The following is a 72089-nucleotide window of genomic DNA, read 5'->3' on the forward strand; positions in this document are numbered from 1 at the left end:
AAGCTGTAAGGATGCTGAACTCTCTCCCTCCTCTCCCCCCTCCACCCTCAGCTACATAACATCCTGGACATTGGACCCAAAATGGCCGCGTGCACTACTCCACTTGCACACTTGTACACTTTACAACTTGTTGTTGTTGTCCTGAAAACACAACACTTCTGCTGCTCTTACATAACTTGCACCACTATGTCACTTTCTTTCTTACTTAGGTCAAACAGAACTACCCAAGCCTTTTATTGGCCTGACTTTTGCACTAGTATTTTATTGACTGTCTATGCACAATTTAAACCAAATTTTGCTGCTCTTATTTACTTACTTTTTTTGTTTACTTGAATGTTATGTTTGTCTGTGGACTTAAATTGGTAAAATATGTCTTGTCTTCACCGTGGGATAGAGAGAAACGTAATTTCGATCTCTTTGTATGTCTGGAACATGTGAAGAAATTGACAATAAAGCTGACTTTGACTTTGACTTTGATATCAGAGATCCTGGCTCTCAGAGGAAGACTTTCTCTACTAGAAAAAGGTGAGGTGGCAAACTCTTGTTTAAGTAAGGGATAATGTATAGAACGCCGGTCATTATTGGGAAAATAAGTCCCGACAGGGCGAACCGGACCCCGACGAGCCAGTGGAGGCCCAGACAGCATTTACATCTGTGCCAGATCCGTTTTTGAATCAGCAGATTCGCGCAGCAGTCGCACTCACTATGCAGATCTGCACCAACTTTGCGCCAGACTTGTCTGTAGCTTCTGACTGTGACAGTCCATCCAGCGGGTGCGGCGCCTATCCGGGGCAGCTTCTGACTTTGCACTCATTCACTCCTCAGCACTCATGACCCCCCCCCCCCCCCCACACACACACACCTACAAGACTTTTAGCACTTTTACATCCCTCACCCTATGCTATAGACCTTTTATTTATTTTCTTATTTCATCACACGTCAAAACACACACACACACACACATATCTGACTTTCTCCAACTTTTGCACATCTCCATAGAACTTTTTATTTATTATTTTTGATTTCTCCTCCATCTACCCATGTCCTTGATTGCCTAGCCTTTCTGCCCCCCCCCCCCCACCCCCAACACACACACAAAAAACACACACACTTACATCATCACTGTCTTACAGCACACTGCCCCCCCCCCCCACCCCCAATACACAGCACATTGTCTCATGAGGAAGCTTCTCCAACACACATATTGCACACTGCCCCCTGGCAGTTGGGTTAGCCCCTTGAGCCGTGGATCTGCCCAAGGTTTCTTCCTTGGTAAGGGAGTTTTTCCTTGCCCCTGTTGCTCTTGGGTGCTCCTTGTTGGTGCCCCCCCCCCCCCCAATTCCAATCCTCCCCCACCTTTCTTATGCAGCCCTTGCCACTTAATCTACTAAACCCCTCCCCCCCCCCCCCACTTTGCACAAATAGGCTGACACCAGACATAATTTCACTGCATTACTTACTTACTTACTTAGTAACTATATGCATGTGACAATAAACTTCCTTGTATCCTTGTATCCTTCGCAGACCAGACGCGCCACAACTGAATTGAGTCCGCCCGGCGGATGTGGGCCAGATCCGCAGGAGCTGTGCAGACCTGACGCGCCACAACTAACGGAACACTTTTCCCCCACATAAACCTGCAACTCTGCGTTATGTGATTATGCAGAGGGGAAGACTACAGGCTGCACCGTCTTTGTGATTATTGGTAAGTACATTATACAAGTATAATTTTAAATGTAAACTGGTGTTGATGTCATTTTAGTCTGCTAAATATTTAGGCCTGTATGAAACATGAAAGTTTACCAACTTAGTTTACTCTGAAATTCTGACAACCTGAAACGTGCCAGACAAGCTGGGTAGTAGCTACGGTTAGGTTGTAGTCTAGCTGCTAGGTTCTTTTAAACATGCATCCACAACTATGTGATCTGCCGCTGCCGCGACCAAGGAACTGCTGCTGACCTGCGAGCTGCCATGATAGCAGCCTGCCCTGCAGTCTGGATTGAGTAGCCTAGCTAACGTCGAAGAACTCTCACGAAACAACAAACTGTCGCTGTCAAAGTCCACCGACCTGCTGATCTGCAGGATTGCCCAACTGTTCTGTGCTTTCAGTGCTCCCCAGACTGCCAGTAATCTTCCTCCGACACAGCTGAGCGCCGTCGTCATCATCATCGAGACATCAGCCGGTTAGATGCAACGGACTATGTTAACATGACATTTTCTTTCAGTGCGTTTAGCGGAGTTTGTTTATCAACATAAGCCTTATATATCACATATTGGTTTGTGTTATGTTGTAGGCCTAGGCCTAAGCTTAGGCTAGCGGACACAGTGTTCTCTTTTGCCTTTTTAAAATAAAAAACTATTTTGAAAATTACAAATTGTGTGGGCCAGATGAGCCCCAGATGTAGAATATGAGTCTGGGCCAGATCCGCACCAAATGCCATGGCAATATTAACTGTACTGGGCCAGTTCTGGCCCAGATCTGTCTCTGATTTGTAATTCCAACCTGTTCCGGTATTGGCCCGTTGGAAGAAATGACCCCGGGACAGGTCCGTTTAGAGGATCTGCGCCAAATGCTAATGAAGATCTGGCCCAAATATATTTTGCTGTCTGGGGGGGTCTTGTTTTGCCCTGAAGGGACTTATTTTCCCAATAATGACCGGCGTTCTATACATTATCTCGCTTATTATACGGCTACTTGCCAAAACGAAAAAATAAACTCCACAATATGTCTCTTTACATATATTTGCTATCGTTTCATTGTGGCTTTTGCTGAGAAACAAATAGTTCGCAACACACGCTGAACTTGAATCAAACGTTCTTTATGTGACAGGGCCCTCAGGTTTATCCAACTAAATGGATGAGGACAGAGGCAGTAGTATAAACAATGTTATATTTATTATTTCTTTTCTTCGTTTAAAATGGATGGCAGGGGTGTACAGTAGGTAAATCCGATAAAAACAAAATCAGAATACACAATACGAAATAATCAAAGAAAACAAAATGTAATACACATAATCATAAATGAAATGCCCAGTGGATTGGTGGCTGCTACACGGCCTGAATTAACACAGGTACAGTAACCCTCGGACGGCTGCCCAGCCCCAAAAGTGATCTATGGCCATACACACACACAAACACAAGTGTAACACTCAAGCTTTCTAAATACAACCCACACGAGTATAAATAGGTGTTCAGTACACGCTCAACCACTAGAATGTGCCCTCACCGCAAACTAGGGGAAGGCGGCAGTCCTAGAGTACCTTAACTGTGTGACCTAATAGACCTAGCAGGCCATACTAGCAAACAGGGGGAAGGAGGGGCATTCAATAAAGGAAACAATACAAGACAAAACAAAAACAAGACAACCACGCTATTCAGCGCCAGTGGAGTGCTACCGATACAGCTACAATGAATAGCAGAAGCTATAATGAACTAATACTACCTGGGACATAGACCCCTATGGCCCAAGAGTAACAGTCTACTGTGTGGAGAAACTAGGTTGGGAGTCACAAAGAACTCAATATGAACTAATACCACCTGGGGCATAGATAGACCCCTATGCCCCAGGAGTAACAGTCTCCCGTGTGGATAAGCTAAGTCAGGGGTTACAAGAACCCATTAAAAACTAATACTGCCGGGGGGAAGAATAAGTCTCAATAGCCTCGGAGTAACAGTCTGAAATCGCTAACTAGCTGCTAATATGAGCTCAGGGATGGCAACAGCACTACACCTGGTCGTGTAACAGACCCTGGCAAACAGTGTAAATGCACCAGTGTATCACACTCAGACAAGCATACAACACAAAGAAAATAAACCAACACAAACAAGCATACTGTACAACCAACTTTGACGTGCTGTTAGGTTAACACTGACTAATACCAAAAGAAACTCTAAATGGGGGAAAACAGTGGTCAAACTGTAATAGACAGCCAGCTGTGATCTACAACAGAGAGAAACGTTTAACACCCTGGTCCATGGTTATGTCGCATTTCATAACAATACACAACAGTTTTTATGAAGTTTAATTGTTCATAAGTCAAACGACATGTAAAAAAGAAAACATTGTACCAGATACATATTTAAAATAGGACCGTTGCACTGTTAGAACAATAAACAATGCCTACCTCGGCCTTTTCCACAATGCGAGCTAGCCCAGGGCAACAGGAGCAGAGGAGGGAGTAGTCACAGGGAAACAGGAGTAGGGAGGAGATGACAGTCTATAGCAAGATGAGCCAAACGTTACGACACTACAACCACCTGCCCCGTGTTCAAACTACGTGGCTAAACACAAACTCTCACTTTATGCTATTACCTACATGTCAGACAAACGTTCGTGGTCTACAGCAGTGGCAACAACTCACATTAAAAGTGTAAGGAGTACATGAAACATTCCACCTACCCAGACCACAGCGAGGGAGTTGTTCGCAACCAAAACCCAGCATGAAGTGCGCGGTTTGTACCGACCAGCGACAAGCAACTTGCGTACCAAACAATTTGGGAGAGCTTCTTTTGTGTTTGTCGGGAAGGAAGTTACGTACCCATGACCCCCAGCCCGCACGCCCAGGTGATTGCAATTAGTCGTGATCCTGACCTGATCACATACACCCCAGCTTTTAATGTTCACCGACCCGGTGAACCAACTCTGACATAATACTACACAAAGAGGAGAGAGAGAGAGAGAGAGAGCGAAACATTATCAGCAGCATTCACCTACACTGTACCTGACCCTGAGTTGTTGGAGGCAGACTGTGGTAGGTGAAAGGGGTTAGAGTGTTGCCCAGCTGTACAGCGTCTCGAACGTCTAAGGGTAGACATGAGTATAGGGTTCCTAGCTGGGCTACCAGATGCCTGCACAGGGGGGGAATCTACAGGTTCGGGTGACATGGGATCCATACCTAATTCTCCCTCTGTAGGTGGTATAACCAACTGTTCCACTGGGGGCAGGGGTGGACTCGCATTGCTTGCTCGAGTGGAACCACTCGGTAAACTCTCGCCTCTGAGGCCCGGCAGAGGGTCATGGCTTCCTATGGTACTTGGTCTGGCCGATGTGATGAATACTCTCCAAATGCTGTCGTCCTCGGAGTCATCTGGGGTGGTAACCTCCCTGTATGTTGGAGATGGAGGATGAGTGGCATCAGCCACTAGGGATGGGGTACCAACGGCTCCATGCACCGGCGGAGGGTGGTGGATTGCCTCTGTTTGCCTGCCCTCTGTCCCACCTGGGACTGGTTTTATCTCGGTGCGATGTAAGACTTTGCAGGGGCCGCCGTCACCCAGGGGCTTGATCTTGTAAAGGGTGCCCACCTCATCCAAGCATTCCAACACCTCATAGACTGTAGAACTCCAGATGTCCTGTATCTTGTGCCTACCATGGAAGTGGTTCTTACAGTACACCAAGGTGCCTCTTGACAGGATGGGGGCGGGGTCAGCATGGTCTCGTCTCCGGTAGGCTGCAGCAGCTTCCAGCTTTTCCCGGGCATTACTATACACCGCCAACAGATGTTCTTTGTGTTGCCCCATCCAGTCAGCTGTATTGGCGTATGGGGGATCTTCTTCTATGACACCAAGTAACTGGTCCACGGGGAGCCGAGGCTTCTGCCCGAACATCAATTCATACGGGCAGTGTTGGGTGGAGTGATGCACTGTGGTGTTATAGGCAAAAAGAAGCTGTGGGAGCAGTTGGGGCCATTTTCTCTTCTTGTCTGGGGGCAGTGTCCGCAAGAGGTCGTGGAGAGTGCGGTTAAACCGCTCACACTGTCCATTCCCCTCCGGATGGTAGGGGGTGGTCCGACTCTTCTGAACGCCATACAGTGCACATAGCTGATGCAGTAGCTCTCCTTCAAAACACCGGCCTTGGTCAGAATGGATCCGCTGTGGTACCCCGTAGATATAGAACCATTTCTCCACCAGCACCTTCACAACAGTCTTGGCTTTTTGATCTGGGGTGGGATACGCCTGTGTGAACTTGGAAAATACGTCTGTCACCACCAGAACGTTCTCCTGCCCGCTGCTGGCCCGGTCAAGGATGGTGAAGTCAATTGCTATAATCTCCAGGGGTCTGGTAGCCAGAAGACTGCCCATAAATGTTCTAACCCTGGGTTGGGTAGCTTTTGCTACTGTACAACGTTGACATTCGTCACACCACTGCTTGATATCCTGACACATCTTGGGCCAATAACACCGTTGACGGATTAAGGCTGTAGTCCGGTCCACTCCTTGATGGCCGTGGTTATTGTGCAGGCCAGTTAGAACCTCTCCCCGCAGAGCTGCAGGTAACAGCAGTTGGAAAACTTGGGCTCTGGATGGGGGAATCTGCACTTCCCTGTACAGCACACCTTCTCTCTCTCTGATTCGGGACCACTGTCTGGCAAGCTCTCGAACTCCAGCAGGTGCGGTCTTCAATTCGATAGCAGTCGGTGGATGGTTCCTCCTCCAAAAGCGCATAAATGCCACAATGCAAGGATCGGCCGCTTGGAGTACTCTTAAGTCCTTCTTACTCCGTGATGGTGCAGCTTCAACTTCACAGATGTTGGCCACCTGGGGGCCCAGCCCAGGGGCCACGCTACCCAGTGCACATTGCGGGGGAACTGGAACACCTGGCATGACAAGCCCACTTGAAAGGGATTCGACCCCCCGGGGGCCCAGCCCAGGGGTCTCAGCGCGCATCACCCATGTAGGGGGGGGAGGATCCCCTGAAACGATAGCACCCACCTTGAGTGGATCAGCCACCCGGGGGCCCAGCCCGGGGGTCTGAGTTCGCATCACACCCGTAGGGAGGGCAGGAGCCCTGGGTACAATAGCCCCCACTCCCAGTGAATCAACCACCCGGGGGCCCAGCCCGGGGGTCTCACCTGGCATGGAACATTGAGGAAGAACAGACACCTCTGGGGTAGATGATGGAGAGGCCGGGGTAGAGGGCAGCCGGGACAGTGCATCCGCATTGCGGTTGGCGGTGCCGGGTCGGTACTTGATCTCGTAGTCAAAGAGAGCCAACTGGGACACCCAGCGTTGTTCCACGGCCGCCAACTTGGCTGATTGCAGGTAACTTAGCGGGTTGTTGTCCGTGTAAACTGTAAACTTGTGACCAAGAAGGTACTCACGGAATTTTTCGGTAACCGCCCACTTCAGGCCTACAAGCTCCAGCTTCATTGAACTGTAGTTGGTCATATTCCTTTCACTGGGGCGGAGACCTCGGCTAGCATATGCAATTGGCCGTCGCTGCCCAGCCTGCTCTTGCGATAATACCGCGCCCAACCCAGAATTACTTGCATCAGTCTCTACGATAAATGGGAGTGTGAAATCCGCATATCCTAGGACGGGGGCATGAATCAGTCGTTCTTTCAAGGCTGAGAAGGCTGTTTCACAGGCTCCAGTCCAGTGCTGTGCGAAGGAACCCTGGATCCGAGGCCCAGGTCTCTTGCGGGTACCCTGTAGGGCACCTACCAGCTTATGCAAAGGGGCTGCAAGGCTTGCAAACCCCTCCACAAATCGCCTATAATATGAGGCGAACCCAAGGAAGGAGCGAAGCTCTTTGACTGTGGAGGGCCTCTTCCATTCTGCAACCACTCGGATCTTCTCAGGATCGGTGGCCACTCCTGATGCAGATATCACATGCCCCAAGTAGCTGACCTCAGTCTGAAAAAAGCGGCATTTCTTTAGCTTCAGTTTCAGGTCTTGTTGCTGAAGTCGGGTCAATACCATCTCTAGGCGCTCAAGGTGTTGTTGGAACGTGGTGGAGAAGATCACGATGTCGTCCAGGTACAATAAGAGGGCATGGAAGCTCTGATCTCCAAAAATGCGCTCCATTAAGCGTTGGAAAGTACCTGGAGCGTTACACAGCCCAAAGGGCATCCTGTTGAATTCAAAAAGCCCAAAGGGCGTGCAAAACGCGGTCTTCTCACGATCTTGCTCGCTGACTGGGACTTGGTTATAGCCACTGGCTAAGTCCAAGGTACTGAACCACTTGGCTCCACTCAATGCATCCAGGGACTCTTCTATCCTGGGGAGTGGGAATGCGTCCTTACGTGTCTTGGCGTTGAGCTGGCGGTAGTCGACACACAGGCGAATTGAACCATCTTTCTTCTGGACCACCACAATAGGTGACGCATAAGGACTGCAACTGGGCCTGACGATGTTATGGTCTAGCAACTCTTGGACGTGCTTTTTCACCAAGTCATATTGAGAAGGTGGAAGGCGGTGATACCGTTGCCGCACAGGGGCATCATCCAGCAAGGGAATGGTGTGTTGGACTAAGTTGGTACATCCTAAGTCCCCATCACTCTGACTGAATGTATTGCTGTACTTCTCCAACAGCCCGCGAGCTTCCTGCTGTTCTTGATCTGACAATGTGGGCCAGGTAAGCTGGGAAAAGCTTGTATCGGTGTGTTCTCCTGTGTGAATGGACTGGATAAAGGCTATCTGCTCGTGACTGTCTCCCTGGATTTCAAAGTTGATGGCAGAAGCAGAAACCGGTGAGGTGGCAACATAAAGTTCCCCGAGCACGGTCTTTGGCCAAAGCCACTGATCTTGACATCCTATATTAACAACTGGCACTTGAACCCGGCCACAAGTGACGGAAAGGTAAGCTGTTGGAATGAGCAGGTTACCTGGCAGATGGCCATCAGTGAACGATACAGGCTCTAGAAGAGCAGACGGAAGTGTGGACCCCAATCCTGGGTGGCAAGTGGCTGGAACCAGCTTCATGGACCCTGCTGGCACTTGGATCGCTGGCCCTGGCTGCACCCGTACAGAACCCACTTTGCCACTCTCCAAGGCACGTTCAAGATGTTGACATTCAGACAGGGCTTGCTGCCACACCCTGCCAGCCTGCCGGACATCAGGGGATCGAAATAAGGCGCTGCCATGGTCGACGAACAATTCTTGATAACACTTGCTGATAATGTTCATTCCAAGGAGGCCGGGAACAGAATCTTTGCGGGCCTGGGCGTCTGGGTCAGCTGGGTCTTTAATGACGAGGATACCCATTTTAGGCAGGGTTCGGCCAAAAAGATGTACATCTAGTTCTAGATATCCTAAGTATGGTATCTCCAAGCCGTTTGCTGCTTTTAACTTAAGCCAGTTACAAGATTGTAAACCAGTGTGAAAAAGGGGTTGTAACTGCTGCTCGAAAAATTTCTGGGTGACTGTAGTCACCATAGAGCCAGTGTCCAGCAAGCAAGCCACCGCCACACCCCCAATCTTAACCTCTACTACTGGACATTTGCCAATGAGTTGTCGTGTGCCTATTAATGTCAAGCCCAATGACTCCCCACCCAATGTTTGGGCCATAACGTCAGGGGGTACTAGTTTTCCGGCTGCTGCCGAGGGAGAGAGTGGGACTCTATCTCTGCTCTAGGAGCAGCATTTGGAGGTTGACAAAAACGTGCAATATGGCCAGGTTGGTTACATCGCAAACATATGGGCTTGCCATCAGCTTGGAAACGATAACGAGAGCTACGCCCAGGTGGCCTACGGATGGACTGGTCAGGTAGCAAAGGGGAATCGAGACGGCGCAAAATGGTGTCTAATTGGGACTGTTGCTTACGGAGACTCTCTTTTAGCTCAGTCAACTCATTGGTAGGCTTAACAGACACTGCGTTGGAGTCAACATCATGCTCTTGGACTACATTAGTACTACAGGAATGTGCACGGGGCCTAGGGTCACTAGAGTGCTCACCCTCCTCTACCCAACGAATAGCTTCACTACGGACATCATAGAAAGTGATAGTTGGGTGGAGCCGTACTTGACGTCGCAGCTCCCGTTTCAACATACTGTCCCCTACATGCTCTATGAACTGATCACGCAATACCACATCAGGATTCGCAAAACAGACCGGATCCCTCCTCTTTACAGCTTCCATCATGTGCATAAGAGCATGGGAGTATTCCCTCAAAGACTCCCCTGCAAGTTGCCGTCGCTGGAAAAACTGCTTCTGTAGACTAATATAGGAGTGGGAGCAACCATAAATACTGGTAAGTATACCAAAGATCTTATCGGGGTCATCTCTATCGGAAGCAGGGCGAAACTTAACCTCGGTCCTGGCCTCACCATCTAACAAATCAAAAATAGTCAAAACCTGTTCAGAAAGTGGCATATGCCGTGAAGATAAGTGGCGGCGGGCCTCCTCCACCCAATCCTCCACCGTTAAAGAATCATGAGACAGTCTCCCAGAGAACCGTGGGCACTTACGCTCACGAGGGATATACACATAGCGTTCTACTACTCCGGTTGGGGCTGGTCTAACGGCCTCATTTACAGGACCAGGCCTAGGGGACTGACCTGGCAAACTATCGGGTGTTGGCGGAACTGACCTTTGGGCGACCTCTTCCCTAAGTTTTGTGTTGTCTGCCTGCAATTGCTGCACAAGTTCAGTCAGGGTTCTAAGTTGAGCTGCCATCTCCTCATTGTCCATCCTTACACTTAGTCTGCAATAAGGACGAGAGGGAACAAACAAACAAACGAGGAAAAAAAAAAAAAAGTATAAAAAAAAAATATATATATATATATACACAGAAAGGACAGCAGTCACAATTACGAAGCACTATGCAGGCGCCAACGCTCCAGCAATGGTGTTGACGACGGGAATTAGAAGTTCCTTCGGCCCGGCCTTCTTGCTTCCAGGAATGGGACGAACACACTCTTCAACCACTGTTTTCCCCAAACTGCTAACTAGCAACTATGGTAAAAGATGTTCACTCACACAACGCCAGAGATCAAAACAAACAGAAAAAAAATAATTTAACAGCCTCTTCATGGACCCTGCTCGCAGCGCCAAATGTGACAGGGCCCTCAGGTTTATCCAACTAAATGGATGAGGACAGAGGCAGTAGTATAAACAATGTTATATTTATTATTTCTTTTCTTCGTTTAAAATGGATGGCAGGGGTGTACAGTAGGTAAATCCGATAAAAACAAAATCAGAATACACAATACGAAATAATCAAAGAAAACAAAATGTAATACACATAATCATAAATGAAATGCCCAGTGGATTGGTGGCTGCTACACGGCCTGAATTAACACAGGTACAGTAACCCTCGGACGGCTGCCCAGCCCCAAAAGTGATCTATGGCCATACACACACACAAACACAAGTGTAACACTCAAGCTTTCTAAATACAACCCACACGAGTATAAATAGGTGTTCAGTACACGCTCAACCACTAGAATGTGCCCTCACCGCAAACTAGGGGAAGGCGGCAGTCCTAGAGTACCTTAACTGTGTGACCTAATAGACCTAGCAGGCCATACTAGCAAACAGGGGGAAGGAGGGGCATTCAATAAAGGAAACAATACAAGACAAAACAAAAACAAGACAACCACGCTATTCAGCGCCAGTGGAGTGCTACCGATACAGCTACAATGAATAGCAGAAGCTATAATGAACTAATACTACCTGGGACATAGACCCCTATGGCCCAAGAGTAACAGTCTACTGTGTGGAGAAACTAGGTTGGGAGTCACAAAGAACTCAATATGAACTAATACCACCTGGGGCATAGATAGACCCCTATGCCCCAGGAGTAACAGTCTCCCGTGTGGATAAGCTAAGTCAGGGGTTACAAGAACCCATTAAAAACTAATACTGCCGGGGGGAAGAATAAGTCTCAATAGCCTCGGAGTAACAGTCTGAAATCGCTAACTAGCTGCTAATATGAGCTCAGGGATGGCAACAGCACTACACCTGGTCGTGTAACAGACCCTGGCAAACAGTGTAAATGCACCAGTGTATCACACTCAGACAAGCATACAACACAAAGAAAATAAACCAACACAAACAAGCATACTGTACAACCAACTTTGACGTGCTGTTAGGTTAACACTGACTAATACCAAAAGAAACTCTAAATGGGGGAAAACAGTGGTCAAACTGTAATAGACAGCCAGCTGTGATCTACAACAGAGAGAAACGTTTAACACCCTGGTCCATGGTTATGTCGCATTTCATAACAATACACAACAGTTTTTATGAAGTTTAATTGTTCATAAGTCAAACGACATGTAAAAAAGAAAACATTGTACCAGATACATATTTAAAATAGGACCGTTGCACTGTTAGAACAATAAACAATGCCTACCTCGGCCTTTTCCACAATGCGAGCTAGCCCAGGGCAACAGGAGCAGAGGAGGGAGTAGTCACAGGGAAACAGGAGTAGGGAGGAGATGACAGTCTATAGCAAGATGAGCCAAACGTTACGACACTACAACCACCTGCCCCGTGTTCAAACTACGTGGCTAAACACAAACTCTCACTTTATGCTATTACCTACATGTCAGACAAACGTTCGTGGTCTACAGCAGTGGCAACAACTCACATTAAAAGTGTAAGGAGTACATGAAACATTCCACCTACCCAGACCACAGCGAGGGAGTTGTTCGCAACCAAAACCCAGCATGAAGTGCGCGGTTTGTACCGACCAGCGACAAGCAACTTGCGTACCAAACAATTTGGGAGAGCTTCTTTTGTGTTTGTCGGGAAGGAAGTTACGTACCCATGACCCCCAGCCCGCACGCCCAGGTGATTGCAATTAGTCGTGATCCTGACCTGATCACATTTAGAACACAGCTGATCAACCGTCTGCCTTCACTTTTTAATGAAAATATGTTGCCATTGACAGCGGTAATTATTTAGAGGTCCTTAGATGAAAATAATGACCGGTAGAACTTTGGGAAATCCCATTCAAGTCAATGGATCGTTCTACTTGCATTGTTTAGAGTCGTATAATAAAACATTGTATACAATGTCATGTAGTGCAATGTTTGCTGATGGCACATTTACCTCATCTGATAAAGCCTCAGGTTACCACACCTTCCGAAAGGTTGGGCTGAAGTACTATGTGACTGATGGGCTTCTGGCCACTTTTGATGAGGGCCTGAAGTTCTGCTCAGATGCTGGAGCCACACTTGTGCTGCCAAGAACAGAAGAGGAAAACCAAGCGCTAGCCAATGTGCATGCAGTTTATCCTTCCACTCACCCATACATTGGAGCAACAGACAGGAAGCAGGAGGGACGATTTTCAGACTTAAATGACAAACTGTTAACTTTCACTAAGTGGGGCAGTGGTGAGCCAGGTAACGCTAATGGCAATGAAGATTGTTGTTACCTCTGTATCTGGCACATGGCATGATGTCAACTGTGACTCTGATCGTCTAATCATATGTGAAATGACCAACTGAAGAAAAATACTGCAATATAAAATGTTTCCTCCTCATCAAAATGGAAGTATTTCCAATCATGGTAAAAGCAAAATAATGTAAGCACTACTGCTTGTTCATAAACTAAATGGAGCAGGACCTAAATACCTCTCAGACATGCTTCAGCAGTACACACCCTCCAGACCTCTCAGGTCAAGAGATACACCTGTTAGTAAAACCTGCTGTTAGAACTAAACATGGTGAAGCAGCTAAGCTATATGCGGCTCAGCTCTGGAACTACCTTTCAGATGACATTAAAAAGGCCCCAACTGTAGCCAGTTTTATATCTAGACTTAAGACCAAACTGTTCTCAGATGCTTTCTGCTAACTTACAAATTCTGAATCTGCCTTGAAAATGATTCTACCTTGTGCCTTTTATTTTGTCTTTTTAATCATTATCTATTTTTAAATGATTTTATATTGTGCGTTTTATGTTTTTTTTTCATTATTATTATTATTACTATGATCTTTACCTTTTAAACTATTCTTTCACTATTGCCCTTTTATGCTTTTATTTGTTATTACTGTTTGCTTTTGTTTATGTAAAGCACATTGAATGACCTGTGTATGAAATGCGCTGTATAAATAAACTTGACTTGACTTGTAAGTCGCCTGATTTTCAAGTTTAACATGGGAACATCATCCTTTATATCAGAAAACAAGTGGGCAACCTCAGCTCCAATCATGAACATTCTATACGCAATGTGATTGGACTGATAGAAGTTTAATTTTTTCAGCTTGCAAGCCAACGGAGAGTTGCTAGACTAGCCTGGCTGCTAATTACATTTGCTGCCGCTAGGGTGTGTCTAGATTTCTAGGCTATGGCTGAATCTTTTCATAACTAAAAGCACCACACTTTGACACTGTTAGTACAATGTGCACCATTACCATTGAATGGACACAATGTTATGGTTGTGAAGTGTTAGCTGTTTTTGTCAATTTAATCAGTATTACAAATCCACAGTAAATTATATTTTTATATTTTTGGAGCACTGGAATTGTATGTGTTTTTATTCATATATGTAGCTATTCAAACTATGAACATTATTGCATTGCATTGATAAGCAACCATTGTGTCACCAATTGGGTAACAAATAGACCACCTGCAGGAGTAGGGAGTGGTGTTGGGGCTCTTGAAAGGTGCTTCATTTGCTTTGCACAGAACTGGCAAAACTGCAGCGCTGATATTACACACTGCTGTGTGGTAGGCTATGCTAGTTCATTTGCTATTTAGGCAATGTGTTCACCTGGCGGAGTAATAACTCTGTGGGCCACAAACACACTCACTGCATGTTACAGATGGAGTGCTAAAGTGGAAAAGCAAAGCTTAAGATGTTCTCTTGTGAAGTCCACTTGCTCCATAACAAACTGATGACGATGAAACATCAGGAAAATGTCACAGCGATTATCAATAACTCGTTCATGATTGTTTATTCAATAAGTGGTGTGTTTGAGCCAGCTTACCACTGCCCTAGAAAACAAATATTTAAGCAGGGCTTATTTGGAACAAACTCTCTCCAATTTACCCCCCCCCCTCCTCTTCAAGGCTGCAGGCTGTGCTTCTCATAATCATCAACGTAATGCACATAGACAGGTTGTTTCATAGATTGTATAACTATATATTTATGTGGATCCATAAAATATTCAATGAACACAGCAAATGTTAATTGAAAACACTGGAATGGGTTGACAGAACCAATTTCTGACGTTTTTATATAATCATGAGTGGATGGCATATAACAATAATCTATATAAATTGTTGCAGATTTCAAAGTCAAAGTCAAAGTCTGCTTTATTGTCAATTTCTTCACATGTCAAGACATACAAAGAGATCGAAATTGCGTTTCCTACTATCCCACGGTGGAGACAAGACATATTTTACCAATTAGGTCCACAGACAAACATAACATTCAAGTAAACAATATAAAAAGTAAAAATAAGAAGGCACATACAATGAAGAAATAAGAGCAGCAAAAATTTGGTAGAAATTGTGCAATTGTGCATACAGTAGACAGTCAATATAATAGTGCAAAAGTCAGGCCAATAAATGGCTGAGGTAGTTTTGTTTGACCTAAGTATGCAAGTGGCATAGTGGTGCAAGTTATGTAAGAGCAGCAGAAGTGTGTTCAGAAGTGTTCAGGACAACAGGACAACAACAACAAGTTGCAAGTGTGCAAGTGTACAAGTGGAGTAGTGCAAGTGGAGTAGTGCAAGGCAGCCATTTTGGGTCTAAAAGTCCAGGATGTTATGTAGCTGAGGGTGGAGGGGCGAGAGAGTTCAGGATCCTAACAGCCTGGTGTATGAAGCTGTTGGTGAGTCTGGTGGTGCGGGAGCGCAGGCTTCTGTACCTCTTCCCAGAGGGCAGTAGATCAAACAAATGATCTGATATGAAATATCAAATTTGATATGAACATTTCAAAGCAACACCATGGAGGATTTGATATATGCCTTCTGGCGTCAATATTCAATGCCTTTTGCTCACACAAGGACTTGAGTTCACAAGCTTATATCGCAACACTTGAGTTTGCTATTTTTTTTCTGTTTTACAGTTTTTTTCTAGACTTTAAATTTGTCTATGTTTTCTGACCTGTGAAATATTTCAGTGCTATGGTAACTTGACAAGATACGTCAAACAAGGACATTTCCAATTTTGCACATTTTAAATAAGAAATGATTGATAATGTCATAACTAGATGTACCGCAGAGCGGTACAAAATATGACCGCCGCCCAGTCCAGCACATTTTTTCCACAAAAATAAATCACGCTGAAAAGCCTATATGATTCTAACTGTCTCACTAAATTGCATTATCCACACTCAATTCTCTGCCTGTTCATAATTCTGAGAAATTCTTGAATTGTGTGCATGTGTGCGTATACACGTTTATGTTTATGTGTGTGGGTGTGTGTGTGTGCGTGCTTGTGTGTTTGCCTGCGTATATGTGTTTGTGCATGTGCATGCATGCGTACATATGTCTGCTGTGTGAGTATGTGTCATACGTATGATTACTGTGAATGTATGTGTGTGCGTGTGTATCTATTTATGCACATGTGTGCACATGGAATGGGTTAACATGACCCCTGGAGGCAAACATACAGAAAAAATTGGTCATCCTAGGCCCTACGGTTCTGAAGATATTCACAGAAAACTATGTCTGCCCTACCCTCCTTTCGGGGGGTCCAGTACAGCGGGGGGGCTACAGATCAAAACGAAAACCGATGGTTCCATGCTATCCATGTGGGGTTACATGCCCACCAAGTTTCGTCTACCCCGGTCTTTCAGTGTCCTGGGAATCCTTGACGGAAATTTGGACATGCGACAAAAAAGACAAAAAAATCTGACTAAACCTATATGACCGCCGTTTCGCTGCGCGGCGGTCATAATAATTGGCTTAATGTAAGTATATATACTCGTATAACTATTCCACCTGTCTTTTCTACTATTGTCTTTCATAAATTCATGTTGCACATGGATTACTTTGTGCTGTAGATAAGCTGTTACCAGTCCACATGCAGCTGCCCTCCGACCTCTATTACATCTGGCAGTGGCAAGGAGGTCATTGTCATTGGAATGAATGGTCAGAGCTTTAATTACTAGCATAGACACCTTCTCTTTTATTTTCGGACTTTCCAGATACATTTGCTGGTGCTTGTAATCATGCAGATCACCCATCTCTTTTTGATTCTAGGACGGTACCAGTTGCATTTGCCAGTGCAGACCTGTAACCACTGTGGCAAATGCTGGACTGTTGGCCTGCATGATTTGGTTAGGTCTGGCTACTGGCCAGCAACAGTGGCCCACCAAACCTTTAACCCTTAAAGGAGTACCGTCACACCGGTGTGACAGGAATGTTGAGAAATGAACGTTCTAAAGAATATCTGGGTTCATTGAATTCAACATAGAATTTTAGAACCTTCAATTGTTGCGGAACTTAGAACGTTCAAAAACGTACACCTTTAAGGGTCCAATTGTCGCTACCTTAACCCTTAAAGGTGTAGGTTTTTGAACGTTCTAAGTTCCGCAACAATTGAAGGTTCTAAAATTCTATGTTGAATTCAATGAACCCAGATATTTTTTAGAACGTTCATTTCTCAACATTTCCGACGGTACTCCTTTAAGGGTTAAGGTTGACCTTCTACAGTCCTTCCGGGCCTTCAAACACCTTGCCCCTGGTCTTTCAAGACAAGCATTCGTTGGAATGCTTGATGAAAGAACAAAGTCCTTTGGGAGAGTAAGTGTCAAATATGTTCTGATTATTGTGCACATAGCACCTTATTTTGGACATGTAAATAAAAGTCATACACCACCAATACTTTTTATAAAGTTACATGTCTTTCACTTTGCTAGGCTGGCAAAATTTGTGGAGACACTTTTCAACGCGCTTTTTTCGAGTGGTGCTTTGCACGGTCAGAGAGGGAGAAAATAACAGGGGCCGCCCCATTCCAGTGCACGGCATGTGCACCTGAAATGCATGCCATGTCTGTGGATGGGAATCGGAAACTTTACAGATTCCGAAATAATTCTGGGTACTAAACTATGCTTTCAGACATCTTCCAATTAAACAAAGATGATAATACTGTACAATAACTTACTGTAATTATACCTTTCATGCAGTGCCGCAACGGGCCAACTTTAGGCCAAAGATGAGGAGGTGGCAGAGTTTGTTGCCAAGATCCATCAAGCTACAACACATGTAAATATGCATTAACCCATCTGCTACTTGTTATCCTATAAAAAAATGTACTTGTCATACATACAATTTCCTTTTCTAGACACCTGGCAAAGGAATGTGTGGGTCCTCAAAGTGGGAGGCTGCAAGGGAGAGGGCCCAAAAATCTGCCTCTAAAGTGGATGAGGAGGGAGTAGAGGTGGCTGTGTGCAGGCATGGGGTTCTGCTGAAGGCATTAAACATGTTCCGGGGGGGTATTTGCAGCTGTATTACCCGCTGTTCCTACAGTTGCAGGGACTGTTGAGCATGAAGCCTCTGCTCTCAGTAATGCATGCTAAGGCCCATTTATGGACATGCGAGGTAATGATAAAACCTAGGATAAGATAGCACTTTTTACTGCACTTAATTTCTCCATTGTGTCTCTAATACTACAGCCAAAGGGGAGGCTTTGCAAAAAAAGTTTAAATGTCATTTCTTGGATTTTTTTTTGCATTTTTTGCAGCACCATTGGAGAGAGAGGAAGTGGAACAAGTAACCATTATTCAATACACATGTTATTTACATGCACATTCTGAATTTACAATAGTTTGTTCAACCGTACAATTAACTTATACTACTATTATCATGATTATTATTATTATGTTAAGGTCAACAGCTTCCTCTCCAGGGCTGGCATCACCACTAAATATATGCTGAAAGGTGGTAAATATAGACAGTACATTATGTGCTTACCCTATGCTTTACACATGCATTATGGTTGTTATCATTACTTGAGTTGTGCTTCCTTGTAACAGCAAGAGAAGACATGCTTACTGTGCTGGCAATGGCATGGAACGATCGGAAGATCCCAAATATGGCAAACATGCTGTCACATAGATATGCAAAGGTAGATATAGTCACATGTTGCCTTCAGTAATGTTGTGTCGAATGTACTGTAGTTTGACCTGTAGTTTGAAAAAATAATGTGTTTCTGCTTAAGACTGTTAAAAGGGAGGCAGAGGAACACAGGATACTGGAGGAACAAAAAACAACCTCCAGCTTGATGACACCCTGCTGCAACACTGGGTTGCAGAAGTGCAGCACTTGCCTGAAGGTAATGCTTTGTGTACATACATGCATTTCTTACCTATCACCTTACATCAGTTCTTTTCTAATGAAAGTGTTCCTTTTCCAGTCTTACAAAGTGTGGAAGGTGATAACCTCCAAAGAAAAAATAGAGGGACTCTACCTCAGTATCAAACAAAGGAAACTTGATCTCTACCGCCTCCAAGGTCTGATGAAAATGTTTCACTTAATTGAATTATTTCAGTATTTGTAGAGATATAGTTGTTAATACTGCTGGCAGATGTTAAAAAAATGTAGACAAATGTTTTTTTTATCAGACAGCAACAAGAGACGCCACCATGTATGGAGCAACATTAGAGAGGATACATCTGCTTTCTCCATGGCAGTGGATGAACTCAGGGCACAGGGGAGTGTAGGCCTCCCAACCCCTGATGAGCTCCTGGCAACCGGCCACTTTGTGTGGCCATGGGAGACCCATGGGACAAGTAAGAATATTAACTGTGTGCTTTTTTTGTTCATCAATTGTGATTGCAATGTGATGATCCTGTTATGATAGTTTATGTACCAATGTCTCCCTATCCATGTCAGGACCATCTGATCTTCAAACCAAAATAATGGTCTTTGATCAGTACATGCTGGTGTCAAGATTGGAGGAGGAAAAGAAAATATTGATACAGGAGATGTGCAGACACACGCAATCTCTCCAGAACATGCTAACAAGTGCTGAAGGCATGTTGCAAGACCAGAGTAAGTTCTAACATTTACAGTTTCTTACTTCATGTGTTACAGGACACTGTTTAGAGGGCACGATACAGGTCACTGTTTGCCAAAACCAGCTGACACAAAGACAGCTTCTTCCCCCAAGCAGTCACTCAGAAACAGCCCCCACCCTTACATTGAACATAGTCAATCAACACTGTTCTGCTCATCTACTGTACTTCAACCTTACAGTTACAGTATTGTTATTAACACATTATCATTGCTCTGAACTGCCTTGCACTATATTTATATTTTATCTTAAACCTCAATCTAAACTGATATTGCACTATTCACACCCTCTTTTCAACTGTATATTGCATCTTGCCTATGTCTGTTGAGGTGTCCACGACTTGGCAACATTGACAGGGACATTGCATTACCCTCTACCACCCATAGTGTCTATTTATTTATTCTTGCAAATGTACATACTGTATTTATTCTTATACATAGCCATATTCTACTGGCCTTCATTCTATTCTTACTGTTCTGTTTTTATTCTTTTACTCTTTATATGTTTTATTATTTTTATTTTCTTATATAGAAAATAAAAATAATAAGAAAATAAAAATAAATATAGCTGCAAGCAGCAATGCGGAGGCCAAGCAGTGCGCTATAGCAGGAATGGCGTTGCCATGGCATGAGCAACCACTCACAGCAAGTTTGATGGCAATTGGATAAAGAACGGCTGAGAAATAAGCTCATTTACTTTGTTACAGCGCCCCTAGAGGCCAAATTACACCAATGTCCTTGTGCGTTCTTACAATCAGCTCCCATGTCCGTCTACCAAGTTTGGACACCAAAGTACACCAAAGTGTTGCTGAGATGTGAGCTCATTTTCTTTATTGCAACACCCCTAGAGGCCAAATGAGACCACTTTCCTTGCATGTCCTCACAATCAGCTAATATGCCCATGTATCAAGTTTGGACTTCATACAACGAAGCGTTGCTGAGATTTGAGCCCACTTCCTGTATTACAGCGCCCCCTATAGAGGCCAAATGATGCCAATTTGCTACTGTGTCCTCACAATCAGATACCAAGTCCCTGTACCAAGTTTGGACTTCATACATCAAAGCGTTGCTGAGATACAAGCTCACTTCCTGTATTGCAGCGCCCCCTGTAGAAGCCAAATGACGCCAGTTTCCTAGTGCATCCCCACAATCAGGTACCAAGTCCCTGTACCATGTTTGGACTTCATACATTAAAGCGTAGCCGAGATGTTAGCCCACTTCCTGTTAGGCGGCATCGTCGCCATGTGTAATTGGCTGTCACGGGCAAACAAACATGAAAATAAAAAATCTGACAAGTATCGTTTGTGCGACTCGGTCTGAAGATCATCTCCGCCAAGTTCTGTGAAAATCGGATGAAATTTGTAACCGCTGAAACTTTTCGTAGAGTTTGGATTAAATCCAATATGGCGGAGGTCCAATATGGCGGAAAGTGACGGGATAGGGGTCGATGAACTCGAGATTGTTCAAGGATTCAGACGCTACCTCAATTGTGAAAATCAGACAAAAGAGTCAAGGATCACGCGCATGAACGCATGTCCAGCTTTGAACTGGTGGTGGCGCTAGAGTGTTCAATGTATATGCATGAAAATTGCTGTGAGTGATTGGGACAGTGTCCTGACTAATGGTATCAAGTCTTGTTATGTTAACTCAAAGCGTCACCTAGATGTTTGTCCACTTCCTGTTTGGCGGCTTCATCACCATATTTGATTGGCTGTCACGGGCAAACAAAAATTAAATTGAAAAATCTGACAAGTATCGTTTGTGCAGCTCTGGGAGAAGATCATCTCCGCCAAGTTCCATGAAAATCGGATGAAATTTCTGACCGCTGAAACTTTTCGTAGAGTTTGGACTAAATCCAATATGGCGGAGGTCCAATATGGCAGAAAGTGACATAATAGGGGTCATTGAACTTAGGTCGGTCCAGGGATTCCAACGGTGCCTGATATGTGAAAATCGGACGCACCATTCAATGGTCACATGCGTGAATGCAATCCAGGTTCGACCCATTGGTGGCGCTAGAGTGTTGGGCATAGAGTTCTGTAAATTGGTGAGAGTGATCATGGGACAGTGCTGAATCAGTGTGCCAAATTTCATAACTTTAGACCCAGCGGTTCAATTTTCGGTCAGATTTTGACCTGTTGGTGGCGCTAGATGGCTGGGTTTATAGGTCCGTAAATGAGTGTGAGTGGTCAGTGGAGTGTCCCGAAACTTTTTAAAATTTACTTAGAAATTTACTTAAGTGAAGAGAGCAGGAGTTGAAGACCAAAATGCAACAGGCCAAAATTATGTTCTCCATGGCAGTAAAGGGGCAGCTACATGACGGGAACATTGAGGATGGATAGGAGGAAGAGGAGGAGGAAGAAGACAACAGGCAGACAGACACCTCAGACGAGGAAGACTGAAAAAAAGGGAAAAAAACATGATGGAATACCATAAAGCCAATGAATGCATTGTAGCCATTGCTAGCAATGGTGTTGTGTGAGTGTGGGGGGGGACAGGACCAATTCTTCATAGAAAAGTTGTTAAAAATATTGGAACAGGAGATGTGCAGACATACACAATTGGACACAATGACACAATCTTCCAAGAAATACCTCCTTTCTTAGCGCTCTGACCTCACACATTGTATGCAAAAATGTTATGTTATTGCATTTCTGTAAGTTGCTTTTGAGAAATGGCAAATCAATACCTATTTTTTACAGTCTATGATCAATACATGCAAAATGTAATTGTTTATGTGCACAACACTTTACAGAAAGGTGGGGTATGTCCCATTTAATATTAAACTACTGTAAATCTGAAGTTTGATGGTAACCTTACAAATTCTTGGTTTGATTTGACATAATGCTGCTAGCCATCCTTCACATGTTTTTAGTTAATGTAGTTTGTGGAGAGTCTGGCCCACACTCTTTGAGCAGATGTAATTGCTGTGACAATTTTGTTTTTAAGGTTGTAGACATTCTCTTGTTGCAGTATTTTAAAAATATCATTATGAGTCAGGTGAAGAACCAATAAGAAACACTGTCTTTGCATTTCCCTAAAATTAAATGTTTTGCTTGGTCATTGGTTCATAATTTCTGTCCAAATATGCAAATCAGGTACACTTTGCATGATTTTGATGCATTCATGTGTGCTGTAATGAAATAAAATGAAATAATTATTCTTGTATTGTTCCATTTTGCAAGCCATGACATTTCCCCCATATCAATATATGTGCCACATGTTGGTACTAGATAATGATAACTGGTGTAACCAGAGGCAATTGCTCTAAGACTACAGCCTCCCCTAAAATATCACTGGCAATTTCGTCAAATACTCCCGAATTTACATTAATATTCCAACTAAAATGTGCTAGAACATGATCGACCTCATGGCTAGTTCTTTAATAACACAATCGTTAATAAGTTTTAGCCGTTCGTCTATCGTGATTTTTTTCTCATATTGCTGTGATGGCACGGCCCGTTTAAAAACCCATTGAGGCTCAGCTTACTTGTTCCTTTTGCCCGACAGATTCAATGTTCACTACACCTCGTTTGTGCGGCTCCTCGTTTTTTTCTAAGAGATTGGTAGCACAGTGATACACACCAACACTACCATCTAGGCCTACTACGTTGGAGACTACAAAAAACAACATGCACGTAATAATTTCAAAATAAAATACTGGATCATTTCTTTACACAGCTTTACTGAAGTGCATTTACAAGCTGTTTGGATCTGATGTTAGCCACCTAGCTAGCTGACATCAACATTACCTTCACAAAACATAAACTGTTCATGGAACAATCTTTATCTACAATCCAATTCTGATGGTTTAGTAGAAGTAGGCTACAGGATAATTTTGTTACATTGCTTTATTGAAGTGCATTTACAAGCTGTTGTGTCTTATCTAGTATTATCCATCTAGTTATCTGGTATTAGCCATCTAGCTAGCTGACTTGACTTTACCTTCATATTTATTTAGAATTGTTCATGGAACAATTTTTATCCCCGATCCAGTTTGGATTGCTTAGTTTTCTGTGATGTTACACAATATCTGCCACCTGTGACCGATTAATATTTGGCAGATGCCGCAAATTCCTTGTAAACTTGTAGATAGCTCCGAAAACATTAGTTTCTCCATAAGACATTGTTAACCGGAAGTGAGTTTACGGCTTATCGATATTCAAAATGACGGCGCGAAATAGGCGAATGGACTTTCAATGGGGATTCAGAATGGGCTGATCTCAGGCAACAAAGCTAGACATTTATTGGACAAACGCTCCAAAATCGTAATTTCCAGGGAAGCCGGGCGTCTTAGGGAGTGAATGGGCAATGGGATGTACCAGGACGCCGAGCCTCTGTATGATGATTGGATGAACTGTTAACGTGGCTGGAACTCGTGATTGACAGCGCTTTAAGACTATACTTCTTCAACGAAGGATTTTAGGTCATTCCCATGCGGATATTTGCCGAGTGAAGTTAATACCATAGGGTTAATACTAAGCTACTGCTCATTATCATTTGCGATATAGCGCACTATTTCCATCTGTCAAAATAAAATCGTGAATATATAGCGTTCTTGAGTTTGCTACTTGTTTTCATTTCAGTTTTAAAAAAAATGTTTGTTTATTTGCAATTGTAGGGGGTAAACTAACCAGCCAGCTAGCTAGCTGTGCATGATGGCAGTGCTGTTGACTTAATTTTGGCAAGGCCATTTGATGTTCGTCCTTATGAAGAGAAGCTCAGAATTAAACAGCAAGGCAGACCAATGCTTAGTTAAAAGCAAAGCTGTTGCTATGTTATGTTTCCCTTTGCTTTTAACTAAATCAATCTTAGGCATTGGTCTGCCTTGCTGTTTAATTCTGAGCTTCTCTTCATAAGGAAGAACATCAAATGTTTAACAGGTCTTTTCAACTGTCCTGGTATGAAAAGAGGATATACTGTTGGCCATGTCTCTTAATGAAACCGTCTCAGGGATGTGTTGTTTGGTCAAAAATGGGCTTTGAGGATCTAGCTAACTTTGATAGAGCATACAAAAGACATGAGAAAAGCAATGAACATGTGAATTCATGTGCAAGGTTAAGTTGTCTTGGCAGGGTCAGAGTAGCCTGGGTGTTCCCATGCTGCCTTGCGCGCGATTTGATTCACGCTGTTAAGGCAGCCTGGAAACTACCGCCCTAATTTTTGCCTCAGATAGGGAACCAATCACAGAACAAGGGGGAAAGCAAGACGATGATGAGCTATGCACAGACGCATTTGATAGACATCCGTGGCACCCAATAAATGGATCTGGGCATTTTTTTCAAATACGAGAAAATTAACGTTTGGTTCCCAGACCACGTCTCATTGAGAAGTGGTGGCGCTAGCCAGGCTAGGGTCAGAGTAGAACATGCGATTAATGATGATGTTTGCATTTAGGTGTCAAAACACAATGAAATAGTGAAACAAAACAAGGCCTTTCTGAACCGCCTGATTGATGTCACTTCACTGCTTGGTCGTCAAGAGCTGGCATTCAGAGGGCACGATGAGAGTAGTGAATCTGCTAACAAGGGGCATTACAGAGAATCCACTGAAACATTAACCAAATATGATTCTGTCTTGGCCACACACTTCCAGTCATCTTCTGTGTTTCCTGGCATGTCCCATTCCATTCAGAATGATTTAATTTCAGCTACTTCAGCCACTGTCCTTGATGAAATCAAAGGTCAAGTTCACACTGCTCCCTTTTTTGCATGGCAAGCAGATGAGTCAACTGACATTTCTTGTCATGCACAATTGTCTGTGATACTGAGATATGTTGATACTGCAGGCCAAATTCAGGAGCGATTTATTGGATTTTATGATGTTTCACGGGGTCGAGATTCCCAGTCTGTCTTTGATGTTTTAAATGAACACATGCAGGGCTACAACTATAAAGACAAACTTGTGGGTCAAACTTATGATGGGGCTGCAGTCATGGCTTCCTCTCTGAACGGACTTCAGGCTAAAGTTAAAGAAGTAGCCCCAAATGCAGTGTTTGTGCACTCCTATGCACACAGACTGAACTTGGTGTTGGTGTTTTTTCAAATAATCCTCCCAATCACGTACCCTGAGTGTGTGTACATATTGTATTATATCGTTACCCATTTTAGCAAAGATTTTAGATTAGATTTAGATAAGATTTAGATTTTAGCCGCCTGACTAGTACTATTCGAATAGCCGCCTCACTAGTACTATTCGAATAGCCGCCTCACTATCCAAACGATTGTTTCTGCCTCCAGTGGCGTCACGCCCACCCGGATGTTTATGTTGCCGTTGCGAAGGGGTCTATACCCCCCTGTGCATTTCATGAACAGACAGTACAACATGTGTGCTTACCAAAATTAATCTTGAGGAATCAGTAGATGTGGAATGACAGAATCCTCCAGAAGTGTAGCACATCTGCAGGAGATGGTAGGCCTACTAAAAGTAAATGAATGAAGTTTGAGTTCACTAATAAGACAAGTAGATCCGTCGATCTCGTTGAGGCTTGGTTTCAACCCGCACCTCTTCCTCTTGACTTGTCTTGCCCACAATCCCTTTTGACACTGATTGAGGGATGTTTTGGAAAAAGACATTGTACATAATAACATAGACCGAAGACCAAGAAACAGAACAGAACATAGCAGAACAGATGTAACAATGAACAATGACATAGCATGTAGAGCCATGTAAACAGAAAAGTTGTTAACCTCAAATTGTATTAAAGACCAATAAATGTCTTGAATTTCCCCTGGGGATCAATAAAATATCTATCTATCTATCTATCAGGTCAACACCCTCTATGGCCTATAGCCTACACTAGTGCCTTGTGAGAAAGCAGAACTGAATAGTTCACTCTGCAAGCACAAACTCACAAAAGGGGCTAGGTCATCTAACTAATGTTAGATTTGACTGCTAGCAACAATGCTAAGTCAACTACCTACAATCAAGTCAGGTTTAACTAGCTATATTAGCCATTTAACCTCCAGAATTTAACTCGTCAATGAAGAAAACAATATTTCCATTGATTGCCTCTATTACCTAGCTAACCAAGTTACTTAGATACAATGCTTACTAGCGAGTGGATTGTATATAGCTAGCATAATGATAGTTGAGCTCATGTTCAAAAGAGGAATTCAACAAGCAACGACAAAAAAAACCATGAGCAGGGATGAATAAATAGGCAAACCTCGGAAGTGGTGCATGAATGTAAACAAACCACAAAAGAGATATTTTGCGTCTACTTACAGTACACACGAAGCAGAGAGAAGTTTCTTTTATCAATATGGGCAGCAAACATTAGGGGTTTTCACGGACGTCACGTTCTGCCCGGTAACCTTGGTAACCCAGCATGCGCGTCCATATTGGCAGTACAATGGATTAGCCTATTATGCACTTTGGATATCTCCAGAGAATGTCTAATAATGGAAGAACTTTCACTCTTGGAACGCTTCCGGTGTGGTATTGCATCTAGGGGCGCTCGCGGGCGAGTCCAGAATGAATGGAGGTCTATGGAGCTGTACCCCTCAAAATCCACTTTTCTCAGGATATAATTGTTTTTTTCAAGTAATTTGAATATTGTATTCGAAAGGGGAGTCAAAGACAATACACTTGGTTGAGTATTATATTTTTTAAGTCACTTAATTGTTCTAAAAAGCCTTTCAAACGTGTCAATGATGTCATTCATTAGCATGATCATAGCATAGCATCAATGCTAGCGTGTTAAGGGCAACAACGACCCAACCTGTAAGAAAACGAAAGGACATGACTCCCGGATTATTTCACTTTTGATTGATAATCCATATCCATTTTGCGAAAAATAAAATAAAATCTGAGGGTTTCGGTTGTTAAATAGGTGAAAACAATAAATTTAGCCATGTAGCTCCATAGGACTCCATGTATTTTGGACTCGCCCGCGATCGCCATCTAGGTGAAATCTGGTGAACTGCAGCCAAATTAGGTTTGTATGGAATTAATAGAGAGTGGGGAGGCTCTCCGTAGACGGGCTCTGATATCTCATAGACTGTATATATAGAACTGGACAGTGTGGCTGCATTCTGCAGTGTTCTATGGAATTGAAGCCGCCGAGGCGACGCCATCTTGGAAAATTTGGAGCCAATTTGAAGTGCGGCTGCACAGCAGAAGTTGAAGCATGCGCAGTGAAGAGGAGTCGCGGTCAGACCCGCCCACTCAGCGAGTTAAACACGCCCCTTGTCAAGTGAAATCCGCCCCCTTCTCCTTTCCACAACGCAGGTCGATAATGAGGTCGACTCGGCGCCGAAGGCTAGCTGGCTGGATGAATTTTGCGGCTGTGAGTTAGCTAAACAGTACAAACAACAAAAGTGTTGCGTATCAACTGAAAAGTTTTTTGTCTATTGTTGTTCTTAAATACGTTTAAGAGAACTTATTATGTTGATTGTAGACTGTGACAATTTAGTATGGTGAATACTAATGAGCTAACAACAGAAATACGGACAGCGAATTACATGCTAACGTTAGCAGCTACATTAACGTTACCGTCAACGGTAGGCTAAGTTAGTCGTTGAAGTGAAGATTAGCACACAGCTCCTGTAACAGTTGATGCATGATTTACTCGGTTTTATTAGTTTTTGCTGTTTTCAAATATCTCAATCTTAATGTATGCCATCTCAACATGGAGTAACCATTGACTGTACATGGGAATTACTAACACTAGACAGTCAGTACAGTTATGATGTGATAAAGCAGCGTAAGTTAACGTAATGTGAAGCATGGACCTTATCAACCTGTCATGTTAATGTGCCAGCGTTGCATTTTTTCTAACGTTAAGGACAAAGACACCTCCGTTAGAGCTACTTCTGTGATGGTAGGTCGGTAGCATAGACTGTAAAAAATAGATCGGTAGGTCGGTAGTTGTAGACTGCATAAGTGAATGATCGATAAATGAAACGCCTGCATTTAACACTACGCCAAGAACCAGTCACTTCCCAGCGATATCGGTGAACATTTGAGCACCTTAGTTTGTCATCTAACGTCCATGATAAGTCATACTGATAACATTATTTTTCAAGCTGACACAAGTTAATAACATTCACACCGCATATTTAAATGTGTAGTTAACATTAGGTAGTCTGTAAAGTTTATTGCACACATATATTTAATTAATTGGTATTACTAGTGGTGTTAAGTGCCTGATTATATGCTTTGTAATGTTGTAAAATTAACTTTCCTTTTTTGCAGGTATGGGTGATGGCTGAATGTACTGAAGGTGGCGGCAAGGTGGTCTCCATCGGTCTGCCTACGTGAAGTGGTCCTCCCCCTTTCTCCAAGTCCCCTGACATCCATCTCCCTGACATCATCACCCACTGTCACTGGATCAATCTGAAGCCCCTTATACATGGGACATGGCACAGTACCATTACGTTCTGAAAACACATGACTTTCAATAACTTGCGTGGCACCAAGAAAGGTCTGCCGCTGCTCTGAACCTTCTGTTAATGTGACATGATTCACACTTGAGGCTGTACACATCACTTTGTTTCTGTTTTCTTTATTGATGTCACCCAAACTTCAACTTTCTGTATGCAGTGTGTCTAGTTAGCTGTAGTAGTGGGTATACTGTGAGCAACCCCAACTGTTATTAAATACGTATCCTTGCCTATTTTAAATGGGTACACTGAGATGATGATGCTTTTTAAATGGGTTTACTGTGTACTAGTCCTGTGTATCACCACTGCATTTAACTGCTTTGGTATTTAAAAGTCAGAGGCCATTGCATAGTATTTAACAGTAGCCTACACAAAGATGTAGACGTTAGAAGAATATTAATATCAGAATAATTATTGGTTGATATTAAATCAATATTGAATGTTTTTTTCTTTTGTTTGATATATCATTCAGAATGCTGCAACACGACTGGTCCTCAATCAGCCAAAGAGGACACATTGTAACTCCTCTCCTAGTTACTCTCCATTGGCTCCCTAGAGTAGCCAGAATTAACTTTAAATCTCTCACTTTGGCCTATTGGACACTGACTGGACCTGCTCTTTGTTATTTTAATTCAATGATCAAGACCAGTCTTAAACGCTAGGTCAAATTCAACTCTTTTCCCCAGTGGTTCAATGTTGGTGGAATGAGTTGCCCAGTGCTCTTCGTTCTTGTGATAGTCTTTTAAGCACTTATGCGTTATGGTTTGTATGCAGTAGTACTGTTTCATTTTCATTAGGCTGTTGATTAATTTGACATTGTGTATTATTGATATTCTCCTTGATGTAGTCTTACCATGTTATTATATTATTGATTGAATGGGCATTATTACTTATTATTGCTTTCCCCCCTCATTTTCATTGTTTATTTCATTAGGCTTTTGATTGCACTCCACTTGCACTACTCCACTTGCACACTTTGCAACTTGTTGTTGTCCTGTTGTCCTGAAAACACTTCTGCTGCTCTTACATAACTTGCACCACTATGCCACTTGCATACTTAGGTCAAACAGAACTACCTCAGCCATTTATTGGCCTGACTTTTGCACTATTATATTGACTGTCTACTGTATGCACAATTGCACAATTTCAACCCAAATTTTGCTGCTCTTATTTCTTCATTGTATCTGCCTTCTTATTTACTTTTTATATTGCTTACTTGAATGTTATGTTTGTCTGTGGACTTAATTGGTAAAATATGTCTTGTCTCCACCGTGGGATAGTGGGAAACGTAATTTCGATCTCTTTGTATGTCTTGACATGTGAAGAAATTGACAATAAAGCAGACTTTGACTTTTGACTTTGATCCCTGTTTTAAGTATTATATTGTTTTGTATTTGTATGTCGCTTTGGACAAAAGCGTATCCATAACCATCATCATCATAATGTGGTATTTCTTGTGCACTTGAAACAAAGAATAAAAACAAGTTTCTTTAAATATAGTACCACTTTAGCACACACACCACACACTGAACAGCAAAGTAGCTTCCTGATTATGTGTAAAATGTTTACAGAGTATCCTGATGTAGTAGGTCCATGTTCTCATATTTTTACAGCTGACATGAAGGCTGCAATATTACATTTTTGATTTAAAATGGAGCACCCTCTCTGGTGAAAGACTAGCAAGCCTGTGGTAGAGGCATACGATTACAGACATATTGAGAGAGCCTATCAATGAGTTGTCACAGTTTTCAATTTAGACGTATTATTTGGGGTGTCTACGGGAGGATTTACACATCACTGGCAAGACCTGATCAAATCATACCAATGCAAAATGCTTCTCCAGCAGTGCAATCGCAGGTAACAACGATACCTTAACCCCTTTACGCAGATAGGAATTCCAGCTTCATTTGGAACGATTTGTACTTGAAGACTTTAAGATTCTTTATCTAATGTTTTACATGCAGCACATTGGATATTAAGGGCTTAAATTGAAGACAACAAATGGGCCAAGACATTAATTCACCTCCAGGCCTTTATTTCCTTCATTAAGTCTACATTTTAGAACATCATATACAGAGGAAAATGTCAAAAAAGTAAAAAACGCCTATTATTTTTGTAGTTGTCAGTGTGTCCATGGATGGTGTGTTAGAACAGCAGGTCATACACTACATTTCCTGTATCTACATGTTCTTAGGAAGCAAACTCCAAAATGTTAAGCAGATGCATAAAATTACATAGGTTCTACACAGCAATTTCTAATAGGTGCATATAGGCGTTTCCAAGTGTCCATAACCTCTCCAAGCTCTCCAAAATACAAAAACAAGATTTTCCCCATATAGCAGGTTGTGTGTGTGGTATTTTTGTGTTTTGACCTTGTAAATATAAATTTCACTTCATTTCAGGCTAATATTTACACTTATTTCAAGTTAACCAATAAGGAGGATCCTTACCTCTCCAAATGCCAAATACTGTATTGAAACTAAGCTCATGTCTTTTAGGGGAAATGTAGAAGTGTTAGAAAACAGGGGGTCTGGGGTCCTCTTGGGACAGAACTTGAAAGGAGGAGGCTCCACATCTTCCCAGTCTGCATCATGCCACATGTCCACTGGGGGGTCACTCTCCACTGGGGCTTGAGCTGGGCGCTTGCCATGCCTGGCACCACGCTTCGCTGTAGGAGGGCATGGAGTTGAGGCTGGGGCTGGGCGCTTGCCACACCTGGCACTACACCTTGCTGCAGGAGGGCATGGAGTTGAGGCTGGGGCTGGAGCTGGGCCTCTTGCACGATGCTGAGGTGCACTAGTGCTGGCTGAGGGACCAGTGGCAGAGGTACCAGGAGTGGCGATGGGGGGAGACGCTGGAGGCCTGACAGGTGGGGCTGTAGCTGAGGTCCCTTCCAAAGGGTCACTGGAGGTGAGGGAGCGAGGCAGAGGGGCAGATGGTTCAGCACTGCATGAACAAAAAGATGGGACAATATATTAAAATGAGAAATGGCTATATGTTCCACTGAGTAATTAATTATATTTTGTGCAAGCTAATAAATGTATCACTCACAAAAAATTGATCACTATACCAACATAACAAGTGCATGTTTGATGGAGTCATATAGTATAAGAACAATGAGCCACATGTAAAAGTTTGCATATTTAAATGGTCACCATGTAGTATTATAAGGCACACCTGCATGGCATGCTATTAACAGGTTAATAGTGATGATAAAGTAGCAACTTTAGGGTGGGCAGCAGTAGCACTGACCACGTGTGAGCGTGCAGAACTTTTAGGCAGGGTGGCTACTAGCTCGCAACACTGGTACTGTATGCATCTCTAATTTCTATGATAAATTACTCCATTTTACTTGCCAATACATTATAATAGTATGCCTTACCCTTTCCTACACTGTGCAAGACATAGACATATTTATGACGAACAGGCTGCCAAAGTATCTCACTCTTTCTCTCTCTCTCCTACATAACATGCACTGCGTTCAGCTAAATGCAAAGGCTAACATTCGTGAGACTTTTAGTATCTCATTCGCTCGTACGTGACATGCACCATAAAGTTCAGCTATGCAAAGGCACACATCCTTATATATATACATTTGCATTACTTCAACTACATTACGTGAATAGACACAAGATCACTTACAAGTCAAGGAGGACATCCATGCCCTCCGCGAATGCATCCTCTACCTTGGAGTCCACGCTGCCAGACTCTGAACCACTATCACCAATCTCCTCGAAGTTGAAGTCCGACTCCACATCAAGGAAGGCGTGAATCTCCTCCAAAGTCATGCTTCGTGGTCTTGCCATGATGCAAAAATAGCAATATTATAGTCAGAAGCAAAGATATCGCTCATCAAAGCCGATGACTTGACCGGCGCCGTGTCTCACCTCTGCGTAATCAACATGCGCATAAGCACTACACGTGGGTCCTTGTCATGACGCACTATCCTTGGAAAGGCATGGTTAGACCAATCAGGGTAAATGACACATCTATGTTTTTGTAAGAAGGCATACTATTCGTTAAGAAAGACCTCAATCACTTCTGGGAAGCCTGACGCGAAGTAGGAAGTAATATTAGAGACCACGTTTGAATGTAAACAAGACAAGCGTTCTCACCATAGGTGAAAGAGACCGTCATTTATCAAAACTAGTTAGTTTACAGCAAATAACAACTCTGGAATTATAAAGAGGACATCTTTAGCTTTTGATTCATGTATAACATTGTATGTAAACTTGAATTTGGCGGTCGGGAAGAGTTAGAGAAGATCTTGTTGCATTTATATAGGGTAAATGTTACTGTTCTTCACTGTAACGTGAGCAAGCAAATAAACAACCTTTTTGGACATATCCATGCAGCTGAAGCCAATTATTAAGATATGTTGAATGTAAATAATTTTATTTTGAGTTTATTTGAACTTAACTTACATCTTGAACATGTTTAAAGAGCTCCGTTTTAAAGGGAGGCTACTTCCGGTGTAAACAATAGCAACATGCTAGGCTAGGTGAATATAGTTCGTTCTAGTTAACTATTGCATTAGGGCTATCCACAATACATATGCACATAGTTGGAATGTTAGTAACAATGACTAGTTGGTTGTTTTGGATGAATATTGATGACTGCAGGAATAAATTACAAGCTAATTTGAATATTCATAATGGGCCCGCCGGCGGGTCCACTAGGGGGCGCTTCTGCCTAATAGGGTTAACTCAACATTTTCAGATACCGCTGTTTTGAGCATTCTAAGCAAATTGGCCATTTGTAACTTTGAATCCCTCCTCACGTTAAGCTATGTGTTCATTAAAAAACAAATAACGTCATTTGTCGGGCTAATTAATAAATGGTCAAACCGAGGTTGTCGACCTAGCAGGCTAGGTGACGTTTGTTGCCATTCGTGCAAAACTAAGCAAGAGTTAACGTTAATGAAACTTAACATCGCCTTCTCCCAGTGACTTAAGTGTATTAAAATGAAGTTGCAACGATGATGGCGGCAATCACTAGTTACGTTAAACCATTTGAAACAAGTAGAACTGTAAATGATGGCGAGTATGGCTAACGTAACTTCGGATCAATATAGCAGAGCCCTTTTACTTTACCTATCAACTGGCTAATGCTAGCATGATTTAGCATGCTATGAACTAATATACTTAGCATCTACGAAAGAACAGCACATATCTTTTTTTCACAAAGAATCTGTCACAACTAACAACGATGTCTCTTACAAACAACTACACAATGTATGACTATCAATATGTATTTAGTCAGACTCTGATAAGATATAGCCTAATGATAATAACAGCAACACTTATTTAGGTTAGATTACGTGTCGATATCAGGTGTCGTTAAAATAAGGTAGCTGTCGGTACCCGATCCATGCTGCCTGCACGATCCAGTTTGCGCATGCACGTGACTATTTCCTTATCCGATTTTTCTCACGCATTCGTTGAAACACTTGACGGCAAGCGGCACAACTGGCGGCATATTTTTGTAGGCTACATTTGATGTAATTTGTAACGCAGTTCACGGCAAGTCTGTTTTATAAAGATATTTAAATTAAATAGGCTACTTATTGTCATTGATCTAAAACCGCCATCTGTGTAGGCTAGCTACTAACATTGTTATTTGTGGGTAGTGTGGGGATATGATGTTTTTAAAAGTAGGGCTCTGCTAGGATATGCATTGTGAAGTGTTTACGTGGACAATCCAAAATGATAGAGAATTTACATTAACATTACATTACATGAATGAAGTTGGCATGTTTTCTCTACAATTCCAACTTTGCGATTTATTACTATACAGTCCCTCCAGGAATTCGCGATGTTGCGATCGCAACAATTAACGCAAATTCAGCAAATCCTCGTGAATTCTGGGCGACCTCGCAATTTTGTCCAAACACCGCAACTTTTTCGCAAATTTGACCAATCAGGTTTCCCCGTGAAATTTCACCTACCACAACAGTCCCTCGTGCAGAATATTGAGTCAGATGCCATACTCACTTCTGCAGACACCAGAGACTGCCCTATAACTTTTCACTCCTCTGCAGTTTTGATGACAATAAATAGAAGGCTTACGTTAATGATCTGCTTTACTTGCATCTCTCAACCTGGTGTTGCTAACCTACCTAGGCTATGAAAGTAAATTAATTAAGGCCTACTTGGTTTACTGACATTTTAGTAGGCTACAGTATGCAACCCATTGGCAAACGTTTCACCTGGAGATGTCCTTTTAGCTCGTGTCATGTTTGCTAGCTTGTGGGCTCAGTTTGTGTAGTGCTACCAAAATCATAGAAATTAATAACATTGCAATACATTTACCTCTTCTATGATCCAAGAATGATGTCATTCGAGTTATTTTTTAACATTTATTTTAACTAATGACATAAAACATCCCGAATTCCATCCACATATCGTAATGCACTAAAGTTATTTCCACTCATAGCCGAACACAGTGAGATGCAAGCCTTCCAATCAACTTAGAAAACGCCCTTAAAGTGGCAGGTAGTCAATTAGACTTAAACACCACGTAATAACATTAAAGAAAAGTGTAATTTAATAGTTTAAACCAATATGAAATTAATACTTAGTTGGCTATTAGTAATTATGCAGGTCACAGAATATGAATTATTAAAAAGATATGAACTTAATATGATTAACATATATAAATGTATTGAAACATAATGACATGATGCCATCTCTTTAGGGGGCTGTCTTTTTTGGACAGTTCTACGAAAGGTTATACTGCTTTGTGAATTACCCCAGTCAAAGAATTTACACAAATAAAGTAACCTAGGCCTACTTTGATTTTCTGTAAACCATACTATTTACCTTTAATTATCCTTTTTAATAAGCATCAAGATGATCAGTGTAATTTTGGTCTTACTAACCTTAATTGCCCTCAATTATTATTTTTTTTTTTTTTAAATCGCAACTATTTTTGCAATTTTCACTTCCTCCTGCAATTTCTTCGCAACAAACAGCTAAAAACACCGCAACTTCCATCGCAATTTTTTAGAAAAGTTGTCGCGAAATCAGGCATTTTAGATCGCAACAATCCTGGAGGGACTGACTATAGAGGATATTTAACTACTAGGCTTGGCTACTTAACTTACCTGTTTCCAGTCAGCTGCATTGTCAAAATCTGCGAGTCGAACGACATGGGTTCTAATTTTCGTGTTGTTTTGTTCAAAACCTTCTGCTAATTGTGAACTTCAAATTTAATTTAACAGTTGAATGTGCAGTCTTTGCCATCAGTGGTTTACAGAAGACACAAAGAACATATTCCAGGCAGAAATGCATATTATCTGCACTTAAATCTGAATCGAATAAGAACTATAAACAACTTTGGGGAAACATTGTAGACTATTTCAATCTGTGAAAGGAAATTATTTGAAAGACTGCATGGTGTGAACACAGAAGTGACATGAGACATAGTAGTGAATGAGTATTTTTAATGTCATACACACAAACATGGTCACTCACTCACTCACACAAACCTGTTATCTGGGGGACTGTGCACCCCACACCCACCATTCACTCTCAGTTTGAGGGTGTCTTTAAAAACAACTAAGAACTTCTCCATGTGTTGCATATTTTCAAACCGGAACATAAATGGCTCCATGTAGTCCCACTCAGTCGCCTCCTCCAACACCCTCCATGCACCGAGTTGATCGTTGTGATCCATGGACATATAGGACATATATTAGGTTGTCAAACATTAGGTTGACGTTAGTAGCATAATAACATTACTAATATTATTTCACAAACCCAAACTAACTTACCTCTTATAACAAAATTCCCTGCCATCTGTTTCACCTTCTTCTGAATCGCCGGATCCACCAACCCTTCAAGTAAGATTGCCTAAGGGCAACGTAAAGGGCGAATTTCTCATTAATTTTTGTTCAAATTGTAAACTTGGCTTCTCCTCGCAACTTCTTCACTGCTGACCGTCCGTCTTCAAAAGAAACACTATACCAGAGCGCCAATGAAACTCCCGCGGTGCGCGAGCGTGGACTAGATCGGGCAGTGTCGTAAATCGTCGTAACAAAGAATTATGCGCATGCGCAGACTGGATCGTGCAGGCAGTAATTAATCGGGTACCTACAGGAGCGACAAAGCGTCGTGTCTGCTGCCAGTCAGCTGTCAATCATAGGTGTAAACACGGCCTTTTTAGATTTGTTAATATAACATTAAAAAAAATAATTTCAGCGAAAAGAAAAGAAAAATTGTGTGTATTGAAGCATCTTGAAAACTATTTTTTCGAATAAAAGTTGTAGATACAAAAATAGTTTTAGGTGAGAAAAGTGACACGGAAAGTTGGCTACTTGGCCATTGAAATACATGGGGATGGGCGGAGTTACACATTGTACTGCAGCCAGCCACCAAGGGGCTCTGGACTAACGCTCGCATCACTCTTAACAGACGGCAAACTGTCCAGTTCTATATATACAGTCTATGGGATATCTTATGTGATTGTAGCCGTGTCTAAACAACAGAAAAGCTCATCAAAATGCTTCTAAGATGCAAAGGCATATAGGGCGGGACTTGGACATGGACTTGGACCACAAGAAAAGGCGCGATATTTCGAGAAATTACGGTTTATTGGCAGCGCAGATCCATATGAGTTGGGTGAGGGAGACGAAGTACCAAGTTCAACCACAAGCGCTCCCCTTCCTCTGATAACTTCTGGCATTTCTCCCTGTTTTTTTAATAACTTTTGGAAGTCGATACTTACACCAGATGTTTTTCTCAGTCTGACCTATTGGTACAACCTAAAACACGGCAATAATTAACCATTTTCCTTGACGATGTTTGGGATTTACTTCAGTGCCTAATGCTTTCTAATGAGGCGAGTAGGGGAGAACCGGGACGAATGAAACACTTCTTAATTAAATGTAATAATAATAATAATAATGATACATTTTATTTAGAGCGCCTTTCATGTCACCCAAGGTCACTTTACAAATAAACAAAAACAAAAAGGTTGTAAAATTATAGTCATCTCAAAAAATTAAATTAAAAGTAGAAATAAAAAAGTAAAAATCAGTCAGTCAGTCAGTCCATAAGCCATCTTGAAGAGATATGTTTTAAGTGTGCTTTTAAAGTCAGTAATAGAGTCACAATGTCTCATGTAGTCTGGCAGTGAATTCCACAGCTTGGGGGCTATGTAGCTGAAAGCCCTCTCTCCCTGGGTGCTGAGGTTCACATTAGGGACATGCAGTAGGCCTGCTGAGGAGGATCTCAGTGAGCGGGCAGGAGTGTAGACTTCTAGGAGGTCAGTGAGGTAGGTGGGGGTATAATTGTGTAGGGCCTTGTATGCCAGGAGTAGGACTTTGAAATGTATTCTGTAGGCAACTGGAAGCCAGTGCAGTTGCATCAGTAATGGTGTTACATGACTAGTGGATTTGGAGCCTATAATAATCCTTGCTGCAGAATTCTGAATTAGTTGGAGCCGATGGAGTAGCTTGTTAGGGATTCCGGACAAGATGGAATTACAGTAGTCAAGGCGGGATGTCACATACGCATTTACAAGGACTTCTGCACTCTGCTGGGTGAGTGCTGGGCGAAGCCGTGCAATGTTCCTTAGATGGAAAAAAGCACTTCGAGACATACTGTTTATGTGCGCACTAAATGAAAGTGTGTTGTCCAGTATGACACCAAGGCTATTGACCTGGTTGGAGCAAGGGATGGTGCTGCCATCTATACAAAGGGTGAAAGGTTCCATCTTAGCAAGAGCTGATTTGGAGCCAACCACTAAGAGCTCAGTCTTACTGCTATTCAGCTTCAGGTAGTTTTGTGTCATCCACAAGTTTATGTCATGCAGGCAGGCAGTAATTGCAGCTGGAGGAAGAGTGGCAGTGGGTTTTGTAGATAAGTAGAGCTGGGTGTCGTCAGCATAGCAGTGAAATTGAACACCATGTTGCCTGAGGATAGTGCCAAGTGGGAGGAGGTAGATAATAAACAACAGAGGGCCCAACACAGACCCCTGGGCTACCCCTCTTGTCACAGCATTTCAGTACTGTCCATAGGACGAAATCCAGACTGGAATGGCTCAAAGAGGTCATTGTCCTTCAGGTGATCCTGGAGTTGAGTTGCCACTATCTTCTCAAGAACTTTGGAGAGAAAAGGCAAGTTGGAAATAGGCCTGTAATTGTTGAAGTTGTCAGAATCCAATCCAGGTTTTTTCAGTGTTGGTCTGACAATAGCATTTTTAAAGAAATTTTAAAAATGTAATTTACAAAGACATCGTAAAACACTGAAAGTTAATATTTTGTCTCTAGCAACCTACATCTATCCTCTGTCAAATACAGTTGCATCTACAGCTCTGAACAAAACCGTTCAAGAGTTATTTAAGGAGAAGTCGAACGTGCGTTTTGTTTCATTCGTCCCTTCTGGCTGGAATGAAACATATAGCCTAAATTATGTAAACTTCCCACAATTTCAATATTTGACAACATATCATGAATAGTACTTCAAGTAGGTGTTATTTTAGATAGATTGCTGCTGGGCTATACCCGACAAACAAGGGACGTCCCCCGGACCTTATGCCGACATTCACAACGTCCCCGATTGGTCCCGAACGTCATGTTCTCTAGCGGACGTTCTGGTGACCTTATTGACGTCCGGAGCAAGTTATCGTTTGGTTATTGCGTGACGTCCGGTGTAGGACTTTCTGGGGACGTCACCGCCAGGTCCCTCGGATGACATTTGCATTTGGTCATTTCAAATACTTCCTAAGGACCCGACAATAACGTTATAACGGGGACATGGGGGGGGACGTTTGTTTATTCACACATGGCAGCGGAGTTGTGAGCGCTCTGGCTACCGCCTGCAGGACTTCACGTTACACGTCTGGGGATGACTAAAGTATCTATCTATATAGTCTCTAGCAGTAGCTGCATTAGCCTACCGTAGTCTAAGGCATATACATATCATACAGTTTATGAAGTTGTGCGTCTATGAGAAAAGTATATGTCTACTTTGCTCATAGACGCACAACTTCATAAACTGGGAAAAGGCCGTTAACGTTAAACTCAAAATGTATAGCTACATGCTGAATTATGTAGCACATACATTTTGAGTTTAACTTTAATGTATAACGTTACAAACTAGGGAAGGGATTTTATCAAAATGTTAGCTGATGTGATGCTTGGTGTAACGTTAGCAAAGTCGCTATTAGCTTCTAGCTTATAGGCCTACAATGCGCATTTCTTCAGATAACTGTCATTACGTGATGCATGTAACATGCTCTAAATAGGCAGTGGTTTATTTAACGTAGTCACGTACGTATTATCTGTTTTATTTTCAGAAACACACACACGGCCGAATTGGGACTGAACCGACTTTTGGAGCTGAATACGATGCAATACGATGTTCCCCAGGTCAAGCATTGTATGCTTCCAGGGTCCTCCAGCTTTAGAAAGCACATAATAGGTACCCGAATAAGCATAGGTCCCAGGATACATAGGACACTGGGAATATAGGGCCTTATATAATATTATAAGCGACTTTGCTTATAGGGAGTGGGTAAGACTGTCTTTAGTGGCAGGCTAGCACATACCGTTGACTTGCGCTAGCCTAGCACCTGCGAACTCTGCAATTAGAAGGACTGGATGAAACGTGCTGAAAACGGTCTCCACTGATAAATATCACACTTGCTTACTTGGAAATAAGGTCTTATGTCCAAAATCCTGAACCACCAGTTTAAGAAAGTTTATTAAGATGACACCGTAGTGAAAGCAGCACATCCTTGCCTGGTATAAATGTCCATGTCTACTCGTCATAAGTGTAATGCATTCGGAGGACGTGATTTCACACATACGTGAAAATATGAGGTGAGTGAAGTTGATTGTGTAGCTGTAGAACAAGTCATTAATGCGTGTTCATGTTCCGTCTTAGCCTGACGAGCCAGACCCACATTACAATGTAGGGTCTGGACACTCACCGTTCGCAGTGCTCAGTCCGAGGGGCGGGATAATCAGTTGTCTTTCAAATTCCCTCTGCACCCAATAGGACAGCGGCAGCGCTATGAGTCCCATGCGTTTCCTACCAGCGGAGCTAGTTGGCTAGTTCAAACGTTTGCCAACTTAATAAAAGCTTAACTCGTGTCACACTGTTCGCCAGCAGCAACATCCATCTTATTTGTTTTCAAGTAGCAGGGAATTCAAGCCAAACCGTTGCAACTCTGCCATCAATCATTATGTTAAGCCCACCTAACGACTCTATACACAATTTTATTGGCCTGATTAAGTTTCGATTTCTGGAGCTCACAAGCCAACGGAGAGCCCTGGCAGCAAATGTAATTCGCTGCCGCTAGGGGCGCGTCTAGATTTCTAGGCTAGTTCCGTCTACCTCTCTCCTAGCAACGCTGAGACTTACAGGATGTAATAGCCTACCATACTAAATCACGCTTCATGTTTTTTTTTTTTTACCATCGCGCGGAAATATAAACATTGCGCGCATAACGTCGTGGTGACCATTACAGGACGTCCTCTCAAAGTCTCGTGGACGTCTTTTAGACTTCCCGAACAGAGGTCCGCGGGACGTAAAGGGAACCCTACACAATGTCGAGGAGGTGACGTTCGCCAGGGGACCTTTAGGGGACGTCGCCAGGACTTTTTTTAGTTTACTGGGTATGTCTTGGTTCATGTCTGTTAACAACTCATTGACGTCATGGTAAAGCGCTTATCTCGCGGTTATGGAAATAGCATGCACTATGGCATTAACTAGAATAATGCATGTTTCGAATTATATAATGTTTTTATAGTACAAAATGTTATTTTACTCTGTTTTTACGTGGTTAAAGCCACCACACATCCAAATAAGTGCCCTTCATGACCGACAGGCCGTCGGTCTCCATAGGTTAACATGGCAAAACTCGACCCCCTACCTGATAGCCCCAAATATATTTGCATCTTTCTAAAACTGCTTTTCCATGTCTCACCTGCATAAAATATAGTATAAACACAGATATGTGTGCATTGACTTAGAATAAATGGGGTTTACTGCCTGGTCGACAAATGAAACAGGTGTTTCAATCGTCCCCCGCCATAGACATCTAGCATTATAGGCTGTTTTGCATCCATTACAAACAAACATGCAATGTGAATGTCTGGGATTGGGGAGAGCACTAAATGCTCTACTGAATAAGCATGAAGTCAAACCTTTAAATGAAAAACACTCTTTAATAATCAAAAAAAATAAACCGCTAATAAAGTAAACTTGTGACCATCAAAAATCAGCAAGTTGGCAGTGTCGAAAAAATAGTGACATCCGGAAGAACTTCAAATTTTCAAAGTTTAAAGGTGTCCTGCCACACTAAACCGTTTTGACTTGTATTTTTTTTAACATGTTAGGTCCATATGTGTTTGTGCTATGTTGTGAATGTGAAAATAAACAGCTACCTCCTCTGTCAGCTCTAGCCACTGAAAATAAATAAGCAGAGAAATTAGGCCAATTGCAAAAGCTCTTCAGATTGACGTGGAATTGATGAGCTCATTACTATTCATGAGCTCGCCCACTTGAGACCATGCCCACAAAATTCGTTTAGCTCTGTGACAGTTTTCGTAGGCCTATGCAAGGATGGCTGAATGTCAACGGACTTGTGCGCTATGCACGAATAGAACTTCAACAATGCATTTTGCCCAAGAACCCAGACTTGAGGATCAAATGGCTTCAGTTTATTTTTTGGAACAATGCTACATGCTTTGCAAAAAGGTTGCTGTTGAAGCCTGGAGCAGTAGGCTACCATCGCAGCAGTCTATGACCAGTGCCGTAAGTAAAACGTTGTCAACTCAAGGAAGTGCTATACAGGTTTAATGAACTCACTAGCCTAGCAGGTTTTATTTATGCACATTTGGACAATGCTAGCACTCGCCAAGCTAAGTTCATGCCATGAAGCTAAAATTAGTTGATAACGGCTGTCATGTTATGGATGAAACCTACTAGCTGTTAGCCAATCAGAGTCAAGCAGCTTAGCTCGTTGAATATTAATGAGAACTGGCGCAAATCGAGCTGAGTCTTCGTGCAGGCTTTCAATACTGCTAGAATGGCTTGAAACAAGGTAACCAAGGCATGTTTTGCACAAAAAATGTTACAGAGTCCATGGTAGAACTTCAGACATTACCACAAAGTAATGAAATACGTGTGGCAGGGCATCTTTAACTAGCTAGACTTTCGCCACAAAGGATATTTAATGATGTTATATAAAGACTATTTAAAATCGTTATATTGATCGTCCTGGATATATTAGCTCTCAATTTTAAAAAAAGAAAATAAAACATGGGTCTAAACTTGGATTTGGATTTTTAAAAAATGTATTACAAACGTAAACCTTTGGCATCATGACCAAAAGGTTACCTAATTATCACATTTAAAGTACTGCTATCAAATGGAAATTTCATTAATTAGCCTACATCAGACCATTATTTCTTTTAACGAAACTTATTTCTGAAATAAAAAAAATGATTTTGACAGGTGGCCGTGTTGCTCGAGTGAGTGGATATGTAGGCTACTGCGCATTTGTCACTTGCTGGTTTTGCGTATGAATTCATTCGCAATTCGGTGCTATTGTTGCGTAAGATTTCATACACATTGCTTGTGAGATCGGGTTGAAAATACAGTATTTTATTTTGATACATGTTTTGGCTGCTGCATTTTGTAGCTTATTTTGATACATTTTTAAGGTGGGTATTTGGTATTTTATTTGGAAATACATTTTGATGTATTTGTGCCCATCCCTGCTCATACCACTCACAGTCATAATGGGTTCATCACCAGGTGGTGTTGTCTAGTCACTTAAGTAGTGCTACCAAAGTGATTACAGAGCATTCTCTGTGGAGTGATTTCTGTCAGTGGGAGTGGCAAGTTAAAGAGCTCGTTAATTGGTGTGCTGATACAGAGGTCCTCAAGCAGCGTAGCCTATGGATGTAGGATGTGATGTGAGTTAAAGGGACACCAGGCAACGTTTTCGTGTTAATTACTCATCTTCGTAAGTCGGTATATGGTTAAATGACAAGTTCAGTGTATCCTACCCGCCGACCGAAGCAGGCGGACTAATGAAACGCTAGAGATTGTTGCAAACGTGTGTATAATGGCAGAGCCGGCGAAGAAGCAGCGAAAACCCTTGACAGAAGACGCAAAGAAAAGGAAAAGAGCTTCAGACCGAGCGAGGGGGAGTTTCGTAGAGAAAAAGCATCAGGCTTGCCTGGTGTCCCTTTAAGGTGTAAGTGTAAGTAAGTGTTCCTGAGAGCTTGCCGCTGCCGAAAGACTAGCGAGAGAGGTTGATTGTGATTAAGAGAGCTTTCCCCAACCCTCTCATTCATTCAGAGATTTGATTTTGGGTTATTTGGAACTCAATCGAATCTTAGGTTACTGTAATTCTACTAAGGAAAATGAAAGGCTGGAGGGACATAAAGTTCAACAGAAAGAGTCTTTTCAAACCAGCATGTTTTTTTTATTGCATGACAGTTCACTTGAACGAATGGCATGGAATAACTTGTGTCAATCATTTCCACAGAACTGATGTGCTTCCACCATATTTGTATGACTGATTGATGTAAATATCAATACAGTTGAATCATTGAATTCTATGTGAAGTAGGTTAGCTGTGAGTTTCCTGTTGCAGTGAGAAACTGTTGAGACCTTGTTGATGAGTGTGCCAACACACTGGTCCTCAACTAGAGTTTAGATGATGTCAGCCAAGCCATGCTAGCTAGCTAGCTTGCAGCATCAGAGATGGTCTGTCCTAAATTTGGACTGAGTCGGTATATGAAGTCTGGGATATTTACTGGGACCCGACCATGTGATACAGCTGGTCCTGCATGACCCCAGTGTAGGTCCTGACAGCTGTGGTGGTCTCCACGTACAGGTTCCTGTGAGGGGGTGGAGGGAGGTGGAGAGGAAAGAGATGAAATGAAATGCTTTGGAATTTTTCAAACTCTTGGGTATAATGTGAGATGTATTCCTGTAGAACACCAAACTCTTGGGCATAATGTGAGATATATTCCTGTAGAACACCACTCTTGGGCATCATGTAAGATATATTCCTGTAGAACACCAAACTCTTGGGTATAATGTGAGATTTATTCCTGTAGAACATCACACTGTCAGAAACTGTGTTTCTATCATCTGTATCCCTAGTTCCATATTCGAATGTGTTTGTATGTCAATATGTATTTACACTGAACATGTACTGGATTGTAGTGCATGTACTGTAATGAAGTAGATTAATAGTTTTTAAAGTTGTTTTTATTGCATATGACACATTGGTTGTGTGGGCTTGGTGTAGTGAAAGCTGAAGAGTTATGTATAATTTGTTACATTTGGACTTACTTGGCTTTCTCCTCCAGTTTCAACTCCCTGATATCCTCCAGGTATCCTCCAGGCGGTGTTGAGGGTCTGGTCGTAGTAGGATCTGAGGGTGTTCATCACTCTGGCTGCGGTGCCCTGCTTAACAGCCTCCTCTTCAGCTGGAGCGGATGCGCTGTGTTCTGCATGTGGGGCCTCCTCCTCAGCCGGAGCGGGTGCAGCCTCCTCCTGAGCTGGGGCGGCCACAGCCTCCTCCTGGGGCACATCTCCCTCCTCCTCAGCCTGCCTGGCCACGCGGCTACTCTCGGCACCTGCAGGGGGCAGCAGCAGACAGGAGGTCAGCAGAATGCAGACAAAGTCTTTGGGTGCGTTCGACTTCAGATAGCCGCTTACAGAGCTGGCTTAAAGCAATACATGGTAGGTTCTACGCAATACCAATAATGCATTGTATGAAGTCCAGCATGCATGCTATGAGCCAGTGCTGTAAGCCACAACACACCCTCTTCTTTCTCAAACGTTGCTGTCCACTCAGTTGGCTTCACTTCTGACAGATGTCTAATCACTATAGAAAGTTCTAGAGACTTGTTGACTTTTTCACATTTCTTACAGGCTAGCTCAACTCCAACAGCCCATGGCAAGACCTCACACATGTGGTCCATCACAAAGGGTCTTATACAATTAGTTGTAAATCTTAACTTATCAATACATTTACATGAAACTGGGGTTTATCTATAAACATATGCCAACTGATGACTAATTAAATTATATAGTGAATTTGAAAGGAAGTAATTGATTCTAGTATTAGAATGGGAAATTGTCCTGGTGATTTTTGGATGAGGTCGACATCTTCACCTACCGATGGCAAGAAGTGCAAGAAGCACAGCACAAACCAGGAGCTTCCTCATGATGACAGCAGTCTGTGGCACAAGACATTTTACTCAATGAGACAACACTGAGAGCAATAGCACAGACAGACAACAGATTTTAAAACAGACACAGATTTTCTGGTTTTGGCACACACAAATGTAACAGAAAGGTATCAGAATTACATGATAGGATTAAACTCCTCTGAAAGGAGGTTATAAATACAAACCCGGCAGTTTTGCAAGTGTGATATCGCAGTTTTGGAAGTTGTGAATTGCAGTTGTAATTAGTTTTTCCCTTTTACACTTCACCTGTGATAATAGTAACTCTGCGCTTCTTTGTTTTTATGACACAATTAGCCTACCTATAGGTCAGGTGTTGCAATGTGTCCATCTCAGACACTATTCACTGCTATTTAATCCAATCATGGTCATTTAAATCACACTGTCACTTGAATTTAATCCCTGATTGAAAACCTAAACCAATCTTGAAATGGAGATAGTAAGTGTGCACTGAAGGTCAATACAAATCACTGAGAATTGCCTTAGAGAATGTAGAAAAGACCTTTAGTTTTCACAATTTTGTTGTTGGAGCTACCAAAGACCTAGAGCGTAATAGCATTAAGTGGTCAGCACTTATGATCTCTCACAATGAAGTGGTCAGCACTTACGGTCTCTCCTTTGCAGCTTATGCGTCCTTAGTAGCCCGAGGCAGATTGAGTGGTGCGCGTCTCTGGCCGTTCTCGTACAGTATTTATACAAACACAAGGTGTTGACTTGTCACTTCTGATGCCAAAGTGCACTCCATGTGGTGATAGCCATAACTCAGAGACCACGACTCACAACACACAACACCTGGTAAGAAGAACCAAGAGTGTTTTACATCCTTGCGTCACTGGTTCTTATCACTCCCTTTACCTGTTCCCAGATGTTATTGTATTCATTCATTGAGAGACAGACGGTGTAGATATACATTTACATCTGTAGCCTATGTTTGTTTGCTGGGAATCAAGGCCCTAAGTTTGGTGTTGTTAGCCTTAGTCTACACGTAGTCCAAGAAAGTCACAGGAATGTGTTTGACTCAATGTGTTCAACATGTAACTCAGATCTCTGTCTTTCTATCTGGCTCTCATCTACAGTATCTTCAAGCTCACCTGGGATATTGGCAATAGAGCCCAATAAAGATATTTCCAGAGAGAAGCCCGAAATGGAGCTTAGCCCACTGTAGTCCCAATCCACTGGGAATTATTTCCAGGATTATGTTTAGTAAGAATAGAATGAAAAGACCAGAATAGAGGGGCTGAATAAATAAAAAGTAAATAAATTAAAGTGCATATGATCAGTTGCGTCTTACAGTTTTTCTCAGTCACTTCGGTTAATTTCTTGAAGCATCATTACAGTTGGCACAGCAGTGCATTTCTCAAAGCAATTAGTGCAAATACTGGATTACCTGCAAAAGCATGTATCTTGCTCAAAAGCAAGTATTTATGCTAATGAAATGGCCAGTACAATCAGGATGACAAGTTCTTACACCATTGTGTATAAAGAAGATAGCAATCTGCTTTGTCATGTTGTCAATATGACTGTTTTACTTTGTAAGGCAGCACTATCTATTGTGTGGCATAGCTATTTCAAAACCAAAATAAGTTACACATTATTGTGTGTGGGGATTGATTGAGACTGGATATGTTTCAAATTGCATATTGCTGGTCATACAGCCATTTATTGACAGACATTGTTACACTATAATGAAACAAAGGCTTGTACAGTGTTGGGCAAATAACAAACAAACAAAACAAAGTAAACACCCCTTTGGCAGAGTGTTGTAGCCAGATTTACTGTGTAGGGAAATCTCTCTATACATCCTGACGTTCTGTCTGTCAGGACAGAAGTGTATACAGTACAATTCGCTTGACAGATCATGACAGCTAGTTATGTCAAGTAGTTCAACACTTTTGTATGTAATGATTTAAGCGATGAAATCATTTGTTTTACTGTATGGAATGAGAATATTCAACATGGAACCAGTTTAGTAAATTTTTCCGACATGACAGCAATTGAAAATGTAAAAAAAGAAAACAGCAGATATTTGTACACAATCAGTTGCATGGGTGTACTATAAAGCATTTGCTGTTTATTCAAGATTGGGAGAAATTGCTTTTATGATGCACACGTGATATGATGATATCGAGTTTGAATAAGCAATTAGAAAATGTCAATACTAATTTGAGAAATGCCCCAAAGTGACTGAGAAAACCTGTAAACTTGTGAGCAGTTGGGTCTGCTGTTGGAATAGAGCACCTGAAAGCTACTAACACATTTTCCCCCAGTGATCCGAGAGGTGTAGTATGGAGACATGTGCCATTCAAAACCTTCAGAAAGCTGTTTCACTGCATCCTTTGTGATGGGTGGACATGGTCCAGTATAGCGTGAGTTGGCCCTGTATGCAGGCTATATCAGATTGTGTGGTTGGTGCAAGTTGAAATCACCTGATGTAATAAGACATACAATTGATGCAAGTTGAAGACATACAGTACTTACTGATAAGAGTTTATGTAGCTCAAGAAAACAGTGTTTTTGGAGGCCTGTAAATAGTTACGGAGTTGTAAGGGAGGAGGATGAGGAAGCGGAGGAGGATGAGGAAGATAATGAGCACAAATTGACAAGAAAGTCACCAAGCAATTATTGTTTGCATTGATAGAACTAAACATGGTGAAGCAGCTTTTCGCGGTTCAACTCCAACAGTTCACAACCCAAAAAACATTCTTTTCTCAGTCACTTTGGTGCATTTCTCAAATCAGTATTGAAATTCTCAAAATTGCTTGTTCAAACTTCATATCATCACTTGTGCATCATAAAAGGGTTTGGGCAGCCGTGGCCTACTTTGGGCAGCCGTGGCCTACTGGTTAGCGCTTCGGACAACCGGAGGTTCGAACCCCGACCAGTAGGCACGGCTGAAGTGCCCTTGAGCAAGGCACCTAACCCCTCACTGCTACCCGAGCACCGCTGTTGTTGCAGGCAGCTCACTGCGCCGGGATTAGTGTGTGCTTCACCTCACTGTGTGTTCACTGTGTGCTGAGTGTGTTTCACTAATTCACAGATTGGGATAAATGCAGAGACCAAATTTTCCCTCACGGGATCAAAAGACTTATACTTATAAAAGCAATTACTCTCAATCTCAAACAAACAGCAAATGCTTTAGTACATCTATGCAACTGATTGTGTACAAATGTCTGCTTTTTTTTTTCTTTTTTACATTTTCAATATGTGAATATCATGTCGGTCAAAATGGACTATACTGGTTCCATGCTGAATAGTCTTATTCCATAAAACAAATGGGCCTTAATTAACCACTAAGATCATTAGAAAAGTGTTGAACAATTTGTCATAACTAGCTGTCAGAATCATAAATAAATTTAAATTGTATACATTTCTTCAGGATGTATAGAAATATTTCATTTCCTCTGAATGATGGGGCTATTCCCTCTGCTCTTGCAGCTCTGAGTTTTGAGGGAGCATATTCAATGAGGTTAGGAACCCCTATGGTTAAAGTCAAAGTAAAATATTAAGTCAATGTGAGTAAATATGATAATTAGGGCTGTCAATCAATTAAAATTAATCTAAATTAATCGCATATATATTTTTTGCTGTGAAAGTATTTTAAATATTTAAATTCAAATGAATCATTGAATAATCAGCATTAGTGACATTAAAGTTCAAAGACTCTTTTATTATTATTTTCATTGTTCAAATAATTGCCATAATAATCTATGATATGACCTAGTATGCTGAGGAAATAAATTCAAAAGTGCTTCAGAAAGAAGTTTTTTTTCACATACAAGGCATTTCAGGCAGGCAGACAATGCAGAGGATTTTATTTTCAACACTTTATTTTTTTTTATCAACACCATCAGGCCGTTTTTTAAAAGTAAATGTTCCAATCAATGATTCAGGCAGCACGTTTTCTTCTCTCCTTCATTTTACAGTCTAATTTTTGCGGACTAGAACGGCTTGGGGTCAAAGGTCATACGGAATCGATTAATCTGCACTAATTTTTTTAATCAGTTATTTTGACAGCCCTAATGATAATCAATCAAAAAACAACTAATTTAGAAAGGATCTAGATGTTTTGAAGAGCTGTTTTTACAGTGAGTGTAGTGTTTATATGCAACATACAGTACTACACATCTCTGAAAAATGCTTTCTTCTAATTCTAATCAACAGCAGAATACGAAACATTATGGCCAGATGATAGACACATTGCAGGGACCCTGAATGCAATCAGTGTTTTGTACAGTGCTGCTGCTGCTATCAGTACTAAACAGTCTGTGCTCTGCTCCCCCCTCCAACAGTGTCGATGTGGCCTAAGAGACGCGTCCGAACGGGGGGGAGGGGGAGACATGTGGAAGGGGCCTGGCAAAGGGATGGCATGATCTGGCAAAGAGACCACAGTCCATCCCCTGAGTCATGCCTGAGGAAATCTTATCACCTTTGTTAGTGTACTTATCACTTCTGAAGAGATTGCCAATCCTCTGAAACTCTAAGGCACAATTACACAACCATACTGTTTTCTTTACCTATAGTGAAAACAATACAAAACTACGCTTAGAAACAATTTATGTTCAGAATTGTACAAAAAAAAAAAAGTTGGTACCACGACTGCAGAAACTCATTAGTTTCTGACAGCGCTACTCGACCAGGGTTCGACCAAGGGAAAACAGGTTCTGGGAGGGTGTTTGGCTCTGGGTCATGGTGCAAAGGACCCTAGGGTAAAATTACTCCGAACCATCGCTTTAAGTTACAGTTTTTCTCAGTCGCTTGGGTGCATTTCTCGAATCATCATTAACATTTGCATACGTTTCTAGCCTAATAGTGCTGCCTTGCACATTGTTCATTAGAAAATACTTACAGAGTAAACTGTCATATTGACAACAAGACAAAATAGTTTGACTATCTTGACATAAACAATGGTGTCAGGACTTGTTGTTTTGATTGCACTGACAGTTTCATTGGTATAAATATTTGCTTTTGAGGCAAAAACAAAGCATTTTGAGCATGCTACGCGCTTTTGCTGGTAATCCACTATGCAGTGCAGTTTGCTCTAATTGTTTTGAGAAATACACTAATTGTTGTGCAAATGCTGAAGATGATTTGATAAATGCACCAAAGCGACTGCAATCTAGGCAGACTATAGGCCCTTTCACACTGGCAAAATCGCCAGTTTTTTTATTGAACAATTTAAACACATTAGGAACCGCAAAGTTGGAGACATGCATAAAGACATTGCTGCAAATTTAAAACCTGATTACTCTGGAATGGCTAACTGTGCAGGGGAATGCTTTACACCTTTATGTTCGGTAAAGTCTGCTGTTTATTCTGATATATGGTTTGTCATGTGTTGAGGGAAAGTTCGCGAAGTATTCCACCAAGATGAATGGCTATTAAATTAAAGTTACTTTTCTCGCAAACCGTTTACCATAACAACTAACCACTAACATCGTTTAAAGGCTGAGAAAAAGCTCTTTTGTGTGATACATGTGATGTCTGTGATGAATAGGCTACTTTGCAAGTAGTTCAGCAAATTTGGGTGGGACAGAAATACCTTTACAGAGCAGCAGTTCTGGCCATATCGGCTCTGGCTCACATGATGTACAGTAGGCTACTGCTTTAAATGCATTATCGCTTCACTACCCAACACGCGAACAAGAAAGAAAAGAAAAAAAAACAATGTGCTTATGTCGCGATTTCCGATAGGCCCAGGCCTAGAGAAAAGACAGCTATGTAACCTAACAATTAGGATTTGCTTTGCCTACACTGCTGTTTGGTTGTCCCAAACTTTGAGACGATCCATACTCGCATTAACTGAATCTTATCAATCCGAACTGCGATGTTCAGGGTTCCCACGGGTCCTTGAAATCCTTGAAAGTTTGTGAATCTGAAAAAATAAATTCAAGGCCCTTGAAAGTTCTCGAAAACAGCCAAAAAAACACCTTGTCCTTGAAAGTCCTTGAATTTTTTTGTGGGGTTTATGTTGATTCCGCACACTTTTAATTTGCAAAAGTACGTTCGCTCTTCTTCGTTCGTTGGTAGGCTACGGTTTAGGCCTACGTGCGTCCAATAGGCTACATTCACGTTGAGTCAGAGGAGAGTTGCAAGTCGTCGCGTAATGTCATGCCCGCAAAATGTAAATTCCAAGATGTTTGGCTTGCCAAGGAATGTTATGCAGATTGGTTATCAAAGGACCCAAATGACCAACATTATGCGAGGTGCAGAGCCTGCCTCAAATCCATCAAAGTTGAGGGCATGGGCGAATCTGCCTTGTCCAGCCATGCCGCAGGAGCTCACCATAAAAAGGCGCTTCTGAAACTGAAAACAGGTAGGTAATTTCTTTACTTCTATCTAACATTTGTGTGGCGCTAACGTGAATGAATTTAGGTTTCCCTACATGTCCAGTAGCTGCCTAGTTCTTGGTTCTCGACACAGATATCTATGGAGACTCGCTGTTTATGTTGTCTTAGAAATGATTAGCCTACAGTTATCCTACTCAGGTGTGTGTGTCTAACCCTCGTGAGTCGTGCGTTGTGGTTTTCACTCTAAGAACGCGAAGACGTGGAGCGTTCACTGAAGCATGAATAATTAATGACGTCTAACTCAATCCGTTTACTACTCAATCTCCAAAACTGAGAGCCAAGCAGTTCCACCTATGTCACCGCTAGAGATCAGCATTTAACCACCATCACATCTGTATATGCGAAAAACTGGCTCTGCCTAGAAATGTCTAACTCCAGCCCAGAATAAGTCATTGAATTAGATTAGATTAAGTGAAAATAGTCCCACCATGTGTCCAAATCAAGTAGTACAATTTGAATCAATGACCAATGCTAGGCTGGAGCTACAAGTGCTATGGTCGAAGGGGGGACAATTCTTTGTCAATCTAGCAAGTAGCAAATAAAACTTGTAAAATCTGTATTAGCCTATTCCGTAGCTAATCAATCAGGAACATTAGGTAAGCCCATCACCTAAACGGAGAGGAGGTTACGTGGCACAGTCTACTTCACTTTTGCACTAACCCGTCATCCGATGACAAATAGCTTATCGGCTCGCAGGTAGGCTATATCTCATATCGTAGTTAGTTAGTGGAAGTAGGCCTAGTAGTTTCTGGGTTTGTTTGATAGCGTTAACCTTTACTGTTTCTTTCTTCTGACCTAGTCGGAGAACATAGATATATATATTGTCAGTATATATATCTATGGTCGGAGAACAGGGCCGAAGTTATCCGTAACTTCGGGGCTAACTCCCTAACACTCTATCTGAAAGTGGTTAGCAAATGAACGAGGATCTTGGTTTTATCTGCGGATTTATTTTTGCATTATTTTGAATATGAATAGCCCCAGTCTCAACAGCACGTCTACTTTTTCCACACGCATCTAAGTTCTAACACACATATCCCCTCTCGCTTTCTCTCTCTCCATCCCTGCGCACGGGGCTCTCTTAAAGGAGCTGCACCATTTTACAACAATTGCATCTACATTTTCATATTAGAATGAAAATGATAGAACTACCCCCCCTGGAAAGGTGTAATGCCCGTCCGTGATTTTGTGTCTGCCGCCGGGTCTGCTATGGAAGCTTTGCCACCAACTCCTCCTGATTTCGCACGGGCAAGCTTCTGTAGAACGAGGATTCTCGATCAACCACCAGATTGAAGTTGAGAACTTGGCAGGGGAGTCCTATGTTGCACTGAGGTGCATACTAGATCATCTGAGGGCGGTAGATGGCCTCCATAATGTCGTAATAGACAGGCCACTCTTAATGAGTGTTGGTGCCGCAAGACAGCGATATATGTCTTTCCTCTGGAAGATGCGCAAAAGCAAAAAGCCGAAGAAGAAAAGAAAAAGAGAAAGCATGCCCTAGATGAAATTGATGACCTGAAAAACAAGAAAAAAAGACTTGAAGAAGATATGGCTGCTCTTGAGACAAGTGCCGATAAACTAGCACTTGAGGCAGAGAAAACAGGCAAACGTACCCTTATTGCCAAGTCAAACAGTTTGCGAAAAGGAGCAAAGGAAAAAAAGGAGGCAGTGGCTGAAATGGGAAAACTGCTTGATGAGAAACTAAATGAACTGAAAAGCAAATGAAGGACTCAAAAAACCCAAAGTGGTGATTTGTCACAAGCTACCCTGGTCTAATGTTTCCTATATGGGAAAGGTGTTTTCTTTCTTTCTTTTTTTTTTTTTTTAAAAGCATACTAGAGTAAAATATTGTATTTTTTTTTTTTTTGGTTTGTGAGTTTACAGGCGTGTTCAATGTTACATGCGCACGTTTACACTGAATGTAGGTCTACTAATTGTTCTGAAAACTTCTTGACAAATGCTTTTATATTTTACTGGAATAAAATATGCCTTTATGTAATTTGTATTAACTGTTGTTAAAATCTTCATTTAGGTCTATATTTTATTGTTTGTATTGATTGAATTTGATGAAGAATTACACTCTTTTTACATCATAAATATGGTGTGCAACCATACAGAAACAACATTTTTCACATGGTAATATTATACATATTTAAAAAGTGAATAAATGGACCCAAGGTTCAAACAAATTGTGCCATTTGACAAATTCCAGATTGACAAGGGAATGGTAGAGCAATGTCTATGCTCATCTTGCCTTTAAGTGCACAACTCCTTACATTTGTAAGGCTTTTGTTTTTAAGTCCGCAAGTTCCATGGCCATGTCACATCCATAACGTTTTATAGGAAAAGTTTATGCTACACATACAGTGTTGATGCGACAATGTCCATAGTGTCTGTGCAAAGCTGATTTATATCAATGTAAAGTGTGATGACCAAATTGTGCCACTTTCTTGCTTTTAAAACCTTTAATGGTGCGTTATGGATGTGACATTATGGATGTTACATAATGTGAATTTACAAGACTGGAGACTTTATTATACCTCAAAGCCTAAAAAACATCTGTTCTGGTGGCATGTCAGTTTCAACGCATTTCACCTTAGTGTTTACAATTGACATTTCAAAGATTATTAGGTTGATCAAAACCACAGGGAGGCCTTGCCTAACCATTAGCAAAACAAACATAATATTAAAATACCTCCAGTGATTAGCCTAGCCATAGCCTATTTTCAAGTGGCCTAATAACGAAAATCTGAGCGATTATCTTCCTGTAACTGTCATACTGTTGTTGTACAGTAACTGGATTATCGTGTTAGCTGGTGAAGATGGCTGACTTTGCAGCTGGGGTTTACATAGCAACCTCCTTCTGTTGCAGATCTGTTCAGCCTGCCGTTCACGTCTGCTTAACACAGTTTAACGCGATATGCCAGCATTTGAAGTGTCAGGTCCTCTGTAGCTAATACCCACAGAGTAACATAAGTAACGGCAGCAATAAACTAGATGTACCGCATAGCGGTACAAAATATGACCGCCTCTCAGTCCTGCATATTCTTTTCGCAAAAATAAATCACGCTTGTCAATTTGTCTCCATTTGCTACTCCTGCAACTCATGTACATGTAAATGAGTGTGTGCATATGTGAGTTTGCTTTTGTTTATAAGTGTGTGTGTGTCTGTGTGTGTGCATGTGCATATGCGTGCCTGTGTTTGTGTGTTTATGTGTGTGTGTGTGTGTATGTGTGTGCGTGTGTGTTTGCATGCGCACATGCGTATGCGAGCCTGTGTGTGTGTGTGTGTTTATGTGTTGAGGAAGCAACAATTTCATCGCTAGTTTTTCATGATTACTATTTCAATTGTTTCATATCAAAATTCACTACTTAATTACCATATGTGTTTTATGTAGTTTGTCGAGGACTGGTTCAGACACGTCACATCCATAACGTGAAACCGTCACATCCATAACGCCAGTTTTTCCTATAATGCATTACGAAAATGACGCATAGTTTCAAAAACACACTTTTTGTTTTCATTCAAGTCTCCTTCATGCTACATATATCATAGTTTCGGCAGTTTCCTTCAAAATTCACAGAGTTTGTAAAAAACCTGTAATCTCTCACAAAAGTGTGTCCATTTCATGTCACATCCATAACGCTGATAAAATGCCTTGTATTCTTAGGATGAAATTGATTATATGCAATTTGAGGATTTCTCAGTATTCAGAGGACAGAGGTTACATTAAAAGTTATGCAAATCAATTCACTGATACTAATTTTGCCCCCACTCTAACGCATTTTGTTTACCAATATGAGTCCAATTGTCACATCCATAACGCTGGAACTGCCCATGTGCATATATACACTTTATGTAAGAAACATACAGGAGTAAAATATAGTGGTATTTTTTGCTTACAAGCGTGTTTTAAAAACATGCTCTCATTTATACTTAATGTAAGTCTGCTGAATGATCTGAAAACTTTGAAATAACCTGCTGACATAAATACCTTTATGTAATATAGTGTGTTTTTTATTTTGTTTGTTTGTTTTTAAGAAACATACAGGAGTTTACAAGCGTGTTTAATTTGACATGCTTCTGTTTACACATTGTGTTTAGATTGAATGTCTGAAAAGAATATAACAGTTTATTACATTATTTGTAATTTATTTCATTTAGTGTCCTTATGGTATAATGTTTTGTACCTTTTTATGGGCAATGTTTCTCAACACATGTTGTGTGTTATTGCTGTTTACAATGTCACGCTAAATATGTTCAATGAACTGAACAAGTTTTATTTATTATTTATTCCTTTTTCAATTTAATTGGTTTAGTATTTGTTGCTTCTGTTTTATATAGTAGAATGTTATGTGCAATACCAAGATATGGTAGAGTATGGGTTGGGTTGTTGAATAAACCAACAGAGTTTATGCCAATTCTTTGTCAGTTTTACTTGTTAAGGATACTAGGAAAGTTTGTCACATGCATAGTTACTGGGTGTAAAAAAATGCACTGAAATTGTGTCTTTAACAAAGGTAACAAAAGCCTGAGAATGGTTTAAATATATCTCTGAGCAGCTTTCTGGCAACCGTGGCACTGTAAACAGAAGTCAAAAACTAGCTCAATCAAAGATGAAGGTAAGTGAAACAAATTGATAAAATTCTGAACATCTCAATGCTGCACTTTTTTCCATAAAATTCCATGAAACGGTAGGCTAATGTACATCTTATATGTAATGTAGTATGGCATAGCCATGTACTGTGGATATGAATGTAGGCTATGAATATGATCAATATCAATGTAGGCTATAAATTCAGTCCACTTTCTTGCATTGCTTCGGACCCAACAACTTCTATGCCGTTTAGTCTTTTATTGAATTTGCATTGTATTAAAATATGATGACCTATTCAGCGGTCACAGTAGGTAAATGCCGCCACGTGTGGTCCTTGAATTTGAGGAAATTGGTCCTGGAAAGTCCTTGAATTTGATGTTCACCAAGGTGTGGGAACCCTGGATGTAGAGTGACAGGATGCAATGCCTAATAATCTCACTGCCTTCGGCATAACTGCTAACAGTGCGCCTAGGCCTACTGTTAAACACCTGAAAAATATTAAGCTGCTGTTTTCTTTTCATGACGAGCACTAGGCCTACGCTTGAATGATTTATGACTGAATGGAACGTTGCGTTTTTAAAGAACTGCTTATCACGTCGTGTGACAAAGTTTACACTAATCATCATCTTCTAATGTATCCTTATGTTGAGATGTCCATTCTCTTTGCCCTGGGCTATCATTTGTGCGCGAACCATGTTTCAATTAAGACAGTACACAAGCTATTTTTATTGTTGTAATATTGAATGATTTCATGAATAAATTGTATGCACAGTACATTGTACGGCCAACGCAAGGGGCAACTCTTCTCTTCAATTTCCCTTCCAAATTACGTTTTATTGTCTGAAGACATCTATCGCAAGAATTTAACATTCTAACAGCAACAGCAAACAAATGCAATCCTAAACAAACAACTGTATTTGCTTAAAATATAGTGTAAGATGCTCAAGAAAGAAAGATATGCAGCTTTCAAGTGACAAAAACGGCAAATTCCCAAGTTCACATTAAGGGGCCGTTTATACAAGAACGATTGCAAAGGAAGAGGACAAAATATTTTATCATAAGTGCCTTTCGTTTACACGGCGACCCCGCCATCGGGGCTTGAAGACGCAAAAATCTGAAGACTCCTTCCAGAGTGTAGAGTTTTGAAGACGACCCGGGTTGCGTCTCCGTCTAAACGGCTAAACCAAAGATCCTTGATTACCTCTCTGGCTAAACTGTCAAATTAGAATGTCTGCGCGTGACGTACCGGGGTTCTATCACACCACCACCCAGCGGTCTGGAATGCATATCCAATCGAATAGCACATACTCTTGCGTCTTCATATAAACAAAGATTTCCCCCTGAGAATGCTCGTCTAAACGCGAATAAAAAAATGAAGACGAGACGCCACTTCTGCGTCTTCTCTTTTCATCGTCACCGTATAAACGTAGCCTAAAACTGTTGAACATGAAAGGCCACATGGACTACAAACGAACTACAACGTGACGACAAAAGTGATGACGAGCCCCTAACTGGGCAACTCTATTAGCAAAATCTAGCCCCAGTTTCCCACCTCTGACTCACACATTAAGTGACGTGAATGACGCGGAATGATGATGTTTTCACTCGGAGAAAGGTTTTCCGAAGCCCATGAACGCTAGGTACGACTATCACTCTACACGCCCCCTGTTGCACGTCACAATTTAATTTACTATAGCTGATCCTGCCGCCTGGCTCCCCAAAATGCCGCATCATGTGAACAGATCAGCAGGCCGGCAAATGTTCACCTCGCTTTCAGACACAAAAAGATGTCCCCTCTTCCCGCATATTTAGTGTGATCTCTGTGTGAAAAGGCCTTATGACAACTAGATATGACAGATAGTTCAACACTTTTGTACGGAGCCCGGGAGAGCTCACTTTAAGTGATATTTTTTCTGGTCGTGATAATTTGTGAGCATTCCCGACATTTTCTCACCGCTCGCTGTGCTGTGGTGGCAACTTCGTGTTACCTTGACATGGACTAGGCCTACAGCTGTCTGTAACAGTTCATATTGGTAATGTGATGATAACCGTAGGCAGCTAATTAAAGACTTTAGGTGGTCATGGTTTATAGCGGACTTCTACTCTTTGTAGCAGGGGCACCTGTGGTGTCAACCACCAGCTATGGAGACCCATAATGGGGAAATTCTATTAGGCTACAAAGGCTACTTGGGCTCTGTTGTAATGACCGGTTTCCACTATCTCCTGGATTGTTGACTTAACTGTGAGGTCTAGAAGGCAATCGAAGCACATCACAGCGACAAGCTCCCAAACAATTACAACACGTAGACCTACTGTTGGTACAAATAGGCTACTGCGTATTAGTAGTAGCCTTATACCCACCCACTACAATAAGGTTCCCTCTAGCGCCCGATGGGCCTCACCATATAACCCACCCACACACCAATGATGCACACAACGAGGTAAGCTTTGATACGGACTATGAAACGGGAGACATAAACAGTGGCGTTCACGATGCTCAGCTTCATTTATCAAAATCAGTTGCATGGATGTACTTAAGCATTTCCATTTGTTCAAATTGAGGAGAGACTCTAATGTGCACAAAGATGATATGGAGTTTGAACAAGCAGTTTTTAGAATTTTAATTCTGATCTGAGAAATGGTATAGTATATGGACCTCTCAACATATATATTTGGAATTACAGAGACGATCTGTTCAGCATGATTTTCATGAAACAAATGGTGTTTCCCTCAGCCATCGGGGTGGAGGCCCAGTCAGCAGCAAAAGGGGGATGACGTTAGTATTAAAATCGAAAGTGGCTGTGGTAAATGGTAGTTGCTACGCCTGCAGTCATAACAAAATGCAGTCGGAATGATACAGCAAAGGTAAACATTGCTTCCTGATTCCCAATGTAGTTTATTATCAGTTTGTAAAGGTCAGGTGAAGTAGGAGGTACAATAACATTAGGAATCCCTGATCAATGTAAGCTGGACCAATGGCTTCAAAGTTAATGCAAAGTCTACGTCCAGTATGATGCTGGGGTTGGAAACATTTCCCAATTGTGAATTGTGTAACCAGACTTGTTGAGCTGTTGTGTTGACTTTGTGTTGAGTTTGGCGAAAAGACCCACATTTCCACTTTGTGCATGAGCACTCCATTCACAGTGCACTACGTGTAAATAAGAGTTCCTGCGCAGGCTAAACATGATAAAATGTGTGTCTAAGTCTTGCCACTGTTTTAGGAAGCAACAATGTTTGAGATGGGTTGATTATGAGTAAGAGCTTTTCCTTCAAATTCACTCTAATCCATTTAACTCAAGAATTTGATGATGTGTTAATTGTAAAAGCACATATATGGATTAAGTGGCCACAGTTTTATAGGCTGTGCTTCTCATGCAATCAGTCCAGTAATGTACAGAGACATGATGTTTTCACCCCATGGTGTGTATTGTCACACACATACTGTAAATTACCTGAGAAATGTTAAATGTGGACCCATACAACACTCCTGGATTGGTTCTTAAATATATTATTTTTATTGCACAACATGAGTGAATAGTTTACATGAACAAATGACATTTCCCAATGGTTTCTACAGCCTTGATATGCTGTGGTTACACTGCATTTGTTCCCACCACTCACAATAACCATGGGCTCACCACAGTTTGGCGCTATTGATTCACTTCAATAGTACTACAGCTGTTTCAGTGAGTCCAGTATGGAGCAGCTTTTGCAATTAGTTGCAAAACTGCTGTTTGGTGGAGAAACTGAGTGGCGAGAGAAAGGTCCTCAAACAGGATCATAAATCATCTGTGAGCCTCGGGAGTTTGGAGCCTGAAGGCCTGGTCAATTTAGTGGGCTCCGACCATGTGGTACAGCTGGTCCTGCACGACCCCAGCGTAGGTCCTTACAGCTGTGGTGGTCTCCACGTACAGGTTCCTGTGAGGGGGTGGAAGGTATTTAAGAGTAAGTGTGTGCTGGACAGCATGTTGTAAAACAATTAAGTTGGAATGCTTATAAGTCTTTCAACCTCTCAGCCAAAATATAGATATTTTTTGCTAAGGAGCCATGACTGTCAGAGATGTGTTAAAGTGTCCTCTGTCAGCTGTGTCAGTATAGCATTTATGGGTGATTTCCGTACGGTTCCGGCAGGACCGGCACTGACGAGAGTGGCAGCATGTCGAGGTAGATTTGTGTATTTTTTTCTCCGTCCTTTGTTTACTTTTGTTACATATATTACTTTTTCTGCTGTAAGTGCATGTTGTGTGTGTGATATCTGTATGCTACTGAGACCTTGAATTTCCCATTGGGGATCAATAAAGTATCTATCTATCTATCTATCTATCTATCTATCTATATTGTCTTGTCTTGTGCTTGCTGTGATCATGTCTGCGTCTGTGATCATGTACTGTATTATTGAAGTAAGGATCTTGTGTGATGCATGACTGAAATTGTTTCCTACTCATAGGAAATGAGTATGGGCTTGGTGTTCTGAAAGCTGTGTATTTTTTATTTACATTATATGGTAGCAGTTCTATGTGTTAAGTTATGAGCCTTTGGACTTACTTGGCTTTCTCCTCCAGTTTCAACTCCCTGATATCCTCCAGGTATCCAGAGGCGGTGTTGAGGGTCTGGTCGTAGTAGGATCTGAGGGTGTTCATCACTCTGGCTGCGGTGCCCTGCTTAACAGCCTCCTCTTCAGCTGGAGCGGGTGCGCTGTGTTCTTCTGCATGCGGGGCCTCCTCCTCAGCTGGGGCGGCCACAGCCTCCTCCTGAGCTTCGACGATCCCGTCTCCCTCTTCCTCAGCCTGCCTGGGAATGCGGCTACTCTCCGTGCCTGTAGGGGGCAGCAGCAATCAGGGAGTCAGCAAGAATGCAGACAAATGAAATGTTAATCTCTATCTCCTTACCTGCCTTTCTTTCTTCTTAGTAGGAACTATTTACAATATATGTATACGCTTTCAATGTAAATGGGATTGTTAAATAGCTCCTACTAAGGCAATGTACTTGAAAATAAGCAATTGATGAAGGTACTGAAATGGGACAGGCATTATTTTTGGGATGGGATAGGATGGACATCTTGACTTACCAATGGTGAGAAGTGCAATGAGCACAGCACAAACCAGGAGCTTCCTCATGATGACAGCACAATCTATGACACAAGAGATGAGACGCAATGAGTCGAGAGTGAGAGGAAGAGGATGACAGCCTTTTGTCTGAGTACAGGGACATTTCATGTGTCATGCATGCTGGTGGTATCCCTGCTGGAGGACAATGCAAACATCACGGCATGCAACTTGCTCTCAAGAACCTGTAATAGTTTTCTTTTCTAACACAAGAATTCAATAGGTGGTTCTTTTGTTTTTGACACACACACACACACACAATGTTACAGAAAGCTGCCAAAAATCACATGATAAGATTGCACTCAGAATGGTTAGATACAAATGCAAATCCTGTGGTATTATTTTGCAAATGTAAAATAATGATTGCATTTTGCAGATCAGAAGTTACAATTGTATATATAAGTATATATACTCTTTTGATCCCGTGAGGGAAATATATCCCAATCCGTGAATTAGTGAAACACTCAGCACACACTAATCCCAGCGCAGTGAGCTGCCTGCAACAACAGCGGCGCTTGGGGAGAAGTGAGCGGTTAGGTGCCTTGCTCAAGGGCACTTCAGCCGTGCCTACTGGTCGGGGTTCGAACCGGCAACCCGAAGTCCGAAGTGCTAACCAGTAGGCCACGGCTGCCCCTAAAGTCCTAACTGCAGTTACAGAAGTAGTGAATTACAATTGCAATATGTTTTTACTTTTTACAGTTCACTGATATCAAAATCATACTCAATCAAACAATAAAGGTCAGATATACTAATATGTCCGAGACACTGCTATTGCTCTTTTTTTCAATCACAGTTACTTAGATTTAATTATGGCACGAAAGCCAAACCGTTCCAAACATGGAGATTGTGAGTGGGCATATCTTGTCTGCAGAATAATGCAAATCACCAGCAATTGCCCAAGAGAATGTATAGAAAATACCTTTTGTTTTCACAATTACCAAAGACCTAGAGTGTAATAAGTGGTCAGTACTTATGATCTCTCACAATGAAGTGGTCAGCACTTACGGTCTCTCCTTTGCAGCTTATGCGTCCTTAGTAGCCCGAGGCAGATTGAGTGGTGCGCGTCTCTGGCCGTTCTCGTACAGTATTTATACAAACACAAGGTGTTGACTTCTGATGCCAAAGTGCACTCCACGTGGTGATAGCCATAACTCCGAGACCATGACTCACAACACCTGGTATGAATAACCAAGGGTCTTTTGCATCATTTGCTTGATATGCTGTTTTTATTCTTAGTCTCTGATGTGAAGCACTTTGGACGCCTACTGGTTGTTGTAAAGTGCTATGTAAATACATATTGATTGATTGATTATCATTGGCACACATCTACACATTCAAAGTCAAAAGTCAAAGTCTGCTTTATTGTCAATTTCTTCACATGCCAAGACATACAAAGAGATCGAAATTACGTTTCCCACTATCCCACGGTGGAGACAAGACATAATTTTACCAATTAAGTCCACAGACAAACATAACATTCAAGTAAACAATAAAAAGTAAATAAGAAGGCACATACAATGAATAAATAAGAGCAGCAAAATTGGGTTGAAATTGTGCATAGACAGTCAATATAGTAGTGCAAAGTCAGGCTAATAAATGGCTGACCTAAGTAAGCAAGTGGCATAGTGGTGCAAGTTATGTAAGAGCAGCAGAAGTGTGTTGTGTTTTCAGGACAACAGGACAACAACAACAAGTTGCGAAGTGTGCAAGTGTACAAGTGGAGTAGTGCAAGGCAGCCATTGTGGGTCCAAAGTCCAGGATGTTATGTAGCTGGGGGTGGAGGGGGGAGAGAGTTCAGCATCCTAACAGCCTGGTGTATGAAGCTGTTGGTGAGTCTGTTGGTGCGGGAGCGCAGGCTTCTGTACCTCTTCCCAGAGGGCAGTGGATCAAACAAATTGTGAGCGGGGTGACTTCCATCACTCACAATTGTGGTCGCCTTGCGGGTGAGGTGGGTGGTGTAAATGTCTTTCAGGGAGGGGAGTGAAGCACCAATAATCCTTCCAGCTGTGTTCACTAGGCGCTGCAGGGCTTTACTGTTGTATTCAGTGCAGCTTCCGCCCCACACAGCGATACAGCTGGAGAGGATGCTCTCAATGGTGCCTCGGTAGAATGTGGTCATGATGGCTGGTGGAGCACTTGCTCGCCTGAGTTTCCGCAGGAAGTAGACGCGGCGCTGAGCTTTCTTTGCCAGTGATGCAGTGTTGGTGGTCCAGGAGAGGTCTTCACTGATGTGCACCCCCAGGAATTTGGTGCTGCTCACTCTCTCCACCACAGCACCGTCGATGGTCAGTGGCAGGTGTTGGGTGTGACCTCTCCGTAAGTCAACAACAATCTCCTTGGTCTTGCTGACGTTCAGCAGGAGGTTGTTGTCCCTGCACCACGTGGTCAGAAGGTTGACCTCCAACCTGTATTGAGTCTCGTCGCCCTTGGTGATGAGACCCACCAGAGTTGTGTCATCAGCAAATTTCACTATGTGATTGTTGCTGTAGGTTGCAGTGCAGTCATGCGTCAGCAGGGTGAAGAGCAGCGGACTGAGCACGCAGCCTTGGGGGGCCCCCGTGCTCAGTGTGATGCTGCTTGAGATATTGTTGCCAACACGTACTACTTGAGGCCTCTGACAGAGGAAGTCCAGTAGCCAGTTGCAGAGGTAGGTACTGAGTCCCAGTTTGTCAAGCTTGCAGATGAGTTGTTGTGGTATTATGGTGTTGAATGCAGAACTGAAGTCTATAAACAGCAATCTCACATGAGTCTTTTTTCCAGGTGGGCGAGGGCTGGGTGGAGATTCACGCCACTGACTCATTTCATTCATCCATTTATTTGCTTTTATTCAATAGCGCAACTGCAGCGCATTCTGCATTTTTATCAGTAGCCTATTACTGTAGCTCCTTTCAGACACAACCTCCACAGTACATGCGGAGCTTTGTCGAATGGAGGTCCAACCCTTCGGGTGATTCAGATATAATGCTAACTTATGTTTGCTCACTGGAAATCAAAGCCATGATTTGACTTTACCTAATAAACCACGTACACCAATGAGTTTAACTCTTAAGTCTTTGGGCGGTGGTAGTGTATTGGCTAAGGAGCATTACTAGAATGTAGTGGCTACAAAAGTCATGATTCCCTACCACGCTTGGCTTTACCTATTAAAACATGCACAGCAAGTTTTACACTAAGATCTCTGTGTTTTGGGACAGCCGTGGCCTACTGGTTAGCGCTTTGGACTTGGAACCGGAGGGTTGCTGGTTTGAACCCCGACCAGTAGGCACGGCTGAAGTGCCCTTGAGCAAGGCACCTAACTCCTCACTGCTCCCTGAGCACCTGTTGTTGCAGGCAGCTCACTGCACCAGGATTAGTGTGTTCTTCGCCTCACTGTGTGCTGAGTGTGTTTCACTAATTCACGGATTGGGATAAATGCCAATGGGACCAAATTTCCCTCATGGGATCAAAAGAGTATATATACTTATACTTAACTGTCTGTCCCCCCTTTGTTTCAAGCTCATCTGGGCCATTGGATACACACATCACACACCATTTCCCAGCCTGTGGGCATCGAGCGGGCAGGGCCATGGGCTGGATGTGATTGCAGGGGGGTGAAATGTGCTGGTTGTGCCAGCCTCACCTGTGCCAGGTAATTTAAGGGACTTAAAGCAACACCAAAGAACTTTTCCTCTGTTGCACGCACTATTTGTTTATCCAGCACCGGATTTAGAAATAACAATGTCCACAGACAAGGTAGAATATGTTGCATGATTTTATGAAAGTAGCCTACGATGTATTGGGAGTCACGTGATCAACTGGACAGAGATGGCGGCTTAAGATCTAGCTCCTAGCCCAACTTTGCCAAATAGTTGTTTTGTGTAGTTCTTATTTCGATAGTGTACCACTGTGCGCTTGTTAAAGACAGTTAAGACCTAATTGCGAGCAAAAACAAAGGTCAGCGACACGATACCGATGCCATTGCAGAGGCTTTATTGGAGAAACTTGAGCCACGTCCAACAGGTTGGGATTGACAACGACGGAAAGCTAACAGCTATCCATGCACAGCTAGCATCGCTAAGGGCAAGCCTTAGCTCTATCAGGTCTGATGTGGATAATCTTAAAACTTCAGTGGAAAGCAACTCAACTACACTTGATACTCATAGCAGCGCTCTTCAAGAACTGGATCTGAAATTAGCTGACATGGAGGACAGAAATCGAAAATGCAATATCCGAATCATTGGGTTGAAAGAGGGACTGGAGGGCTCTAATGCTATCCAGTATCTCTGGCGCTCGCTGCCCGTGTGGTTCCCAAAACTAGTAGATGTTCAGGTAGAGGAGAGCCCACCGAATTTACATTGATGGCTCAAGGAAGAAAGACACCACTCGTACGTTGATTTTTAACGTACTTCGCTACACTACCAGGCAGGCGATTCTACAGGCTGCGCGGAAAACTCCTCTTTCTATCGAGGGACGCAGAGTCCACTTCTCTCCGGATTACAGCAACTACACGGTCAGACGGCGTCAAGCCTTCCATCAAGCTATGGATTCAGCGCGACACAAGGGTCTGGATTTCTTCCTGCTCTACCCAGCAACTCTGAAGATTAAGGAGGGCACTCAGTATAGAGCATTCACCTCCGCTAAGGATGCTGAAGACTACGTGAACCATGCTGCTTCCCATCCAGCCTCAGCGATGCCCGACGTTTCGGAATCTACCACAGTAAGTGCAATGGAAGAAGAGGATTAAAACCAACTAGCCTACCTGATGTGCATGGACTCCTGGTATCTCGGTTTATTTTAATCTCTCAATGTATCATCTCTTGCATTGTTATGTGCTATGCTTGCAGTAGGTTAACTGAGATGCCGAATGCTGTAACTCTATGGTCGAATTCGTTTGATATTGCTCTCCGTTAATCAGGTCTATTTCGTCTCTTTTATGTGCCTGTATGGTTTTTGTGGATTTTGTTTTTGACACATTTATGATAAGAGTGGCCTATGTTTATCTAAAGCTAAGGTAGAATGAAACTACTGTTGTAGCCATATATAGATCTGGGCTGGTGTTCCTTTTTGCTGCCCCATATCCAATCTTGATCACAGACCGACTTTGAGTGTTAGCCTTTTGGCTTTATGTTTTCCCCTGTTTTCTCGTTTCTCCCTTTGTATCACTGTTTCTGGCTCTGGTCTCATCTTATGCGCCAAATAACTTTGATTGCAATTTTTACAGTATTCTCACCAACCAAATGCTGGAGTTAACAGACTGTTCTTTTATTGTTGGTGCAGACTTCAATGCTGTATGGGACCCGAATTCTGATTGGTCTAGTGCTAGGGCTACAGGGGAGCAGGCACAGGCCACTAGTGCTCTAAAGTCATGGGCCAGCAGTTCGAAAGCTAGGTCACTTCGATGATATTTACTCTTTCTGTGGTTAAAATGAATGTTTTACCCAGGATTCATTTTGTGAGCTCCATGCTACCTCTTTCTCCTCCGTATGGTTATTGGCATAAACTGCAATCAGCAATATCTACATTTATTTGGAAAGGCAAAAGGCCGCGAATTAAGATGTCTACTTTACAGAGGAGGAAGGAAGATGGTGGCCTTTCAGTTCCCAACTTAAAATTTTATTTTTGGTCCTTTGTGTTAAGACCTCTCCTTTTCTGGTTTGATCCAAACGCCTCTGTTTCCTGGCGTACTTTAGAAAGTGCTATGACAGCACCTTGGTCTTTACATGATGTTCTCTTTGCCAACATTACTGCTAAACAATGTCAGCTACGGTTTGGCCCCATTATCTCTTATCTCATCAAAGTTTGGAGATTGGTCGAAACATATCGCCATATTTCATGCAACTGGCACACACTTTCTTCATTATTTAATAATAAAGCACTTTTGATTGGTGGTAGACCTATAGTGGCTCCACAGTGGGAACAGAGGGGGGTGCATTATCTAAAAGACATATTTACTGAGGTTGGCTTGTTACCGTTCTCTGATTTGCAGAACACATTCAGTCTGCCACGTTCCTCTTTTTTCTTCTACCTTCAATTAAGATCAGCACTTAAAGCATATGGTGTTCCCTGGCAAGAATCTCTGCCCACCCATCAAATCAGGCAATTATTTTCTGTACAGTCAAAAACCAAGGGTATTGTGTCTAGGCTTTATCAGTTTCTGGTGATACCTCACCGCTTTGGCCTCCCTGTAGAGAGGATTTGGGAACGTGATTGCCCAGGTCTGGTTGACGAAATTGATTGGCATGACGTATGGTCTAACATCACAGAAGTCTCACGCAATCCAGACCACCAGCAGATCCATTACAATTTAGTTTATAGGACTTACCTTACCCCTGTGAAAATCACATGTAAATAATCAATAGTCCTTTATGTACTTTCTGCCCACTAAAAGCTCAAGGTACATATCTCCATATGATCTGGGATTGCTCTCCTGTCCATCAGTCCATCACCATTGCATCCAATCTATCTACCTTGATTAATTACACTGTACCTGTTACTATTAGTGTTTTGATTCTGAATGACCTGTCAGCCTTGAATGTGTCCAAAGTGCTGAAGCGTACTGTATATGCTGAACTTACAGCTGCTAAGAAAATGGTTGCAACTCGCTGGAAACCACCTCATGATCTGTCTGTACGGACATGGACTCTACTTTTCTTGGATGTCGTCTATATGGAGCTCTCTACAGCTCGAATCAATGGAGCGTCAGAGAAGACACAAGACACTTGGCAAAATATTGCAGAATCTTTAAAACGGCTGCTGTAGGCCTATGCTAATCCTTTCTGCTTTGGTTTGTGCATATCTAATCTGTGTAATATTTGTCCCTCTATAAGTGTATAAGTGTTTTTTCTTTTCTTTTTTGTTTTGTCTGTGTGTTTGTGCTTGTCCATCGTTGTGTGCTTGTTTATGTTTTTGATATTGTGGTGTTGTCTCCCTCATTCCTGCTTTCTTCTCTGTGTTTAATAACCCTGTGTAACATTACCTAATAAAAAACATTTGATCACAAAAAAAAAAGTATGATGTATTGCGACATAAGATGCAAGTCAAATTTGTAGTTTCTCATGTCTTATTCCATCAAACTACAGATCCGCTACCCGATCTGGCAAACTTACATAGTGCGGTTATAGCCGATAGAGGGCCGCGAAGCGAATGCAGAAGTGCCGTTCACCCTGTTACGAGTTGATGAACCACTGAAACAATTTTGGAAACATTATTTTAAGGTACAAAAAACACTTTGGTGTTGCTTTAAGTATCAAGGCCAGTGATAGCCTGTATGGGGTCGGGTTTGTCCATCTGGGCTCAGGTACCATCTGCTCAGTGTCAGACTGTCTATTCAGGTCCTCTATGTGCGCCAACGTTTAACTGTGCTGATAGAGTCTAAATGGACAGTTTGAGTGACCTTTATTTTGCTTGGGTTGAGTCTTTGCAACTTTGAGTCTTCGCACCTTTGAAAAAAAGATGCCACCAAAAGATTTAACTTTGTATAATCTCTGAAGGAGGGGTAGTTAACTTCATGAATAGCTCACAAGTATTGTGTATATATTCTTTTCCTGTTATAATACAACTGTGAGAGCAATAATATAATTGTGTTGAGCATCTGTTCATGGATTTGATAGTGGAACTGATGTTTGTATTGGTGCCATTGTTATTCAGTGTTCCAACACTGTCTCTGTAGAGTGGCTGAGTTTAGCGGTTGCGATATGGTTCCACTGTGTCTTCTTTTTTTTTCTGCGACAGTATTAACTGTTGCTGCAGAAAAGTCATCATTAACATTTGTCATAACTGAGTCGGACAGCTGACTCGAGACACTTGGACGTGTCTGCTCAAAGAGAGCAGCTGTGTAATAATTTAGGACCCCCCCTTACAGTCATACTGTAGATCTGTTCTGAATGTTTGGGAGTGGGTACAAAGTGGGAACAAACACAACTGATCAGATAAGGCAGCGGAGTCATTTTACAGTTGGATAGATATTTCCACTGTTTGGGATACAGTAACTCTTGCTGGGCTCTTGTACACACTGTCCGTTGGACCCTGTACTCACTGAAAGGATCAGGTTGTGCATTGTGTTCCTTTTCATAACTGCTTTCTGGATATCTGGGCTCAAATAATAAGACATCCAGTCAAAACCTGTACAAATGGTCAACGAGAGTTTGCCTCATCGGGATAACCTTTAACCAAGATTCTTGGTTTTAAGTAGTAACAAACAAAATATGGAAGAGCTGGTAGTTCTCATCAGGTAGCATTCATAAAAGTTAATTTTGTGAGAGTCGAGGGTATTGTCACTTCTTGCTTGATCCAACCATGCTTCAAGTGAAAAGTCAAGTTTATGGGAGCAAATGCTCAGAAGATCTAGCTTTACAGTTTGTGGCGGAGAATGTAACGGATTCTTGTTGATGTGCAACATACTTTGAATTAGAAGCAGTTTCCACTTTATACTTTCCTCTCTGAAAATGATGAATAGAAAATCAGTTTCCATCTATTACTTATCAACACTATAAATAAAGAACATTATAGGGGCATGTCAGCCTAGCTATCAGCACCATCTCCACTGTCAGCCTAGCTGTCCCCCATCTCTACATCTCTCATGTCGACCCTGAACGCATCTTACAGTACAATACGATCCATGGCCTGTGCCCTGCTGTTGCTATCAGCAGTGCACGCTGAACATTCTGTGCTCCGTTGCCAGGGGAGACGGAGGAAAGACAGCTGCTGACGGCGTTAAATGATCATGTGCAAATGGGGAGGGGGACCGGGTAAGGCACGGGGCAGGGGTCAGACAGAGGGGAGGCATGATCTGGGAAAGGGACCACAGTCCATCCCTTAACTCACCACTGATGAAATCTTTTCATGATTGTTAGTGCAGTTATTGCTTTCTGTCAATCTCTGAAACTCCTGAAAGGTGCAATTGACCTTTCACAACAATATTACCTTTACAGTGAAACCAGCAAAACAATCGTATGCTTATAGACACTTTACAGTATGTTTAGGAGTATATTAAGTAACAAATAAAATGGTAATAAATCCAACTTGAGTGCAATAAACTCTATTCACCTCCATTTTAATCAGACCTTGATGTGGAAAAGCATTCTAATGTTTCGTCTTACCCAACCAGGACTCTAATGTTAGGTGTTGAAAATGTGTTATTTTTGCATTTCCTGGGTGTGTCCCATAGTACTGCAAAGTCCCAAAGTAGTGCAGTTGCAAAAGATTTTGCCGTGGGTATAATCAGCAAAAGTGGACCGAATGGCCCACACCCTGCTATCACCATTTATATTTTGGATTATGCGGATTTACAAGAAAACAATTGAAAAACTAAGTTTAAAAACGTTCACTTGTGCTGTTTCATAAAAAGTATTTTCATATATGTCCCTCAATTATTTTCTCATTCTTTTAAAGACATCAAAGCACCACGCCATTCTATTCACCTTGCAGTAGCCTAGGTGTGCCAGCGCACAGACAGCATGTTAGAGGTACGTCCGATTCAGCTTGCCATTATTCCGGTTGATTATTACCCAAAGAAAAGTGAAACTTAATGAGATCTCTATGAGAACCTATTTCTCCTAACCCCCTGTAGGAGACATTAGGAGCTATATGGACAGATTGAGGAGAAAAATAGAGTATCCTGAGATGTTAAATTGAACTTGAATTGTTCTTGGGCTGAGACAAGAGAAGGGCTATTTTTCAGTTTGCTCTTCATTTGTAAAAGAAGGGTTTGGAAGTATCAGGAGATCTCAACAAAAGTAGATGTTTACTTCTT

General features: G+C 42.1%; 4 protein-coding genes across 4 annotated transcripts; 1 reads left to right on the forward strand and 3 right to left on the reverse strand.

Moving 5' to 3' along the window:
* The first annotated feature begins 12756 nt into the window (after positions 1-12756).
* Positions 12757-28933, forward strand: LOC121720035. The gene is made up of 7 exons (XM_042105868.1): positions 12757-13072; positions 18658-18749; positions 18843-18956; positions 19038-19134; positions 19246-19413; positions 19517-19675; positions 28895-28933. Exons 1-7 carry the CDS (start codon positions 12757-12759, stop codon positions 28909-28911), a joined length of 963 nt encoding a protein of 320 aa, XP_041961802.1. The 3' UTR covers positions 28912-28933.
* A 2386-nt stretch (positions 28934-31319) lies between these two features.
* Positions 31320-32930, reverse strand: LOC121720266 (classical arabinogalactan protein 9-like). The gene is made up of 2 exons (XM_042106262.1): positions 32725-32930; positions 31320-32028 (listed from the first exon to the last, which is right to left on the reverse strand). Exons 1-2 carry the CDS (start codon positions 32886-32888, stop codon positions 31509-31511), a joined length of 684 nt encoding a protein of 227 aa, XP_041962196.1. The 5' UTR covers positions 32889-32930; the 3' UTR covers positions 31320-31508.
* Positions 32931-44507: 11577 nt separating this feature from the next.
* LOC121720290 (apolipoprotein C-II-like) lies at positions 44508-47024 on the reverse strand. Its single transcript, XM_042106291.1, is given in 6 exon segments — positions 44508-44947; positions 45408-45457; positions 45459-45524; positions 45648-45694; positions 46240-46300; positions 46918-47024. Coding segments are annotated over 5 exon segments (300 nt in total). The 5' UTR covers positions 46289-46300; positions 46918-47024; the 3' UTR covers positions 44508-44859.
* Positions 47025-60746: 13722 nt separating this feature from the next.
* Positions 60747-63429, reverse strand: LOC121720279 (apolipoprotein C-II-like). Its single transcript, XM_042106276.1, has 4 exons — positions 63365-63429; positions 62323-62385; positions 61800-62070; positions 60747-61172 (listed from the first exon to the last, which is right to left on the reverse strand). The coding sequence occupies exons 2-4, from the start codon at positions 62369-62371 to the stop codon at positions 61085-61087; spliced, it is 408 nt and encodes a 135-aa protein (XP_041962210.1). The 5' UTR covers positions 62372-62385; positions 63365-63429; the 3' UTR covers positions 60747-61084.
* Positions 63430-72089: the final 8660 nt, after the last annotated feature.

The sequence above is a fragment of the Alosa sapidissima genome, chromosome 10 (assembly GCF_018492685.1).
Source record: "Alosa sapidissima isolate fAloSap1 chromosome 10, fAloSap1.pri, whole genome shotgun sequence".
NCBI classification, from domain to species: Eukaryota; Metazoa; Chordata; class Actinopteri; order Clupeiformes; family Clupeidae; genus Alosa; species Alosa sapidissima.

What these genes read in the sequence shown, in the direction of transcription:
- LOC121720035 (XM_042105868.1), top strand. Translation starts at nt 12,757, where the DNA reads ATGTTTGCTGATGGCACATTTACCTCATCTGATAAAGCCTCAGGTTAC. An exon ending in AGTGCAGCACTTGCCTGAAG is followed by an intron (nt 18,957 to 19,037) that starts GTAATGCTTTGT and finishes TTCCTTTTCCAG; the next exon opens with TCTTACAAAGTGTGGAAGGT. An exon ending in ATGGGAGACCCATGGGACAA is followed by an intron (nt 19,414 to 19,516) that starts GTAAGAATATTA and finishes TATCCATGTCAG; the next exon opens with GACCATCTGATCTTCAAACC.
- LOC121720279 (XM_042106276.1), bottom strand. Translation starts at nt 62,371, where the DNA reads ATGAGGAAGCTCCTGGTTTGTGCTGTGCTCATTGCACTTCTCACCATT. An exon ending in CATTGCACTTCTCACCATTG is followed by an intron (nt 62,071 to 62,322) that starts GTAAGTCAAGAT and finishes TGCCCCCTACAG; the next exon opens with GCACGGAGAGTAGCCGCATT. An exon ending in AAACTGGAGGAGAAAGCCAA is followed by an intron (nt 61,173 to 61,799) that starts GTAAGTCCAAAG and finishes ACCCCCTCACAG; the next exon opens with GAACCTGTACGTGGAGACCA.
- LOC121720266 (XM_042106262.1), bottom strand. Translation starts at nt 32,888, where the DNA reads ATGGCAAGACCACGAAGCATGACTTTGGAGGAGATTCACGCCTTCCTT. An exon ending in ATGGATGTCCTCCTTGACTT is followed by an intron (nt 32,029 to 32,724) that starts GTAAGTGATCTT and finishes TTGTTCATGCAG; the next exon opens with TGCTGAACCATCTGCCCCTC.